The 60,948-nt window shown below is 48.8% G+C and overlaps 1 protein-coding gene and 1 long non-coding RNA gene across 3 annotated transcripts; one reads left to right on the forward strand and one right to left on the reverse strand.

The window, feature by feature from the left end:
• Positions 1-30,846: 30,846 nt before the first annotated feature.
• Positions 30,847-60,314, reverse strand: LBH (LBH regulator of WNT signaling pathway). 2 transcript variants are annotated; one of them, XM_058668124.1, is made up of 3 exons: positions 60,250-60,314; positions 52,597-52,699; positions 30,847-31,220 (listed from the first exon to the last, which is right to left on the reverse strand). In XM_058668124.1, exons 2-3 carry the CDS (start codon positions 52,672-52,674, stop codon positions 31,032-31,034), a joined length of 267 nt encoding a protein of 88 aa, XP_058524107.1. In that variant the 5' UTR covers positions 52,675-52,699; positions 60,250-60,314; the 3' UTR covers positions 30,847-31,031. The 2 variants fall into 2 exon arrangements, with proteins under 2 accessions (XP_058524107.1, XP_004582766.1); XM_004582709.2 differs by lacking the exon at positions 60,250-60,314 and adding an exon at positions 55,139-55,376.
• LOC131481026 (uncharacterized) lies at positions 36,316-37,712 on the forward strand. Its single transcript, XR_009245996.1, has 2 exons — positions 36,316-36,447; positions 37,571-37,712. It is a non-coding gene; the product is annotated as an uncharacterized LOC131481026 (long non-coding RNA).
• Positions 60,315-60,948: the final 634 nt, after the last annotated feature.

The raw sequence follows: 60,948 nt of genomic DNA on the forward strand, positions 1-60,948 counted from the left end.
AGGCCAAAGTCAGGAGCCTGGGAATTAGTCCAGGTCTCCCATGTGGGTGGCAGGGATCCAGACACTTGAGCCATCATCTTCCAAAGATGCACATTAGCAGGAAGCAGGATCAGAAGAGGAATAGCCAAGACTCAGACTAGGCATTCTGATATGGGTTGGTGACCGAACCACTGTACCAAATTCCCATCTTTCATGAACTTTTTTTTGGAGTTTCCTTGTAGAAGTCTTGAGTTATACAAAGGAATAGAGAGTGAATGTTGAATGTGTGGCTATGTGGTAGATATTTTTTTAACTTTTAAATTTATTTTTAAGGTTTCATTTGTTTAAAAGGACGAGTGATACAGAGAAGAAGAGAGAGAAACAGAGAGTAAGAAAATAAGCTTTCATTCACTGGCTACTCTCCAAATGCCCATGCCAACTGGGGCTGGGACAGGCCAAAGCCAGGAATTCTGTCTGGGCCTCCCACAAGAGTGTCAAAGATCTAAGTACTTACACCATCCTCTGTTGTCTTTCAAGCATGTTAGTGAGAAGTTGAGTCAAAAGTAGAGGTGGGACTCTGGCTCAGGTATTCCACTAGAGGATACAGGCACCCAAGTTAAGGTTATCCTTATGCGCCATAATGCCTACCCCTAAATTTACTTCTAAGATTTCTTCAAAAGAGCACTCACTGTGTCAAGCAAAAATTGATAACAATGTATTATGGAACTTATCTCAAATATACAAATAAAATGCTTGACAAGAATGTTACAAAGACCTGAAAGGGAGAGTGTCAATGGAAGGTTGATACCATTTCTTATGTTAAAAATGAGTAGGTGTACTGGTGCTTGAGGGTAGACTATGATAACTGAAAAGATGTGCTCTAAACCCTGAAACTATTTACTGAGTAAACTGATAGAAGAAATACAATAGAATTACTTTTGAAAAGATGAAAATTCAACAGTAAGTAAAACAGATGAGAGAAAGTAGCAAATAAAGGGTGAGATGGCAAATTCCATACCAACTGCATTATCAGTCACATTAAATGTAAATTGTGTGAACATCTTATTTAAAAGGAAGAGATTGTCAGACTGGTTTACCAACAGCAAGCTCTAACTATATTCTGCCTATCAGAAACTAAGTTGAAATATGAAGACACAAACGGGTTAAATAAATTAGGACTAGCCAAGATACAGAATGATCACACTGTGCAGAAAATTCTCTGCTCATACAATGGAGAATAGAAGGCAGGTGAGAGGGAGAGAGAGGAGCAGAGAAAGAGATCAGACATTTCCTTCCCACTTCTTCCGTTGATGGGGAGGCTGAAATTCCTCCCTTGTGAACTGCTGCAGGTGGGGCTTAAGCTCATCCCTGGCCTCACTGTGACCCAGCCCTGTGAGGGCAAACAATGGGGAAAGTGGAGGAGAAGCCATCGTGAAAGGCTGGTTTTGTGTTCATGTCAGGGCAGGAGAAGCTGCTAGAAAAATGCCTACAGAGAGAACTGTGGGTGGAATTCCTGGGAACAAGGCCAGGGCAGCATGGCTCCCAAGCCAAGGCAAGTGTGGGAGCTCAGGAGAGGACAAGGCCCCCATGAATGAGTAGTGTGTTGGTATTGATTCCTGTTGATGCAACTCTTAAAAAATACTGCTGGGTACCAAATGCTAGCTGGTTAGGAGTGCGGGGCTTTGCACAGATTGTAGGTCCAGCTTAGATCCTAAGTGTGAGCTGAGGCCCAGAGAAAGACAAGGCTGTGTACTACATTCAAACTGGATCAGAGCCAAACACTCCCTCTCTGCCACTTGTTCTAGTGGCTTCTCGTGATCACTTCTATGTTCATAGGAACTACTATGATTGTGAGGCTGTGCCCAGAGTGCCTGTGGACAAGGCACTCCAGCAGAGTCAGGCTGAGGAGCAGGCAGCACAAGCGCCTTCAGAGTAAAGTTGAGACAGACAAGGGGTCAATGGACCAAGAAAGCTCTCCTGGCCCCAAGCCATTGTAGGGGACACCCTGGGAAAGTCCTTCATTTGGGTAGGAACTCAAGAGTCCATCCTGGGATGCAAAGAGTAGAGAACTCAGAGTATAGTCCCTGGGGTGCTTAATCATTGTACTCAATGCTGCTACAGAACTGGATTCCAGCCACCTCATTCCCCACCAATTTCAGATGCTTCCCTCATACCTGATAGGGCCTAGTGAATGATGGCAGGGTCTGTGAGGATGAGGGATAGCTCCAGGTGCAGCCAGACTCAGGGACATCTCAGAATCAACAGGTGAGGTTTACCAACAGGAGTCTCATTTCTTTCCTCTCCTACTGTTCCTTCCAGAAAAGATGAGTTACTTCTCCCTCACCCCACCCCAGGAATACTGGACAAGTATCCCCAAAGTTGGCACCCAGACCAGTGTCACAGGCACCAACCATTCTGCCTGTTTTGACTGCTCACAGCCTCTCTGCCATCCTCCCCCAGCTGCAAGCATTGCCTTGCTATCTTCACAGCTCCTTCTTAGCACACAGAAAAATTCCTATTCCTCAGCCTGGAGTTATCAAGCCATCTGTATCTGTCTCCACTGAGCAGATCTACTGAGCTGACCCTTCAGAGCTGTGCCTTTGAGCCCCTTCAGTCATGGCTCAGACCTCCAGAGGTGAGAAGGAGAAATGAGAGATGTAGGGACATAATGAGGGGCTGGACATGCCTAACTTCTGGGCGTTGGCCATTCTCTGCTGCTGGAAGGTATCTGGAACACAAGCAGCGACCACCAAGGACCTCAGAAATGGCAGGCTTAGTGAGTCTCCCCTGTAAGAGGTATCTCAGAGCTGGCACCAAGGCATGGCAGATTAAACTTACAACCTACCATGTCAGAATCCCATATGAGTACTGATTTGTATCCTGGCTGCTCCACTTTGAGTCCAGCTCCTTGCTAATGTGCTTGGAAATGCAGAATAGAATGGCCCAAGTTTGAGTCCCAGCCACCATGTGGGAGACCCAGATGAACTCTCTGGCTCTTGGCTTTAGCTTGACCTAACCCCAGCCATTGTGGCCATTTGGAGAGTGAGCCAGAGAATGGAAGATATCTCTCTTTCCTTCCCCCCACCTCTCTCTCTTTATAATAAATAAAACATTTTTTCCCTTAAATAAAAGTGGTGTCATGTCAAGATTTCAGCCTCATGCCCTGCACGTGCAGTGAGTCTTGGACAACTTATCAGGAGATGGAGAGGTGGTAGGAAGGAGCTCAATTCTGTCCCCTGACAGAGCTGGGACTTGGCTGGAACAATTTGTCTAAGTACTTGGCCCACTGAGGCAGCAGGCTCAGGAAGCATTTGGCTACAATTATTGCCCTTAGGACCCACGCTGCCCATCAGTTCTGCTCCATCTTTCTCATCTCAAAAAGCTGTTTCTTGTATTGATCCTAAGAGTTGACAGGTAGTCTTTTTCAAAGGTTGAGCCCACTCCCTTCTCCCACGGCTCCTAAGACATTCAGGCAGCCAGTTGTTCATGGGAGGAGAGTGTCGGCCTGAGGCCAGGCAGGGTGGGGCTGCACCCAGAAGGAACCTCACCCCCCTAGATGGCTTCCTCCAGCCCTACCCACTCCCCCCAGCGCTGCCCTGCCACTTCTGCTTCTCTCCACTTGGTCAGCAGACAAGAACCACCCAGCTGGCCTCATGCCCAACTGTCTGCCGGGCCCCTGGCAGCCCAGGAGCAGTGCCTCCACAGGTGAGTGTCTCAGGAAGTGGGGAGCCTCCGCTGCCCAAGGGAGCAGACATCCCAAGCTGTGCAAGGTGCCGGGGGCTCCCATTTCAGGGCAGGTAGAGCTGCTATGAAGCACCTCTTCCTCCATGGTCTCTGGATGCCGCCGACCCTTCTCACTCCAGCCTGCTGCTCTGGGTCCCCGCCTACTGCCTTATCAGGAACTAAGTCTTGCTGGTTTAAACAATTTCATACTTCCAGGGTGGGTCCAGAGAGCAGAGTCAGGCTCCCTTGGGACATCAGCTTGAAGTGGATAGAGGGTGGAGGTGCAGGGCTGCTCCCAGAAGCCAGGTGCTCCAAGGCCTTCCCTACTGTAGAAGGCTGCCTTGTCTGCAATGGCCCCAAGGAGAATCCAGAAAGCTCTATCCAGAGGTGGTACAGCACAAAAACTCATGAGGTTAGTCCACATATGGACAGGCGATCCACAGAAAAGTTCTTTTAGAGCTCAAATAAAGTGATGTGATCCCTGTAAGTCCATTACTGCATGCATCCAGCAGACAAGATGTCGATTCTAGAAGAGAGAGGTTCATGTGGTCCAGCTCAGCAGATGCCCAAAGAAGGTATATACCAGTGGAAGAATGAGCATAACCTCTGCCTGAGGAGTTAAGAAAGACTTTTTTTTCCTGATTCATGAGGGATAAACAGGAGGTTTTCAGGGGAAAAGTAGAAAGACAACAGGAGGATTTAGGCAGAAGGTACAATGTGCCAAACCAATGGTATACAATCTGCTGGGTGCCAAAAGATTGGGTTAGATGCCAGAAATGTAGGGGGGAAAAACCCAAGCAGACACAATCCTCCTCTTTTTCCAGCGGGAAAATAAATATTAAGCAAAAAACACACAGTTAACTGTGTGTTTATAATGATGCCAGCTCTGTGACAAGAAAGAGCAACTGTTGAGTGAGAATGAATGGGGTGGGAGGGTGGCCCACTGGATTGGGGGTCAGAAAAGGCACCCCGACAGAGGGATTCATCAGAGAAGGCATTCCAGGAGGAGGGAAGAGCAGGCGTCATGGTTCTAAGGTCAGAGAATGGAGCACAAACAGAGTGCAGCACAGCACGATACACATGGAGGCTAGCAGCAGGCAGCAGAGCAAGGCACTGGAAGACCAGGGCGTGTGGGCCTCTTCCTAGGAACAGGTGAGGGATTCCATGAACTTATCCTGATGAAGATGCATCCCATGGCTGTTTTGTGCAAAGTGGACTCATCATGGATGTGGAGAGACCAGCCACCCCAACAAACTTCAACTCTAGCTGCAAGTCAAAATTAGCCAGGCAGCTTTGAATAAGGAAAATTAGGACCCATTTTCAGAGATGTTTTATTTGGTTTGGTTGAGTATGAAGCTTAGGAACTGGTAAATATTTTTTAATTTTTCCAGGTGATTTAAGCATTTATTCAGAGTCAAGAAACCTTGAGGTGGAAAGATATCTGTTTAAAGAAAAAGAAGAAAAAGAGGGGTTAGGGCAGAAGGAGAAAACTAAAGAGGAGGTGGCTGTATGATACACAACAGAAGATGATAGCCTAGTGGGAGGCAGAATGGGTCATGGTAATCAAGAGCTGCAAGATTGGAGGTCTAAACACTTCACAGAGAAATAAAACATTGGAGAAATGCCAATTATGGGGTGTTTGATGTGAGGTCAAGTTTGTACATGCTGGATCTAAGGTATACGTAAGCCAGTTAGGTGGATGGTGGGCAGCTGACTGCAGAAATACAGAGCTCAGAGAAGGCTGGGTTAGCGTATGAATCTAACCATCACGGATACAGAGATGATATCTGAGACATGGATGGGACTTTCTAGCAAAAGGAAAGTGTGGGAGTGAGTAGCTGCAAGAGACGGGAGGAAGAAGGGGATCCAAGTGTAGCCTTGGAAGTTGAGTGGAGTTGGCAACAGCTCTTTAACGCAGGGGAGGTTCTTGAAGACCAGCGCAGTCACCACTTCCAAATGTTCTTCAACATCCAAACATGTCTATTTGACTTAGCAACCTCTAGGTCATCAATAACCTTGGAGAGTGGTGTTTTGGTGGCGTGTGCACAAGAAGTCCAAACTGGAGAGAGAGAGGGCAAAGGCTGAGGACAGTCAGAAGCTGGGTTGTAGGGGCAGGACAGTGAGAGCGGCAGGTGCTGGAGGGAACACAGCAATCAAGGAAAGGTTTGTCAAGATGTGAGAGAATGGAGTAGCTTGAAATATTTCTGGAAAAGAGAGGGGAGGAGCCAAAGAAACAGAATAAAGCAGAATAAAGGAAAAGAATAAAAAAATGGGATATGATCCAAAGCCTGGAAGAAGAGCCAAAGTCAGCTCTAGGGTCTCTTTGTTGTACAGGAGAAAGAGAAGAGTGGCTGGGGGCTGTGGATGTGCATGGCTGCATCTCCCAGGAAAAGAGAGAAGTTAAAGACCATCTCATCTGACAGCTTTCACAATCTTATGGAGGCTGGCTTGTGGGAAAGAAGGGTGTGTGCGTGTGGGGGAGGAGAGTGGGTGGTGAGAGGGCTGGGCATCTGCAAAAAGTTGGTAAGATTTGCAGTGATTGTTGGACAGAGCTGAAGAGTGAAGTGGCCATGGATGCTCAACAGAAGGAGAGACAGAAGGGTGTAGGAGAGCCAGCCGAGAGTCTGTGGTGTGGGTATCTGGGACTAAGTGAGACTGGACAGCATGAACTCTGTCATGTTGTTAAGCAAGTTCTTCTAAAACCTAATCAAAGAACAAGTGCTCATTATCTCAGTCTTGGTTCAGGAGTAGGGACAAAGCCCAGCTGGTTGCCTCTACTTCCAAGTCTCTCACAGGGCTACGGTCAAGATGGAAGCCCAGGTTGGGGTTTCAGGTGCCTCTCAGGGGAAGGACCACTTTGGACCTCACTTGGGCAGTTGTATGAGGGAGTCCACATCTCACCAGCTCCTAGGCTAAGAGCTTGGCTCCTCACCAGCCTTTGTCCTGAGGCTTCCTTGAGTTCTGGGCCATGTAGGCCTGCCTCTTTGCTGAGCAACTATCCAAGAAAAGAAAAGAAAACTGAGGGAGGGCATGCAAGCTGGAAGTCAGTTTCTCTGAGGCTTCATCTCAGAGTTGATAAGCCCACTGTGTTTGCCTGATCACATAGAAGGAATAAATCACCAGGCCTGATGACTTACAAAACCAGGGAGTTACCAAGGCTGAGAATAACAAGAGACATATTTCCTGAGAGCTGTCTAGCCTGTCCACCACAGCCACAGAGCTATATTTTTGGGGGCATTGGCGGGGGGAGGCAAGGAGAAGCAATGTGGTCAGGTTGTGAGGGGCCATGAACGCTACTCCAAAGGGGTTTAACTTCATGGCATAGACTGGAGTCCTGCTTGATTTTAGGGCAAGAGAGTATCAGACCATTTTGAAAAGGTTCACTCTGGAGCCAGGGTAGATGGTGACTTGGTTAGGAAGAGAGAAGAAGTTAGGGTAGAAACGTGGGGAGAAGTGGTGACTAAAGTCAGAGGCTAGGGTTGGGTGTGGGGAGAAAACACAAATTTGAGGATGCGCAGAGCAGTCTTACAGTTTCCTAGGCCAGCCATCCTGTTTGAGGCCCCTGTTGATGAGGAGTGAATCTGGGGAGCAGAAAAGAAGGAGCCACAAGGCAATGTGGCAGCTGCTCTCCTTTTTGTGACACGGACTTGCCCAGGTGTGGGGGGAACGTCCCAGAGTGGAGGTAGGCATGGTGAGGCACAATGGGGACTTTGAAAGAGCAGAAGGGGCAGCAGGGAGAAACAGATTTTGAGAGGCCCTTGGGGGTGCGCTGATTCAGAGCAGCCAACTCAACAGGAAACCTGAATAGTAAGACTAGGAGGAAACAGGAAGAGGCAAGCTGTTGGGCAGAGCCCAGACAGAGAGCGGCTTCAACCAGAGAGCTAGGGCAGTTGGCACCCAGGCTATGGGAAACTAGCTCAGGCTGATGGGGTTGGTCATAGGCAGGTCATGAGCACTTGCGTAGTAATGGCATTTCACAACGGACAGACACTTGTGCAGAGACTATGATTCTGGCTTCACAGCAGCGTGGAAAGGCAAGCAGAGTGGGATTCTAACTCCTGCAGTAGAGGTGAAAAGAGAGATTCAAGGAAGTACAAGGACTTGCTCAGAGCTATGTCCCTGACGTGGCAGCTAGAGGGCAAGTCCAGGACACCTGACTCTGGTATCAGTGCTCCCTCTATGGAAGTCAGTAGGACCAGGAATGACAGGTCCATGCCCCCAGGAATGCAGATGGCTGAAAGGTCAGGAGAAGGCACAACAGGAGGAGAAGCAGCCCAGGCTTCAAGTCCCGTGACTCCCAGGAGATGCTGAGGGCTGGGGCTAATCCCAGAGCTGCAAGGATGTCTCATAGACATTGAGGGCAAGGCACCCAGTGGGACCTCTCAAGGAAGAAGTGAAAGCTCTGTTGGAACCACAAAGCTGGTTCTCTTGCCATCTCCCAGTACCTGAACCTCTCCACCCTAGTTCACTCTGCAGTCTCTCTCTCTCTCTCTCTCTCTCTCTCTCTCTCTCTCTTCCATTATTTTCTCTGCTTCTGTATACACATAGGGAATGTGGGGCAATGGCATGGCCCTAGAAGTCACATCACAGCTCCATTGATAAAGCAGACTAAACCGTTACTGGGATCTTTTGGAAGACAAGTTTGCACAGGCCAGGAGAGAGCAAACACAGCTACCACCCCCTGTGGCCCTGAGAAGAGGGGACATGGTGAGCTGACACCTGAGAAGGATAGGTGTCAGCAGAGTCCCAGAGAGCCTTTGATACTGTGCACAGGAATCAGCCCTTGGGCACACGATGATGACACACTGCAGCCAAGGATGCTACAGCCACAGGTGCCTTGCACCTGCAGTGTCCACTGTCTGGAATGTATTCCCGTTGTTCCCTTCAGGTCTTGGCTAAAAGGTAACCTTCCAGGAAGACTGAGCTGCCCAGCTCCATCTCCTACTTGATGTTTCTCCATTTCCTATCTAGATCAGGCCCACTGTACATTTGCTCCTTTTAGCTTTAACTCTCTGTCTCCCTGGGCTAGACTGTAAACTTCATGAAGGCAAGGAGGAATGCTGACTTTGATTTACTTTCAGATCTCCAATGCCTAAGCATGCAACAGGTGCTCAGCACAATCTGGTGAGTGAATTAAGTGAATGCACCTTGTCTTCCCAAGTACCCCCTCCTTGCAAAAGTGAATGTGGAAGGACTGGGTCCATGCTGTGGTCTAGGGTGCAGTAGCATGGGGAGGGGAACCCCTGATCTCCACAGATTGGATGAAGAAATAAGGATTCTGAATCCAGCGCTCAAACTTTAGAAAGGATATCATTCCTGTGCTGGTCCTTACGGGTTGGCAGAATCAACTAATGGTTTGGAACTGAATATAAACGGAGACTTTCTAGGCTAAGTGAGAAAAAAAAAACAGTATGTGGCAAATGCTATGAAAGCAAGTGGTGCAAGTGTTGTTAGCATGGGCTGCTGTGGGCTGGGGTTCACTGTGATCTCTCCAGGGTGACCCCACAGGCAAACACACTGCCTTTTCATGAATGAACTGACCTGCCCCAGCCTCACTCTTTCCTTTAATGGCACCAAGCATGGCACCAACTGAGGAGCGCATGGCCCAGGGTTTTTTTTCCCAGTGTATCCTGGGGGATTAATGCAAACTGATCAGGACCCAAGCAGATCAGTCCTAGGGTGACGCAAGCCAGGCCCCACAGAATACAGAATTTAAGGACATGCCCACCCTACAATTTATGACAATGCAGGATCAAAACTTGCACGAAACTGAGAATGAGAGCCTCCTTAAACCCTCAACCTTGTACCGTGTACCCTGGGCCCCTTGCTCTTGGTAAGATTTAGCTCAGATTCAGGTTAGTGACCATTGCTTGGACGCTGTAGGCATTTTAGCCTTTGTGAGCCCTTTCCTCCATTAAAAGAGCTGTATTGATAGCAAGAAAATAGGCCCAACCTAGATTGTATTCACTTTTTCTCAATTGTAAAATAAAGTAAAACAGTTTTGCAGGCCCCAAGAATATCATGATTTCTGATGCTGCTTACTACTTAATTTCACAAATACATTAGCCCTGACTCAGGCTACACAAACCTGGGACATACTCCTCCTGTATTTTGCACCTTGGATGTTTCATAAGCCCCTCTCTTGTCCCAGGTCTAAACATGGAAATATTTACCATCCCTCTGTGAGCACTCGTCATAGGTGAATAAGTTTCTTCCACTCACCTGAGCTTCTGTGTCCTGTGCTAGATCACAGTCCCTGCCAGTGAGTGTCAGAACAGGGGACAGGTAATACCCCCGGGTCATGACACTAATTAGCACATGAGAGAACCCAGTTCAGGGGTAGATTCTGTGGAACTGCAAATTCTGCTGGTTAGCTTAAGAGCTGGGAGTAGTGATGGGCTGAACTGGGCATGACCACAGAACCCTCTGACACTCAGGGATACTAGGATTGGGAACAAACTGGGCAGGCTCAGGCTATAACACCCATAGGCATACCCAAGAGTAGGGTATGAGGCGGGCTGAGCTGCAACATCCACCAGCTCATACAAACGCTGGGACAGAGGGGTCAGATTATGCCAGGTAAGGGCAAATCTCACATGCTGGCACATGTGAGATCTGGGTCTGGGAGTAGGCTTGGTGAGGGAACTTGGGGAATGCCTCTGGTGGGCTGTGGCTCCCACTGGTGAGCATGCAGTTCAGACCTGGGTATTGGTCAGGCTGGCCAGGGTAGCTCCACCCATCAGTAAGTATGGGTTGGTTCTGGAGGGGGCCAGAATGGGCAGGGCTGGGGCACCCTTAGCCCACTGGCATGTGCAGGAGTCAGGCTGGAGTTCAGGTCATCCCAGGTGATGCTATTATACCTACCGGTTTGCATGAGCCAGTGATGAGAGCAGACTGAGCAGGGCTAGGCTGTAGCACCTGATAGTGATTGTTGGGACAGGTCAGGCTGCAGCATCTGATAGCAAAGGTTAATTCGGGAGAATGGGCTATGCCAAGTGGGTGAGAGCAACCACTGACATGTGCAAGATGGGTGGCTGGGAACAGGCCGGCTTGGGGAGCTAAGGGGATCCCTTGGCTGGGTTGTGGTTCCCACTGGCGAGTGTGAGAGCTGGAATGAGGGCAGCGATCTGGGCTGGACATGACTGCAGTGTCCTTCAGCATGGATGTGGACTGGATCTGGGGTGTGCCAACCTGGGCTAAACTCCAGCACCCACTGGTGCTTGTGAGAGCCAAGGTAGGTGTAGGATGGGATGGGCTGGGTATCAGCTCCCACTGAACCATGCAAGAGCTGTGTCTGGGCGCGGACCAGGTGTGGCTGAGCTGTAGGACTCGACAGTAAGAACCAGAATGTGTGTGAGCTGGTCGGGCAAGGTCATTGTTCCTGCCAGGATAGGAGGTGGACTAAGTCAGTCTGGGCCAAGGACCCACTGGTGTTTGCGAGATGCCACTGGGAGGAGATCTGATGGAAGGGCATAGAGAGCTCCTCTGTCATGACACAGTCCCTGTAGGTGAGCACAAGAGCCAAGGCTTGGTGCATCCTAGACTAGGCCAGGTTATATTACCCATCAGTTTACATGGGGGTCAAGTCTGGGGTCAAGCCAGGCTGGGCCAGTCCATTGCAGCCACTGGCAGATGTGAGAACCAGTACAGAGTAGAAGACAGGCCAAGTTGGGCCACAACACCAGCCAGTTCACATTAGGGTAGGACTAGGGGCTGGCTGGGCCAAGCTAGGCAACAGCATCCACCAACATGAGCTAGAACTAGGGACAGGACAGGCCGGGCCAGGCTACAGCACCCACCAGCAAATGCCAAGTTGAGGTAGGCCATGCCATACTGGACCGCAGCAACTACCAGCAAACATGAGACCTAGGTGGGGTTGTGCTAGTCTGAGAGAGTGGTACTGGGGTCTTTCCTGCAGGGCTATTGCTCCCACTGGCAAATGTGAGAGCTGGGATCAGGGCAGACAAGGCCGGAGTGGGCTACAATGCCTGTTGGCCTACATGTGAGCTAGGTTAGGTGGAAAGCCAAGCTGGGTGCATGCATAAGCCAGAGTGGGTGTGGGCTGGTTGGGCTTTGCCACAGCACTGGCCAGCAAGTGCTGGAACTAGGGGCAAATCCTGTCAGGCTGGACTACAGAATCACCTGGAGAGTGCAAGAACCAGGTCTGGGAGTGGGCCCACTAAGGAAACTATGGGAACCTTTCTGATGGGTTGCAACTTTTACTGGTGAGCATGAGAACCAGGGCTGCGGGTGGGCCTGGATAGACAGGTGTTGGCACCAGCTGGCATTAGTACGGGCTGGATAGTGGGATCAGTTGGATTAAGCTAGACTTCAACGTCCATTGATATGTATGAGAGCTGAGTGGGGTGTGGGACAGACTGGACTGTTGTGGCCGGCTAGGCCAGTAACGTGGACATGGCGAAGGATCTGGGGATGAGGCACTGACACGGAGACCAGAGATGGTGGAAGTCTCTCTCTCAGGCCTCTCTCCGAGGCCTGCTTTTATTGCCTCCTCTCTTGACCTTTCACCTAGTTCTTGTTTACTCTTTCCCCGCACCCTCATCAGCAGAATATTGGATACAACTGAGTTCCATTAGACCAGGTGCTTTCAGCCCCAAACCCATTCCCTGTAGTGCTCAGCTTAACAAGTGCTAACCAACTCCTTAGCCCACAATACTGGACCAGTCTGCTGCACATACTGGCAAGCAGGAACCAGGGCTGAAAGCAGGCCTGATGGGGATTGTTGGGGGTTGCTTCGACTAGGCTGCTGCTCCTGTTGCATGTGAGGGTCAAGTGTCTGGTGGGCTAGGTTGTGCTGTAAGAGAAGGGGCTGGAGACAAAACTGACCCAGCAATTGCAACTAGCAGTGTATTTGTAGGCTGATATGGGTGATGGACAGAGCTGGACTCTGTGCTGGCAAATACACACAAGTGTCAGGTCTGGGATCACTTCAGCCGAGGTGTCTTTAGGACACCGCCAATTGAACTGATGGACTCAGAACTCCAACCATGGGGAGAATAGCAGAATCTGTGGTCTGACTGCAGAGTGTGTTTGTCAAAGCTGGGACTCCTCAATGGCTTAGAAGGAGCAGTGGATGACATACCCAGATGCAATGGCAGTCCATTGGGACCTACAGAGGAAATCTGGTACCATAGCAGAGGAAGAAGGACAGAACAAATTGATCAACTATCCCAGCCAAGCAAGCATTGACAGCAAAAATCTGGATGAATGGAGACTCTAAGGTAGACTATGTCAGCCAATGAACCTTGGAAGGATTTCCTCATCCTTGAATTGGCAAGATTAATAGCATTTCATAACTAATGAAACCACCTAAGTAGAACCTTCAGAGCATGCTCCACCCTGGGGACCCTGCGATGACATCAGGTGGCTGTTCCCCATTCCTGGGTACTGAGACTGGGTGTGGCTTCTCCCCTTTGGGTGTGGCTTCTCCCCTTATCTCCTCCCTTCCCCAAGATACCAGAAGAAGGAAAAAAAGAAAATGTGGAAACAGTGGTCTCACCCACTTTTCTCTTATCCTTGACTATTCCCACCCTAATCAGCTAGGTAAACATCATCAAAAATTAAATTTAAAAAAATCTTTAAAAAAAGAAATAATTGTTGTCTTTAAATTTTACTTTAAAAATGCATTTTAAATGTATTTTTATCTTGAATTTTTGAGTTACGTGTTACAATTTCATATAGACTGGGATCTCCCCCAAACAATGTATTTGAGGTGCAGAGAGACAGAGTCAAGGGGGAGACAGACAGTGCTCCTACCCACTGGTTACTCTGCAAACACCCACAAAGTTGGGATTGGACTGGCCTGAAGATGAGAATAGGGGATTTGAGCCAGCTCTTTTGCATGGGAGGTGGGAACTGAACTACTTAGGCCATCAGCAAAACCTCCCAGGACTTGCACCAACAGAAAGACTGAGCCAGGATCCAGAGTTGGGCATCAGACAGGCACACCAATGTGAGATGGAGCCATCCCAAACAGCATCTTAACCAACCGGCCAAACCCCCACCCCCATTGTTATCATCACTAATGATCACTGTATTGCTACGGTGAGCAAGCATTCCAAAGTTCACAGACGAATGGGCAGCCATAAAACTGCTGCATAAACACAGCTTTCTCCAGCCCAGACCTGTTGCCTGTCATCCATTGCGGTCTGTAGAGTCAATGACCAAGCTGAGGAATGAATGGATGACAGCCAAGATGCAGGAAGCACTGGGTGTCACAGAGAATGCACGTTCATCCTGGAAACCTGGCAATCCTTGCTGTCTACCAGCAGCCCCCAAGGGGCCAGGCGGGGAGCTCTAAGGAATTCCCAGCTCCGGAAGCTCAAGGAGTGATCCTTGGGAGGGCAAGTTCTCCTCCAGACCACAAGCAAAGACACTTTGTGTCCAGAGTAGCCTGACCTAATTCCTTGATTAGGAGCTCATGCCCTGACCTCGGAGTGGGTTGATCGGGATGCTCTTGGGGGTGGGGCATCAAGGCCTGGAACCCCTAGGCCTGTTGTGTCTGAGCCCCTTTCTGTCAAGCACACCCTACCTTCAAGGATGAAACCTTAAAACCCAAGAAGGGGAAGTAGGGTAGGGATCAAAAGATAATTCATGCACTCACAGGATTCCTACCTGGTGCTATTGGAATTCAGGGATACCTCTCCCTTCAGGAGAGCTTGTGGATTCCGTGGAATTGGTAAGCAATGGGTTGATATTTTTAAGCAGAACACCTACAGTTTCCATCTGATTCTCAAAGGGTTGTGTGACCCCCAACATACTTGAAAACTCCTGTTCCTGTGGATTTAAAATGCATTTAACTTGGATTCCCCAGCTTCAACGGGTAGACGGATTGTGGATGGGAGCAGATGCTGTGCCTCATTGAGGGCCATTGCTGAATCCCCCTGACTTTTGTACTGAGTGAAGCAATTTGTTTGCAAACAAACAAACTGGGACAGCAGACTGGTACAACATGGTCTGGCATACATGACAATGTGTTGATACCAAGGGACAGTGGTCTCCTGCCTAACTGTGACTATTCTTCATTCTGTCTGGCTTCCGTGTGTGTGCAAATGACACGCCCAAATCACCAGCCCTAAATAGAGAACCAGGGCCTGTAAATGAAGAGCCTATCCCAATGTCCCCAGCTTCTCTGGTCACTTTAAGATCCCGTGGTAGTCTTGTGGTTTGCAGGCTGGCAAACATCAGGCTAATGGTAGCATGCAGAGCTCCACCCTGCCCTGTGCAGGGAGGGGAAGCAGTAAGGAGAAGGGCCATAAATGAATGGGTAATTTAAAGGCTCTGGGAGTGACTCAGACATTCCAGTGGGGCTTTTCTTTTTCCTTTGTGTTGATGTGTGAAATGTAATTGTAGTCATTTTTTCCAGTGAACTGATAAACAGTGATTATCCATGGCAGCTTGGGAGCTAGGGTCACAGAGAACCTGTCCACAGACCAGCGTGCTCTGTTTGCTACCCTCAACCCCGAGGAGCTCAGCACCCCACTACCTGAGACTCTGGGTCCCCTTTCCGGGTCAGGTGAGCCTCCCAGGGGGTAGGGAGCCTGGAATTCTGCTTAACTGCCATCCATACTACCCACTTTTTTGTTGCCTAGGATGCAGTCACAGAAGAAATGTTTGGTGAGCACCTCCATAGGCCAGATGCTGTGCTGACCCCTAACACAGGCATCTTCTCTATCATCTCCACAGCAGCAAAGTGATTAAACCCGATTGCATGCTCACCCCTGATTTTGCACCAGACGGTCTGCCACCCCTTATCTTTGGTTCCGCAACCACAATTCAGTCAACCAAAGATCAAAAGTATTTGAAATGAGTTTGCAGCTGGCATGAACATGGCCAGACTTTTTTCCTTGTCATTACTCCTTGAACAATGGAGTGCAACAACTACTCACATGGCGTTGGCATTGTGTCGGAGTAGTGTAGGTAATCGAGAGATGATTTATAGTGCAAGGAAAAGCAGGAATTGGTGCTATGCAAATAGAGTAGGTGCTATGCAAATACAATGCCATTTCTTGTAAGGGACTTGAACAACCTCAAGTTTGGGTATCCTAGGGCTTCTGGAACTAATGACCCTCAGCGACTGAGAGATGGTTAGCACAGTACAACAGAAGTGACCCACTAGAGCATCTTGTTACAATCATCCCACTGACATATTGCCTGTCCCCCCACCTTACAGATGAGGAAACTAAAACCCAGAGATCTGAACCTAGATCTGTCTAATTCCAAAATCTGTTCTCTCTCTACCACACACACCTGCCTCCCAACAGAGAGCTGGCCTCACACGTCCCCAGGGACAGGCTGAAGAAGGCAACCTTGCATATCCAGCTGTGACAGTGTGGTAGAACCCCCAGCTAGTTCCTCCTTACCAACCACAGAGTCACAGGTGGCCACAGAGAATCTGCCTTCTCCAGCCCCTGACCACACAGTAATGGACTTGCTAGGGAACATTAACAAACATTGACAAGGGAGCCAAACTGATATCGCCAGTTGTCTGCTCTTTTCTGTCCTCCCCAAGCAAAGGAATGGGAGGGAGTCTCCTGTGATGTGCTAGAATTTTCCAGAACAGAAGTGATGTCTATGAACATACACTTGTAGGAATTGATTCACATGACTGTGAGGCGGAGAAATCCCACAACTGGGGCTATTTTGGGGGTTCAGGAGTTTAAACCACTGCCTGGAAGGCCAGCATATTTTCAGATCCAGTTGTCATATCCAGCGCCCTGATAAAGTGCCCGGGAAAGCAGCTGATGATGTTGGAAGTACTTAGGACACTGCCACCCACGTGAGAGATCTGCATGGAGTTCCTGGCTTCTGCTTTGCCCAGCCCTGACTGGCATAGCCATTTGGGGTATGAATTAGCAAATGAAAAAATCTCTTTCTCCCTGTCTCTCTTTAAATCTCTCTGTTGCTCTACCTTTCCAATAAATAAATATTAAAAAAAAAAAAGTAAGGGCCCAGTGTGGTAGCATAGTGGCTAAAGCCCTATCCTTGCATGTGCTGGGATCCTATATGGGTTCCGGTTCATGTCCTGGCTGCTCCACTTCCCATTCAGCAACCTGCCTGTGGCTTGGGACCAAAGCCTTGGGACCCTGTACCCATATAGGAGACCTGCGCGAGGCTCCTGGTTCCTGGCTTCAGATCGGCTCAATTCTGGCTGTTGTGGCCACTTAGGGAATGGACCAGTGGATAGATCTTTCTCTCTGTCCCTTCTTCTCTCTGTAAATTTGCCTTTCCAATAAAAACAAATAAGATAAATCTTTTTAAAAATAATAAGAAAAACAGGAAGTCCCACAACCTGCTGACTATAAGCAGATATAATCCAGTGGTGTAAATGAGTTTGGATCTGAAGATCTGAGGACCTGGCTATAGATGGAAGTTCAAGTCCAAGGACCACCAGCATGATGTCCAAGAGCAGGAGAAGACAGAAATCCCTGTTGAAGCGGGACAACTTTTTGTCTACTAGAGTTCTCAATGGGTTGAATAATGCCATCTGCTTCCTTTGGTTCACTAGTTCAAGTGCTTCCCAGACACACCCAGATGTGATCCATTATCAGCTCTCTGGATGCACATTAGCCAATTCATGTGGACAAACACAACCAACCATCATAGCACTGTTGTGGGAAAATTCTTCATGGTGGCATTTGGGATAGCAACACATAAGACGACTGAGTTAGGGATTCCTAGGCCAGGATCCCAGAGCCCAGATGGCTGCCAGCACTGGGGAAAAGAATGAAGAAGCAAGAGAGTTCCTTCACTAGCACCGGGAGCCTCCAGGCTGTGACAGTGGTGGCTGGACTGTGTGTGACTGTGAGCTGAGGAGTTACCTGGTCATCAGGCATTTTGTGTGAATACCGCCCCAGTTACAAAAAGTGAGTCCTTTGTGCACATTGTGACAGGCAGGCTCCGGGGGTGCTGGCAAGCTTGGGAGCTAAAGCAGAAACTGGGGAGCTGGAGGAGAGGTGAGAGTCAGAGGGAGTCACCAAGAGACAGGCACAGGCGGAGCGGGCACAACAGTTAGGGAAGGTGCTTATGGAAACAGCTTGACCCAGATTCCAGGCAGATGCATTGGTCCATAGTGAAAGGGTGGGACTTGGCTTCCAAATGGGGTGACCAACCATACTGGTTTGCTTTGGGACAGTCCTGATTTGAGCACTGTGAGTTCTGAGTCCCCAGAAACCTCTCAGGCTGAGCTAAATGAGGACAGTGGATCAGCCTGCTCACAGGCTCAGGGCTGTGGGTGGCATTCGGGTGCTGGGAAAGAAATGCAACAGGCCCAGGGAGAAGCTGCTTCCAACCAGAGTGGATCAGGAGGACTCCATGGCTGGGCCCACTCCTCTCCCCACAGAGGTGGGCTGTGACTCCAGGGAGAGTCTGAAAGCGGGCAGAATCCACCTGCTCCTCTCCCAGTCACGTCCTCCTCCCCTCCAGGTGTCCCAGCCATCTCTGTGCCTGTCATCTCTGCCTTCATGGTGCGTATCAGGCTGGTGGGCAATCCTTTACTGATGCATATTTCTCTCTGACTTTGAAACCCTTGGGGGTATGGATGAATCTCTCATCTGCACACTGAGGTAGGCCAGCTCCTCAGGGGATTCCTAAATCTTTCTGTGCTCTGAATCTTTCTGGCAGCTTGAAGTTTCCATCTCCTCAGAAAGCTGCTTTAAATGCCTAACACAGTATGGTGGGTTGCTATGAAAATCAATGATGCTGAGAAATACCCATCAATATATTTTTTTTGTCTGCCATCATGCATTTGTGGCGAAGTCACCTGTGTCCTTCTTCACGAAAGTTTTGCCTAATGAGCGGCAGGTGTGTTATGGAGGCAGCCACGCCTCCAGGCGGTATCTGTTGATACCTGCAACAAAATGGACCGCGAAAATGGCAATACCTATGATTGTTCCTTGAGGCAAACTTCAGGCACGGCTCACCCCTCTGTACTTTGATGCTGGCATTGCTACCGTGGGAGACGCCAACATTGACTTGACAATGAATGAAAATACAGCTGTCGATTTATCCCAACTCATTTCACACACAACCCTGCATTGTAGGAGATATCAGTTAGGCAATTCTAGATAACTGTAGGAAAGACAAGAAATGCTTTGTAGGAACCAAATCATGTCATTGCAGGTGAACTCACAGTCTGTGATGCCAGTTCTTGTCCCAGCTGCTCCACTTCTGATCCAGTTCCCTGCCAATGTGCCTGGGAAAAGCAGTGGAAGATGACCCAAGTATTGGGTCCCTGCCATTTGCATAAAAGACCCAGATGAAGCTCTTGGTTGGTCATTGTAGCCATCTGGGGAGTGGACCAGTGGATGGAAGAGCTCTGCTTCTATCTCCAACTTTCAAAATAAAATACATGAATCTTAAAAATAGCACAAAGAAAATATACATTGTAAGCTGTAGTGTTCTTTTGAATTCTTTCAGTCTGGAGGGAAGTTGGAAAGGGAGGTTGAGGCCCAGGCTCAAACTGGATGATCAGCCCACACATTGCGAGTGCAGAAGGAGAAGGGGGAGCCTGGATCCTGATTTTCAGAGCTGACCCCTGAAAAGCTTTGTCATGGGAAAACGACACTGCACTGCCTTTGCAGCCCCCACCCCACACACCGTTCACAAATGTGGAAGAGGCCGTGCCACGTGGCTCATAGTGAAAACACGGAGCTGTGGCTTCAGTTTTGGCAAAGACCTGTAAGGAAGAACAGGAGGTTTCTTTGGATCAACACAAGGTCAGGGGTCAGAGCCCTCTCCAGCCAAAGAAGTTGGAGGGCTGCTGAGGTGTCCCCCCCACCCCTGCCCATTCTCCAGGTTCCTGATCAGTCTCTACACAGGACGATCCACTGGTGAGGACCTGCTGGGGCATCTTTTTAGGTGGGAGTCCACCTGGGAGAGATGGCACAGTCAGATATGGAGGTCTTGACCTGAATGACTTTTAGTATCACCTAATGCAAGAGAGCAGGACACGGGCCCGCATTGTGACGCAGTAAGCTGGTAAAGTGACCTCTGCAACGCCAGCATCTTATATGTGAGCTCTGCTTCCAACCCAGCTCCCTGTTAATGTGCCTGGAAAAACAGCAGATGGCCCAACTGCTTGGGCCCCTACACCCACATGGGAGACATGCCAGAAGCTCCTGATTCCTGGTTTTGGCATGGTCTAGCCCTAGCAGTTGTAGCCATTGGGGAAGTACGCCAGCAGATGCAGGATCTCTCCCTTTCTCTCTCTTTCTGTCCCTCTGCCTCCTTCCCTCTCTCTGTAACTGATGTTCACAATCAACTCATTAGTCATTTACAAAAAGGGAACATGAGCAGGGAGGCAGAAACCCTACAGGTAAGTGCCCCTACTCCTGGCACAGCCCAAATGACCTCGGGCAAGAAAATATGCCCTCCAATTAACCATCAGGAAACCAAGGCCTAGCTCAGCATGACCCCAGTTCTAGCCTAGTGACACTGTCAATGGCAGCCAGCATGCTCTTGCCCCTGGAGTTATTTTTGTCTGATGGCACTGTTTTGAGTTGCTAGAAGCTTCTACCAGGTTTTAGCAGTACCAAGCATGGCAGGGGGCAAGGAAGGAAGTGGTATTCCTGTGCAGCTTCTCCTCCTTCACTGGAGACCTTGCTCCTCCTGGACTTGGGCACAATATGAGAGCTGTGACAGCCTAACCCTGGGACATTGTGACGAGGCCAGGGACATCGTGACCCTCCCAGTCCTCCCAGGATCCATCCTTTGGTACCATGACCCATTTTCCTCTGCAAACAGGGTTATCAAGATAATTTTTCCTCTCTTTTTAAAAATTATTATTTTTTATGATATGGTTTTGCAGGTGTAGTGATTTCACCCCCCACCTTAGCTTCATCCTTCCCCATCCTCTTTCCCCTCACCATTTCCCCCCATGTTGTTGCTGCTGTTGTTGTTATTATATATATATTTTTTATTAAAGATTTATTTATTTTATTACAAAGTCAGATATACAGAGAGGAGGAGAGACAGAGAGGAAGATCTCCCATCCAATGATTCACTCCCCAAGTGAGCTGCAACGGCCAGTGCGCGCCGATCTGAAGCCAGGAACCTGGAACCTTTCCTGGTCTCCCACACGGGTGCAGTGTTCCAAGGCTTTGGGCCGTCCTCAACTGCTTTCCCAGGCCACAAGCAGGGAGCTGGATGGGAAGTGGAGCTGCCGGGATTAGAACCGGTGCCCATATGGGTTCCCGGGGCGTTCACGGTGAGGACTTTAGCCGCTAGGCCATGCCGCCGGGCCCTTATTTTATATTTTTAATGATACAATTCCATAGGATCAGGATTTCCCCTCTCACCCTCCCCATTTCCCATGCTCCCTACTGGTTCCCACATATATAATTACAATTATATAATTCTTCAGCAACAGTCACAAGTCTAACATTCTATTATTGTCATGGCATTGGAGGTATAGGCAATGGTAGAAAATCTAGTATCCTATTGTCGAGGCATGTTTAACAGTTTCACTGGGAGTCCTGTGTCGCTGCCGCTCTGGCCAGGGCAGCACTAAAAACACCAGTCATACTCTTGGAGGTCCGGGAAAAACTGGCAAAAGCGGCTGCGTTTTAAAACCTTTTCTCCGCTGCTCCTGTCCCCGTCTGTCTAAGCTTTCCTACCCGCTTCTTTGCCACCCTTCCTCCCGCTTTCTACCACCCTTCTTCCCAATTCTTCCCGTTTCTGTATTCCCCCCGTAAGGGCCACCAGAATGTCACGAACCAAAAAGGAGAGAGACAAAACCAAAAAGAGAGGGCGAACCAAAAAACGCAGACGAACCAAAAAAGACCGTTTATCGCCGAAAGCGAGCTGCTTATATACAGTTCTTCCACCAATCACTTCTGCCCGTGGTCCACAGGGTGCTATCTGATAGGCCAGCAATCGCAGCCAGGGAGAATTAGCCTATCCTTGTGATTTCCTGCCTGCCCACTGGCGGGACAAGTCCCGCCTCCTGGCACTCGGCCAGCCGCCATCTTGAAGCCCCTCATCCATGTGGGGTCGGCCGCTCCCCACAGTCCTCCTATTGTTTGGGAATACAGAGGCATACTGCAATGCATCTTCACTTCCTGGCTCAACTTAATTTTTCTAGCTTCCTCTTTCTAAGTCCAATGGCCCTCAAACTATTTTGTCTGATTTGCAGCAAGACAAGTACTTTTCCATGACGCAGTAGACATACTCTTCCATAGGAAAGGCTGAAACAACCATGTCAGGAAATAATATTTACCTTCTTTATGTCTGCTGCACTCTAATTTTTTTCCCTCATTCTAGACTTTTCTACTTTCTTTTTTAAAATTCTGGCTGGAAGCCACAAATCTATTGACCTCCCCACTTTGTCATAAACCATCACTCCATTTCAAAGGTACTGTGCCAGATACTTTTCCAAGTTGCTTTTCTCTTCCAAACCAAGGAAGGGCACTGGAATTTTTGGAGGCTCTGCCTCTAGGCACTGCTCTGGTTGTTGAGTTGTGCCTATTTTATAGAGAAGAAAGCAGAGGTTCACTCAGGCTGAGCCTGGGTTTGACAGAAGGGGAAGATGAGGGATTCTAGAAGTGTTGCACGATGCTCATGCTGGCTCCAGTCTCATTGAAGGTTGATGATATTAGCCATGGTGGGAGAATTTACACCTTGGAAATTGGCAATGCTTCAAATTCCCATTTTTTTTCTCTGTCTGCCTCTATCCCTCCTTCTCTCCTTCTCTCTTTCCCTCAATTGAGTACTCCACATTTTCCAGAATACCATTGATTCTAATCCTACTCTTTCTTGTTCACTTTGGAACAAGAAAGAAGTGAGTATATTTTGAAAACTTCTGGTCTCCCCCAAGTCATGGGGGAGATTAAGTGATATTCCTCGAGCTCATTCTGGTAAGCACCAAGGACAATGACTGGAAGAAAACCAAAATGCAAATCAGTGATTTGCTACTCTGATGGGATTTGAAAGCTAAATCCCCCAAATTCCACCATATTTTGTAATTTCCGGTGTTGCTAAATGTAGTTTGTATGAAAACAAAAATAATACGTATGAAAACCCACACTTGGCAGAAGACATGGAGGTAAGCAGCGCTATGTAAATGGCAGCCTGGAATGGAAAAAGAGCAAATTCACATTTTTCTGATGGAAAAAAGCAAAGGAAATCCCGCAGAGGAATGTCATTTCAAAATAAGGCTTTCTACCCAATTAAACAGAGAAGGGAGTAGTGTAATGAATATTCTGATTCAAAGCCTGGCCCCAGCCATTTGCAGGCATTTGGGAAATGAATCAGCAGGTGTGAGTTCTGTCTCTGCCTCTTCAATGAATGAATGGGTGGATGAACATATAAATCAATTGGAGAACGTTTCTTTCTTGAAGCAATAAATAAGGTCACACAGATATGAGATACTAGACTTTAGAAGCTCACAGATATTAGAAGCAGAGCTGAGTGACAGATCCAGGAGTCCATGCTCTTAGCCACTGTCGTTTCTTAGGAACTCTATGTACAAACTGAATTCTGCCTAATACAATCTTCCTTTGATGATACACAAGTTCGTTCAGGATGTGACAGTGCCTCAGGTCTGCTGATACTAATGCCATTTGCCACCCGACAGACCACTTGGATGGGCAGACTGGATTCACAAGGGGCTGGGTACCTAGTGAGCATGCTTCCTTCCCAGGGTTCTTCTAACAGGCCTAAAACCGATTTTCCTTGGGACCCACAAGTCCCTACACTATGGTCTCAGTTGCTTCTCTTTCCCACTATTCTAGCCATGCTCGCTTCAGAGACTCCTCAAAAAGCCAGTTTCTGCCATGTCTGTCTTCTCCACATGGAATCCATCTTAACTCAGCCATCATTTCACACAGGCATCACTTATGGTAACCTTTATCAAGTGCAGCCAGGCAGAGCAATAGATCCACCTGGTAGAGGTACATCTCTTTCTCCCTTCTCCAATACTTTGGTGGGCAGAAAGCATTGAAGTTTCCTTCTCTCTTTGCTTCTCAGGGTGTGAACCAAGAGGGAACAGACTAAGAGAATTAGGTTTGGGGCCAATGAGTGTTTTCACCTTGAAGCAATCTTTTCTTCAAAAAATTATTCATTTTGTATCTTATGATACAGTTCCATAGGCTCTGGGATTTCCCCTTCTTTTTTCTCCAAATCCCCTCCACCCAATGACTTCCCCCATATCATTACAATAGTATAGTCCTTCACAAACAGTCCTAAGTCCATCATTCTCTTGTTTAAGTGTATCCTGACATTGTAAGCATGGACAATGGCAGAGAGTCCAGCATCCTATTGTCAAGATATATTTAACAGTTTCATGGGGAGTCCATCTTTGATTTGGAAATGGAAATGCATACTGCATTGAATCCTCACATCTGTATATGATAATCTCTATAAAACAGTTACCATATATCTTCTTAAATGAAAAGCCATAAAACAAAATCAACAACAGGAAGAAAAAAATAAAATTTACAATGTGAAGTTAAAAACCATTCTCCTGAATGACCAATGTGTCGCTGAGGAAATGAAACAGAGAATCAAAAATCTTCTTGAAGAAAACAATGCTGCTGTATGACCTATGTGTTACTGAAGAAATTAATAAAAAAAACCCACAAATTTTTGAAGAGATAAAAATAAAAAGAAAAGTATCAAACCAATGAAATGTAGCAAAAAAAGTATTGAAAGAGATATTTATAACATCAGGTGCTTACAAAAATAGAACTATCTCAACTAGATAATCATGCATTTCAAGGACTTATTAAAAAATGAACAATAAGCAAGAAATCTTAAAAATCACAGCAAAAAATAAATGGAATTAAAACAAAAAAATTACAAATTGCAACAACAGCCATTTAAGATTTATTTATTTTTATTAAAAAGGCAGATATACAGAGAGGAGAAGAGACAGAGAGGATGATCTTCTATCTGCTGATTCATTCCCCAAGTGACCGCAACGGCCAGAACTAAGCCAATCAGAAGCCAGGTGTCTGGACCCCCTTCCAGGCTTCCCACGTGGGTGGAAGGTCCCAAGGCCTTGGGCCTTCCTGGACTGCTTTCCCAGGAAGGCCCAAGGAGTTGGATGGCAAGTGGGGCTGCCGGGATTAGAACTGGTGCCCCCATATGGGATTCTGGCATGCAAGGTGAGGACTTTAGTCACTAGGCACCGTGCCAGGCCCAAAAGAGGCACTTTTTAAGAAGATGAGCAAAACAAACTTTTAGCTAGACTAGTACAGAAAATCAAGAGAGAAAAACCAAGTAGAATTAGAAGTGAAAAGAAAAGCATCCTACAAAACTAGTAAGGTGATCTCTTCTTGCTGAATGGATCCTTTGATCAGTGTGTGATCCTTCTTCCTCTCTTAATATTTTTCACATTAAAATCTATATTCTCTGAGATAAGAATGGCTACACCAACATGTTTTTCTTTTACATTAGTTGAAATATCTTTTTCCATCCTTTCACTTTCAGTTTCTGCCTGTCTTTGTTGGTGAGATTTGTCCCCTGTAGATAATAGATAGAGGAGTTTTGCTTTTTTGATCCAGTTGGCTAATCTTTGATGCTTGATTGTTTACTTTAATCCATTTACATACAGGGTTAATATTGATAGGTAGTGATTTGGTCCTGTCATTTTAGCAATGGGTTGTTCATTGTTTGATTTAGTCTTCTTTTGTTGTTTTATTGGATTGTTCTGCGCATTTGCCTTTGATTTTGGTAGGTGCTATTCCTTTTTTCTGTCAATAGAACATCTTTATTCTTTGTAGAGCAGGTCAGGAACGGGCAAGTACTTTGAGCTTTTCTTTACTGTGGAAGAATTTTCTTTGATTTTTCAAAGACAAAGGAAAGCTTTGTTGGGTAAGTTATTCTGGACTGACAACTTTTTCCTTTTAGAATATGAAATATGTCACTCCATTCTCTTCTGGCCTGTAGAGTTTCCTCTGAGAGGTCAGGATTGAGTCTGACTGGGATTCCTCTATATGTTGAATGACTTTTTAACTTGCATATTTAAAGATCTTTTTCCCTGTGTTCAACTCAGGAAAGCTTGATTATAGCATTTGTCGTGGTAAAGATCACTTTGGATCAACCCTATTGGGAGTTCTGTGCCCCTCCTGCATTTTGTTTCCCAATTTATTCTCCAAATTAGGGAAGCTTTCCTTTATTAATTTAATTGAATGTATTTTTAAACCCAGCTTCTTTTTCTGTGCCTTCTGGAACTCCCACAACTCTTACATTCAGCCTTTTACTGTCCGTTAATTCTTGAATCCTTTCTTAGCTTGACTCAGTTCTTCTTCCAGCTTTTTGATGGTCCCCCCATTGTTGAAGGAAATGTCTTCCAATTCTGAGATTCTTTCTTTTGCCTTACCTATTCTATTATTGAGTCGTCCCACTGAATGTTTAATTTGCTCCATTGTGTCCACCATTTCTAATAATTCTGCTTGATTTTGCTTCAATGTTGCTATTTCCTGTGTGACATATTCCTTAAACTTCTTAAACTCCTGTATGTGTTTCTCGTTGCTGTTAAGAAGCTTTATAGTAAGTGTTTTTAAATTCTTTATCCCCCCATTTCTTTGATGTCTTCCTCAGTTAACTCAGATTGGCAAAGGCTTTTGCTCTTTTGTGGGGGAGGCGTCAGTAATACTCATTGTACCTCTGTCTCTTCTTTTGCTTTTGGTCATTGTACTTCTGGTTAGCAGATTCCTCTCCTAACAGCCAGTTTCTAAGTTGCATTGCCCACTTGTCTATAGGTCCATTTTACTGATTGCATTTTGTACCTGGTTCTTCATTTGCAATCACTTGTGCCACTCCCTCCAGCAAGTTTCAGTCCCAGGGTCTTGTGCCAGGTTTCCACCATGGTCTCCATACCCCCAGTTCCTGGCTCACCAGTTCCCACCCCCGTGTGATCCTGTGCTGTAGCCACACCTTTGGCTGCATAACCTTTCTCCCACTCCCAGTTCGAACAGTTCCTGGGATTAGGGAGATGCCAGCTGTCCTAAATCACTGGATTACCAACGACGCTGGTCTTGCCAGAACCTGCTTGGTCTGGAGGCCACCCAGACCTATTTTGAGTGGAACCTGTTGGATGCCAAGTCGGTCCTGTTTTCCCTGTGGGACCAGTGCAATGTGTTGAGCCTGACATAGGTTCTCACCCAGCTTAGCAACAGAGCTCACTGTTCTTTCTCCAGCTCCCCCAGCCTTTTCTTCACAAAACGATGCCTGATATGGCACTGGTGCGGGTCTGGGCCTCCTGGTTGTTAGGTCTGGGGGACACCTTGGACCTATCTTGGGTGGAACGTTAAGATGAAAGGTCAGTACTGTTTTCCCTGTGGGATTGGTGCAATGTGTCAAGCTAGAAATGAGCTTGCTCCTGGCTTAGCATATACGCAGCTCACTGTTGTCCCTCCAGCCTCACAGCCTTTTTCCCCAGCATTAAATAGTGCCTGATGTGGTACCAGTGGGGGGTCTGAGCCATGAAATTCACCCTGCTCCTATACCTGTCTGCTTTGGCTCTGCCACTCTGCTTCTGTTCGAGGTTGAATCAAACAAACCAGCAGGAAGGGCAGTTCTATGCCTGGGTTTACCTTCTGCATAGATTCTATTTTTCTACTAATATAAATATTTAAAAATCCAAGATCTAATTGTTCATTAGTAAGTCAAAAAATCAGAAGTGAAACGATTCTAAGCTGGAGACTTTCTGTGTACAGAAATAAAATCAGTTTTTGTATGTTGAGATTAAATACTGCAACCTTGCTAAACTCATACATGAGGTCACTTCAAAAACGACAGGGAAATGGAGTTTAAAAATGTTTGTTTCCCATACATCTTCTGAAGATCCATTATGTTAGCTCTAGTAGCACTTTATTTATTAGATTTAATCAGATTTTCTGCACAGATAACATCACCAAAAATAATTCTCTGAGGGGCCGTGTTCAACAGGGCTGTATTCTAAGAAATTCCATCCTCAGCCTGATGAAAGGAAATTGGAGACACCAACGTGAGAATGGGCCAGTCCTGTAAGCTTGGCCTCAGGGCAGCAGATCCATAGACCTTGTGGCTAATATTGAAACGGGTCAATAGTCTATCAAACTTGGGGTACACCCTCACACTGATTACTTAATAATGCACAAGAGCTGTGGTAAAGACCAAAATGGTCTATCTTGAATTAGAACAATCTCCAGAGAATCCACTTTCTCTCAGCTAAACCTTCATGAATCATCCTTCTTGGTCTATGGGGCTTCTCATCCTAGCCCCGTCTAACCCTACCTCCACTAAGTTATACGATGTTAAAGATGCAAATCATGCAATGCTAGGCCTGCACTGAGATTAAAAGCCAAACTCCTCTCTCAGGCCCAGAGACGGCACCCTACGCCACACCTCTGGTTACAAAGTACCTGGTTTACAACTTCTCATGGCCCTTTCAACTAATGATCACTCTCAGAACACTCAGACTTTCTATCATTAAACTGAGCACCAGGACCCTGCTTTTTGCTACCTGACAAGCAGTAGGCACTCAGTAAGTGGTCTGCACCATGGCCACAGTGCTCTGTGGCTGTGCACACACACACACAACCCCTCACCCACCTGCTTTTCTGCCTTTGTGACTGACCTGACAGTGTATCTTCTGTTCCCCTGCCTTTCAAAGGGGAGTTCAAATCCCAGCTGTTTGATGAAACTCTTCCTCCTAAAAGATTCTAGAAACTATTCATGCCTGGAACCTATCACACTGCATTGAAATCCAAGCCTCTGGGAGTGAGACTCTGGGCATTTGTGGGTTTCAAGCTCTCCAGGGGACTCGCATGAGCACCCAGAATCAAGGAGCGCTGATGCTGGTGAGAAGACAGCTGTCACACAGCTGGACAACCACGGATGGACTAGTTTCAGGAGGCCAGCAGGTGAGACCCAGCAGACACCGCCCCCAGGGTGACAAGGCGTCCAACCCAGTCTTCTGAAGGGTGCACCTCCCTCTGGAGCAAGAGAAAATGAAAAAATCAGACCAGAGTGGAAAGCATTTTCAAACTTTATTTACAACTGTCACAGTGACAAAAAGTAGTTTGAAAAAAAATGCTAGTTTCTCCCTGAGCCTCAAAAAAGAACAGATAGAAGTTACAGGAGGATCATCTCACAACAGGCATTTTTACTGAAATACTAGGATTATTTTTTTTTCAATACGATCAGTTAGAAATACACACAAAGTACTTAAAAAAGAGAGAGAGAGAGAGAGAGAGAGAGGAGGCCAGGCAGGAGCTGAGTCGCTTGTCTAAGAGCAGCTGGGTCCCTCCCAACAGGCTCAGCTGTCAGGGGTCCTGACTGGAGCTGCCAGCCCTGGCCTGCTCAGGCGGCACATGGCCACACAGCCACGACAATAAACCAGCCCCATAAACATACAGAGACACAGAATAAATTTGTTACGCAGTTTACAAGCACATTCCCACCACACAGCAAGACCAGGACAGATGATCGGGGGCAGGGGGAGCAGACGGGAAGGGGACACCGAAACACAGGACTTGAGAAGGCAAGACCCCCAGCACACAGCGGGAGCGAAGGGAAGAGAAATGGCGTGAGGCGATGAGCGGAAGGTCAGCAACCTTCCGCAGCCAGCACAGGACGGGGGAGGGGGGGGCACGCAACAGAAGCCCCCTTGCATTGCAGGCTGCGGGTCTCTCCCACTTCCGTGAGGAGCTGGAAGAAGTTATTGCCATCAGTGTGTGCAACACAGGCGGACGACAGAGGGAGGAAGCAGGGAGCGAGGGTGACTCTCGGTCTCTCTGGACCAACTCCACCAACTGTCCCAGCAACAGTACACCTTGTCCCCCTCCCAGCATGCCCCCCAGAGCCACGGTGACCTTGAGGTATTAAATGCAGCCAGACACAGCAGTCCAACCTGGGGGGTGAGGAGGGTCCACCTGGACCAACTGGAGACCTGAGGGCACACCTTGGTTGGGTGTGTTTAGTCCAAGGAAGGTTCCAAGTTCACCTCTCAGACACATCGTCCTGCTCCAATGCCAACGTAAGTGCAAGAGTTTGTTTGCAGCCTGTTGCTTCGCGTGGTTTGGAACTGAGATGCTCCGAGTCCAAAGGCGAACTTTCTCACACACCTGAAGCCCTTACAGGAAACAGGTGGGAGGTGAGGAAGGAAGGAGCACTCCCTCACTATGCCTCCCACTCAACTCAGGAGACAACTTGGCCAGAAGCCTGGGGTCTCAGGAAAGCAACCCCCAGGGCAGCAACTCCCAGGCTGCACCAGCTCTCGGGACCTGCCCAGTAAGAAACAGAAAAAGCCAGCTCTACTCTTCATCTGGCTCCCACAAGCCACAGAGGCCAAGGACTCACAACAGTGAGTGGTGCAGCTGGCCAAACAGGCTGGAATTCTCAGCAGATCGGGAACCACTCTGACTGGTACCTGAAGCTGGGGCTGCCGCGTGCGTGGTGGTAAGGCCAGGCAAGGGCCTGGATGAGCCACTGCTTTTGCTGAACTCTTGAGAGCAAGGCTGGGGGCAGAGGGAGGGCTTCCGAGGGTGGGACCTTCCTGTTGCTGGGGGTGTCTGCCTAGGGGCCTCCAAGAACAGGAAGTGCTCTTACTACTCTGCAAAGGGTTGGCGGAAAAGGGTAAATCAAAGGAGGATCACTCAAAGGCGCAGCCTCGAAAAACCTCTCCAGGTGACCTGGACTGTAAGAGCTGGCCGCAGCAGGAGCCAAGTCCAAGGGTCAGGCAGGGGAGGAGTGCCCAACTGGGGCAGAGCGGGGGTGAGGGTGCTGTTCCTTTCCTGTGTATTCCCTCCAGCAGGGCTGCCCCTGTTCCCAGGCCCTTTTCCCTGCTAGAGCCCAGCACACCTGGAACCAAAGCATAGGTGGCAGTGGTGAGGCTGGAGGGAAAAGAGCAGTGAATTTCCTGTAACTCCCACAGCAAGGGCCGCCACTGGCTAAATGTTCTCAGGCTTTTTCTCTGTTGCCCCAAGTTGGTTTCCTGGAGCTCTTCTTCTCCAGCCCTCAGCACCCACGCCCACCCCGGCTCCCGTCCCCCTCACCCCCTCGCCTCTGCCCTGAGCCCAGATATCATCGAGGGCCCCAGCCCCACCCCCAGCTCGGAGCAGCTTCCTTCCTCAGAAGCTGTTGCAGGTTGTCAGCGGGCTCCACCGCTCGCCACAGTTCAAAAAAGCAAGAAAAGAAAAAAAAAAAAAAAAAAAAAAAAAAACGATAAACCCAGTGGGGGTTTCGCAGGTGCAAAACGGAAGCCTCCTCGGACATTTTCAGACCCTCCACAACTCGCTCTCTTCTTCCAGGATGGGAAGAACATAGTTCAGAGACAGCTGCCGCCTGCAGACAGGACCGCACCCGGGGAGGCCATGGGGACCCTACTGCTCTTTCTTTTCCTTCGCTTTGTCTTCGCAGTTGTCCTGCTCGTCCTCCTGGACCAAAAACTCCTCCGGTGGCCACCGGAGCTCCCCACTCTCCACCTCCCCCTCTGTGGGCTCCACCACTATAGAGGGCAGGCGGTCCTTCAGCTTGCAGCAGCGGTCAAAGTCTGACGGGTCGGGGAAGATCTGAAAAGAGAGCAGAGCAGATACCTGGTCACATCAGAGCTGGAAGAGACCGGGTCAGTCCCTGTCTCCTGCCTGCATGGGCCAGTCCACACCAGGAACCGGGCTAGGCCCGTAGGATGCCGTGGAGCCAAGGCACACAGTTCTAGGTTAAGGCAAGACTGGAAGCTTTCCCCAAGCCAGGCTTTGATTCTGATCCTGAAGCTGAACACTGGGGGGGGGGGGGGAAGAGGAGGGAGCAGGACCACTGAGTCCTGCAGGTGGGTGTAGCTCATACTCTTTATTTGCACACAAAAGAATTCAGAATCACAGGAAGTCATGTCCCTTTGCAGCAGTTCAAAGCATGAAAGAGGTCTCCACACCAGAAGTTTGCTCTGAAACGTTACAGGTACTTGGTAGAAGCCAGCTACCAGGTGCTTGGCAGACAGGGAGGCAAACCAACAGGTGCCGCTACGGGCTACTTGGAAATACTCCAGCTTAGTTAAGTTGGGTATACTAAATCACCCAGTCTAGAAATTAGTGAGAGGCAGAATGGGCTGTAAAACCAGGTCAGCATGACACCCATGCCTGCACCCCAACCCCATCGAGCCCCTCAAGTAGGAATCTGATGCCAGTGTCCCAGTAATCAGACAGGAAGCATGACCCCCAGGCATAGTCCATCCAGGCTCCTACTGTCTCCCAGCTAGCTTCTTGCTGGACCCACACCTGGAAGAGTCTTCCAAGGTCTTATCATCAAGGCAGCGATTTTGAAAGATCTATTGTATGTCCCAGCCAGAGCTGGCAGCCAGGCGATAAAACCAAGGGCCATGTCTGCTTTGTGGATTCCCTCTGCCTGCACTGCCCTGGGACCACAGATGACCCAGTTCTGTGTCTAGCAGCTTAAGTGTTTAATCTGCTGGGCTGCTGGTCCTTTGCCACTCAATAGCTCCTGGTGACGCACCCGAGAACTGCGGAAAACAGCCCAGTCTAGCATGCCATGGCTCACAAAACCACAGATTGAAGGCAGCTTCAAGGGCATCTCTTCCCATCTCTCCTTTTGACAGTTGAGAAAATCAAGGTCTGGAGGGGTGAAGATTCTGGCTCAAGGCCACTGAGCTGCTTCCAGACTCAAGCAAGACTTGGAGTGGGTGGAGGCAGACAAGGGAAGAAATGCTGGGGCTGCTTGAATAGAGGCAGGAGACAGGTATCTTCAACTCCTAGGAGGTGGATGAAAGGCCCTTCTGTGAACTCAGGCCTCCGGGTTCCCATGCTGCTCCAAGGGTGCCGTTCTTACTGCACCCCAACCCTGGGCCAGCCAAGTCACACTCCGACCACGTCACAGGGCACATAGGGCTTCAGGGCATCACGGGCCTCAATGACGCCACCCGAACCCCCTGCAGATGACTGATTATTAACCATTTATCCAATAAAGACCTATTGCTGGGGATTAAGCCCTAAGCCAGTAGCACAACCAGGCATCATTAAAGACTTAACAAGGCTCATAAAATGTACTGTAATGGCAGCCAGATGGAAAACAAGCCAGGGAGGAGCCAGGCCAGGCCAGGTCAAAGAAGGCTGGGGCAGCTGACCCCGACTCCAGGCTTTCTCCTGTGGCTGCAGCCAGCCCAGATGTTCTGCCTTGGATTGTGCTGGGCACACAGAGAGGCAGGTGCTGTGTGGGGACTAGGTCAGGCTTCCTACAGCTGTGGAGCTGGAGTTCTGCTCTGGGGGTGAGGACACAAAGCACCATAGAGTTTACAAAGCTCTTTCAGACGCGCCCCCAACCCCCCTCCCTAACCCACTCCACCATTGCTGCGTCCTCACTGCCTCCCTCCAGGCAGGCAGCAAGACCCTCGGACTCTGAGAGTCACGTGACTGATCAAGTATTCAAACCTAGGTCTGAGGGCTTGGGGCACCTGTTCCTTAGAAAAATATAAGGATGCCACTGGGTCCATGTCCCCATCTCAGAGATGGAAAATAGACCAAGCAAGGTGAGTGGGACTCACCCAGTCAAGAGGCCCCAGTTTAGGCACCTAACTAGTTAGCCAGTTCCAAAGATGAGCTTGCTAGTCTAGAACCTTCAGGAGCCCAAGGCAAAGCTGTGCGATGTCCCCAAAGAGACAGACACCTGACCTTGCACGGCTCCGGCCCCTACCTCCCTCCTCTGACAGTACAAGCAGAGGTCTGACGCCCACCTGTTGGCTTCTTGGCTGAAAGAGGAAAACAAGGACATTCTGATTATGGCCACCAAACTCAGGAAGAGCAAAAGGGAGAGGGCAAAGCCAGCAACAGCAGGAAGAGGACAGCAAGGGTACAAACACTGGATTTCGTCTCAAGCTAGTGGTGGGTCTTTTGCTAATGTAAAGCGGAAAAGGCCAAAATGATGAGGATGAGGAGGATGGATAAAATATTTCCTGAGCAGAATCTCCACTGTCACAATCATATTTTATGGATGGGGACACTGAAGATGTGTGATTTGCTCAAGGCCACACCTCCAGGCAGTGGCTGACCTGGGGCCCAAGTTCAGACATGTAGAACTCCAAACAAAGCATTTTACTTGATAACATGTTGAGTCAAGCCACAGCGCCCTGATTCTCGCTATGTTTGATTCTCCTCAAACCCATCAAGTCCTCTCCATCTACTGCGCCTCAGTTTCTCCCTCATAAAATGGGTACAAGTTATCATCAAAGATGAGAAAATACCATGATGACACAAGCTGACTGCAAATTCCAATGTGTTCCTTGGAGCAATTTCAAAGAGTCTACAGCGAGCCTCCCCTCCCTAGGCAAGACACAGCACAGTTCAGACAATGTCTTTCTTTTTTTTTTTTTCTATTGTTGAGGTTTTTTTATATATTTTATTTTTTTTATTCATTGATTACATTGTATTATGTGATACAGTTTCGTTGGAACTGGGAATCACCCCACCCCTCCCCCCACCCCTCCCCCCATGTGGAATGTTCACCTTGTTGCATATCCACTGATCAAGTACAGTTGAGAGTCCCTCTTTGTAAGCATAAACTAAACATACAGTCCAACATCTTATAGTCCAATCTAGTTCCTCAGCTTCCTGGGGAGACCCTGTCCGGTCCGAGGGCAGAACCATCAGATTATCAACCCGATCAATTAAAGGCTCCAACATACCCTCAGCAACAATTAACTTCGTTGTGTAACTAATAGTTATAGTATTGAGTAACCAGTATGTTAAAAACAATTGCAATTTCTTAACCATCTTCTGTGATCACCTCATTCAGACAATGTCTTTCAAACCCAGAGCTGCATGGCCAAGTCTTTTAAGTCCTCAGGGGAAGCCCCAGCACTGAACTCCTGGGACTGCTGAATTGCCTGAGAACTTTGCCCCCGAATTGCTCAAAGAACATACCATTAAAAATTTTTTTTTACAAAGCTTGTTAACTGTATATTTTAAAAATCATTAGAATAATCTAATTCTCCCATCAGAGACTTTATTATCAGATTATATCTATTTATGCTTCTGAAAATTGTAGCTCTCTCCACAAATATACAAAAAGCACCCAGAACCAAAACAGCTTCTGGTTTCCTTTCAAAGAGACAGAAAGCCTTGCAAAATGTTGCTGAGTATTTTGCCAGCACAATCTTATCTCCGACAGCTGCTTAAAAGCCTGACCCTAAGGAGGTCAACATTTTTCCACTAAGTCATGCTTTTTAATCATCCAGGCAGCAGAAAAATGAGAGGTTGCAACTACAATTTGTGGGGTGGGAGAGGCAGTGGAAAAAGGACAGGAGTCAGACTTGCCAAGCACATGACAGGTAGGGTTGAGGCAGCAGGCCAGCCTGGCATGCTGTTTGCCTGCAGGCACTGGCAAGCAATAAAGGACTACTCTGTCCCAAAAAGAAACTGCTTCTGGTTCTTAAACTTCTTGCCCCACGGTGTACCTTCTGTTCGGACTGTAGAAAGTTGAAACACAAAACCAACAAACCCTTTCCCTCTCCCTTCTGCAACAAAAGCTCCAAAAAGACCTCCAGGGCAAGGCAGGTGGAAAAGCATCCATCCCCCCCTCCCGCCCACCCCCCTGGCTAAGATCCTTTAGCTCTGCACTTTCTACCGTCTACCAATGCCAGATTCTTCAACCTGGCTTCATAGACTGATCACTTAGATGAAATGAACGGACATCAAGTTCCTTTCTTTGCAAATAAAGTGAAATTTTTATTTTTTTTGTTAGAGTAGGGAAAGAAAGAGAGCTCCCGTCTACTGGTTAACTCCCCAAATGCCTGCAAAAGCTGAGGCTGGGTCGGGTGGAGAAGTCAGGAATCAGGAAATCAACCCAGGTCTCCCATATGAGTAACAGAGACCTAACTGCTTCAGTTGCCACCTGCTGATTCACAAGGTACACATCAATAGGAAGTTGGAATTAGAAGTAGAGTCAGGACACAAACCTAGACTATTTTATATGGGGTTTGAACACTTGCTCCCCAAGAACAAATGTACCCTCACTGTGCAGGAAGAGCAGACAATCAACCTTAGTGATGATAATTTCAGGTAAACTTGACCAGGTGACCCCCAATTCCAGCTAGCCCTCAGTGTTTCAGGAATTCACATGGATTCACTAAAACAGTCCAGGTAACTTTAGGGCCATCTAAAAAGAAGAGAGGATGGAGTTTAGAGGCTGATAGAGCTGAGATTCTGGTGGTTAGTTCTGCACTGTCCAATGGAACATCCTGCAACAATGGCAGGATTCTCTGTTATCCAATACTTAGAACCACTAGCCACACATGGCTGTCAAGCAGTTGAAACGTGGCTGTCAAGCAGTTGAAACGTGGCTGTCATTTTAAATCTGATGAGTATAAATGTATACTCAAGCAAACAGAATATGAACACAAATGTGATCTAAGTGTAACTGGCTGCCCATGGCAAGCGGCCATTGCCTCAGAGGGATGGTACAGCCTGAGGATGATGAAAATAGGTCTGGGCCAACTCGGCATGTTCGGTGACCTGACCAACACTAGCGGCCCCTGAGCCAAGAACTCGGAGCCCGGGGCAAGCTTCTGGTGATGAGGGATTTGTCAGCGGGTTTTTTGCTCACGTGGAAACAACTGCCGGTGATTCAGCTCCTGTTTCACCCACGGCGGGGAACTGGAAGGGCAACACCAGGCCTCCACAGCCCCAGTTTTGGGGATCCAGCTATCAGCTGTCTGCCTCTAAGCCAGGTGACCTCAACCTGGCTGTCTCTGGAATGGGGAGAGGAAGAGGGCTGGCACCTGGCGTGGAAAATGTGAGTGATGTTGATGGGAACCGCCCTGCCCTGCCTTGTGCATCCCGGAGCCAGCCTCTCTGACCAACACCCAAGGCCGGTCACAAAGAGGGCGGGAGGGCTTGGCCCAGAACTGAGAGATGCTAATGGGGAAAGCGGACACCCGCAGGTGGAAGAGATGAAAGGTGGCTAAGTGAACACAAAAGGCCTAATGACAGGTTCTGCAAGCTGAGAGCAGGGTGGGGATGGAGGGAGGAGGTGTGCTGGGGTGGGGAGAACAGAGGGTCTGAAATAAGCAGGCTAGTTGCCCAGGCTTTGTTTAGAAAGCCGCACAGAAAGCATGTGCCCTCTCCTTCCCCAGGGGAGAGGAGCCCCACCTAGGCCTGCGATGGAAAGTGGCTGCACCTGTGAGTGCTACCGTTCACCCAGCCCCCATCTCTCACTGTCTCTGTGACTTTTTCCTGCTCATTTCAATTTCACCAAGCTGCCCCTGCTGCGTGCTGGTGAAAGCAGGTAGGCTTTTGCCCTTGGTTCACTATCCGTGGAGCGGTCGCCCTGTGCGTGTGCTGAGTGTCAGAGGGCCATGACACAGCCTGACAGGCACCCAGCCATGCAGCCCAGCCCCTTGCTCACCTTCTCTGTAAATTCAGGTTAATCGGATTCATGCTAATTCAGATCCGGTAGGATTTGCTGAGAATCAAACACTGGAATGTGTGAACATGCTCTATAAACTCTAAATGCCTAACACGGACTCTCGTTATACACAGCTGGGGTCCCCACGGAACATTTCCAGCAAGGGTCTGCAAAGTGAAAGGCAACGGCCTGGGCAGGAGCACAAGCCCAGCACTCCTGGGCTCCTGCTCACAAAGCCTAGGCCAGGTTCTCCGCAGGAAGGGCTGTGACATCCCCCACTTCCCTCCCAGAGCCTCTTTCCCAGGGCACAGCCTTGCCCAGACTCCCAGCAGCCCAGACTCCCTGCTGCCCAAGGTCTTCCCACCCCACACCTCCTCCCTCTGTCGGCCTCCTCCAGGGGCCTGCAGCCAGTCAGTCAGATCCCTCCTGCCCCCAGCTTCCCAAAGGCTGGATTTCATATTTTCCCTGCAGAACAACAATGGATCTGCCTTGTGTGTTTATTCGTTCCTAGGAGGGGCTGGCTTCTAACAATGGACAGATCTCCCAGCAGCCTGTGCGCTGCCCAGGAGGAAGAAATGAAGGCGCAGCAGCAGATTCACCAGAAAACTCTCCCCTGACGCCCGATGAAGGCAAGAAATGTGAGCTTTGCAATACTCGCCATGTACTATTTTGTTATAATTGTGCTATGATGACCTGCGTTTTACTGGCTTTGCAGCGTGAAATGCAGATGGGATGGACAGGCAGAGCATTTGGAAAGGTAGGAGAGCAACGGGTTGCATTCAGGGAGGGAAGCGCCTTTTCTTTCTTGAGCCAGCAGCCAGCATTTCATGCACATCTCTGAGCTGCTCCCCTGGCTTGCAGCTGAGGGGTCCCTACCTGGGCCCCTCCTGCTCATTCCTGGTGCCTCTCATCTACCAGGGCACTTGAGCAGGGATCTGGGACTTGATCACAGCAGCTGGGTCACCTTCCTCTGGATCAAAAGTGCTTAAGCCTCCAGCCTTGAAACTTGAAAAAAAAAAAAGGAAATCCTGCGGATAAACACCATCTTTTATAAACATCGTTCAAACACACACCCATCCTGCCAGCCAGGAGTTTCAAGTTTCAATTAATTAGTGCTAATTGCTACTGATAGCTCTGGGCCCAGTGAACCCATGAGGCTTGTGGAAGGTTAGAGAATGTTCTCAGAGTTCTTGGGGGCAGTGAGAAAGGACTGCAGCTATCTGGAGTAGACAAGTTCCAGTCCCCGTGCCTCGCTGACTGTGTCATCAATGCCCTCTTGGAAGGACCAGGATTGCTGGTCCCTCCCGAGACCTCTGCGCATCTCCACCATTACTGCCCGGGGTCCCACGTATACACCTTGTCTCTCTCAGGAAGCCTGGTAGGACCCAGGTTGAAGTGCAAGACAGGCAATTGAATTGTAACATGAGAGTACATGAAGTTCATTGATAAGGTTTCATCAGATACCACCTTGCCAGTGACATTTCTAACTATGCTCTCTCTCTTTGCCTTGCTTTGGAAGCTAAGATCTCAAATATTTCAACCGGTGCCATAGCCTTCCCATCTTTGCCTGTCATTCCCTTCCTAAACCTTACCATGTGGCCTCCAAACAAACCCATCCCTGCATGCCAACTCTTAAATCTCTGAGGACTTGCCTGCAGCTCTACCCCATGGCCTTTGGCTTGGCTGTTAGTCACTACCACTTCTGCACATAACCAGGCCAGCTCACCTCATCCCCAAAGTAAAACCCACCTGCCGATGCCTCCTCTGAAGTTAAAAAGCTCCCCCAAACAGAAAGTCTCACTTGATGGTAGCTCCCGGGGAGGGCCTGGAGAATGTAGTGGGTCCCAGTTTTAGCTCCGGGGCTGACAACATGAGGTAGACAGGGCTCTCCCAGAGGAGCTGATGTCTGCTGCACTCTCATCAAGCCTACCCTGTCTGCAGCTGGGCTCCTCAAGGCTCAAGTGCTAAGATCCTTTCTGGAAAGGGGTATCCATGGAGCGACAATTTTGTCGTAATAATACTAGGGTGTCCTTTACTTGTCTCACTGTATTGACACTGAGCCAATGGTACACAAGGCAGTAATAGGTCTAACTGTTGCCACTTTGGGAAGAATTAATCCAGTGGCCACCAACTGTACTTGCTACCCTTGTCCTGTCCACCACCTCTCACTCATGATGGAAATGAAAATCAAAGTCTCGATGTCCTTGTTAAGCAGTGAAAATTCATTTTTATGAAATATTGACTCAAATACACGTTGTTTTGATAGTCTAACTGGAAAGGCAGCATGCAGTGTTTCTGCCACACAGGGAAGTGCGATGGCCACCTCGAGGAAAAGGACTCGGGGGACTGAGCAGGCAGATGCACCAACCACTCTTTGCATGAACACTGTTTTTACTTGAAGTGAAGACTGATCAACAGACTACAGTTATTCCAACATGGGTACCTGACAGGAACTTTCTCAAGCCCAAAGTGACTCTTACTTTGAGGAAAATAACTGATAGTATTTGTTATCAATAGTAAAAATAGAGCTTTCAAGCGAAAAATAGAATTTCAGGAAACTTGTATTGGCCACCACACGCATGACAACTTCCCAGCACTTAAAAACATTAATGAGTCCACTGGAGACATTCTAACCAAGGTGATCTTCTAAAAGTTGTATGCGTTAACATTTGGAAGATCTGCACACTTGGGGAAACCATATTTTTCAAGGGGTCAGTGCATTGCCCAAAAAAAGCTGAACCAGGGAAAGGATTCACTCAGTGTCTAAGACAGGCTAATGAATTACAACACAGGAGCATCAGGAGTGTGTTCATAATGTTTCAGAAACCACGTTCACCCTGCCATTCAGGACAGCACCCTGACCTGATGTTGAGTGAGGTATCAAAGAAATGTCTGAAAAGACCTCAGATCCTTCTTCCTTTGGTAAACACAGCTCAGCAAAGGCCAGATTTTCTTCATTTACTTCAAGCGATGCTCAAGGCAACAGATGGACTGAAAGACACACGTGACAGTCTAGACATCTTCTAATAAACCAGGCATTAAGCTAACTTGCAAAAATGGCAAAACAGTGCCTCACTTCTCGCCAAACTTGTTCTGTTTTGGAAAATCTATTTTTATTTTAAAAAGTTATTTATATTAACATGTAATGATTTTATTGTTATATTCAAAATGAATTCATAAGATCTAAACATTCTTCTTTTCATTTCTTACACAATAAACATCAAATGACTTAATCCCCATAAACAAAAGCTCTTTGGGTGGTCTTAAATAATTTTTAAGAGCATAAAAGGGACTGAAACTATAAAGTTTGAGAACCATGGGCTTGGAGAAAAAGAAATATCCTTAGGAAGATGACCTTGTAAATCAAGTTTGAAAGACAACAGCCAATACTTCAAAAGGTTCATGCTTGATGCAGTGAAAAAACAGACTTATTTTGGTGCAAAAAAATTGAAATCTATGCATTTGAGGGGCCTTCAAACATTTGTGAAAATGCGCATTATAACAAAGCTACACTTAGGCCTTTAAAAATCTTTGTACCAAAATAAACTCATCCTTCACCTCTGCTTTCCACCAACTTTTTGAAGCACCTTCCTATCTGAAAACTGTGGAAGATGTACTGGGATCCAAAAAGATGTCTTCAAATATGTGAAAGGCTCAAATGAGGAAAGGATCCAGTTTTTGTTTATTTTTATTCATTTATTTTTTAACTCCAGCAGGTAAGGATAGAGGACTTTATCCATTCTACAACTTTCTAATGAAAATGATCAAGAATTACTCTCTCACTTATCAAAGGTAAATTCTGACCTAGCAAGATGCTGCTGAAAGCCCTTATCAAGGTACCTGGACCAATCTCAAAGCTGATCTTTCACTCTGAGATGCTACGAGACCATAGATTGGATTCCTAGGACCATGTAAACACCCATGTTTCCCAAACCTTTTGCTTGCAAATTTCTAAAAAAAAAGTTCAAACAACTGTTATCTAATTTTCGACTGTCATAAACCTTCTGATACATCAATACTTTAAAACAGCACTTTGAGAACACTCTTTTTTAAGATTTATTTATTTTACTTTAATGTCAGTGTTAAACAGAACAAGAGGGAGAGACAGAGAAGGATCACATATCTTCTGGTTCACTCCCCAATGGCCACAATGGCCAGAGCTGAAATCATCTGAAGCCAGGAGCCAAGGGCTTCCCCTGGATCTCCCACCCAGAAAGTGTGTGCAAAGGCCCAAGGCATTGGTCCATCCTCTACTGGTTTCCCAGGTTATAAGCAGGAAGCTGGATGGGAAGTAGAGCAGCCAAGATTCAAACTGGCACCCATATGGGATGCCAGCTCCACAGGCAGAAGATGTGCCTGATATACCACTGTGCCAGTCCCATTAAAACACTTTTAAATGTGCTTCATGGGGTACAAAATCCATAGCAATTTGATGCCAATCATTGCTTATTTTAAAAACCATGAGCATTCTCATATCAAATATTTTATTATTCCTTTCTTTACTTGAGATTATATTTCTATTCTACCTCTCCAAAGAATTTTCCTTATTAGAATATTTATGTTTAAAAGTTTTTGGGCAGGTGCTGTGGTACAATGGGATAAGCCACTGCCTGTATTGCTGGTATCCCATATGGTCCCTAGCTGCTCCACTTCTGATCCAGCTCCCCACCAAAGGCTTAGGAAAGCAGCAGCAGATGGTCCAAATCCTTGGGCCCCCGTACCCATGCAAGAGACCTGGAAGAAGCTCCTGGCCCCTGGCTTCATCTGGCCAGTCATTGTGGTCATTTGGGGAGTGAGCCAGTGAATGGAAGATCCTTTCTCTTCTCTCTGTAACTCTGCCTTTTCAGTTTAAATAAAGGTTCACTTTTAAACAGTTTTTAGTCGCTGGGCCCGGTGCAATAGCCTAAGTAGCTAAATTCTTGCCTTATATGCGCTGGAATCCCATATGGGCACCAGTTCGTGTCCCGGCTGCTCCATTTCCTTTCTAACTCCCTGCTTGTGACCTGGGAAAGCGGTAGAGGATGATCCGAGGCCTTGGGACCCTGCACCCATGTGTGAGACCTAGAAGAAGCTCCTAGCTCCCAGCTTCAGATCAGCTTAGCTCCAGCCATTGCAGCCACTTGGGGAGTGAGCCAGTAGACAGAAGATCTTTCTTTCTGTCTCTTTTTCTCTGTAAATAAATCTTTTTTAAAAAAGCTTTTAGTCACTAGCTTTTCCTACTTCTCTACAATAAAACGTTGTGGTTATTTAAAATATAACATTTTGTAACATGTCCCGGGACTACAAGGTTTTGTAATGAGAGAAAACCATTCTAGATCAGAAATAGTTAAGCAAACACAAAGGTAAATTTTTATTGATTCATTTCTTTATTGTGACAGATGGCTGAGATTTATGGGGCTTCCTAGACAGCAAGGGTTTGAACAATCCATTTGTGGGATGCTCCCAAGGTTTCTATACTTGGGAAAGACAGCTTAAAAGATTCAGCAGGGTGGGCCCAGTGTGGTGGCCTTGCATGCACCAAGATACCATATGGGCACTGGTTGCTATCCCAGCAGTCCGGCTTCCCATCCAGCTCCCTGCTTGTGGCCTGGGAAAGAAGTAGAGGGTGGCCCAAAGCTTTGGGACCCTGCACCCGCATGGAAGACCCAGAAGAAGTCCCTGGCTCCTGGCTTCGGATTGGCTCAGTTCCAGCTGTTGTGGCTACTTAGGGAGTGAACCAGCAGGTGAGAGATCTTTCTGTCTCTTTTTCTCTTTGTAATTCTGACTTTTCAATAAAAAATTTTTAAAAATCTTAAAAAGATTCAGGAGTGTGGGCAGGTGCTTTCCTAGTGAGGTAGAAACGGGGTGAGGGAAAGGAGGCAAAGGACGCTGGAGCAGCCAGCCTTGGGGTCTGCACTTTAGGTGAAGCCACGGGTGGAAGCTAGAGGCATAGAGATGGATTTCCTGAAAACTCTCCCCACCGCCAAATCCCCTGGAAAGTTCCTGTGAGCCCAGGGGCAGCTGTGCTCCTGTCTGATACTTTGTTCACACGGGAAGCAGTGTATACAAAGAAGCATTATTAAGAAGTCATTTGGCATGGAAATCGGCAGGACCAAAGTGCCAAGGAAAACAGCCAGGAAGGATCCTGATCATTAAACTGCCACATTCAAGTGAACAAATATCCAGGCAAATACAGACATTACAGCGAACTGCTGGCTGGCCTCTGATAACACTTCCATCTAGGATGGCAGATGCAATTCTGGAAGACCAAAAATCCCTACCGGGTAACGCCAGTGAAGTTTCCTGAATTATCCTGTAGACTTTCCCGCTCTGGCGAATCTGTTTGCTAGTCCTCATCCTCCCTGGGATAGCCACCTACCACCAGTATTTCCTCTTTCCTCAGTGGTTGAAAATGTTTTTTTAAAGCTGAAAATGTTTCTTTAAAGCTGAAACACTATTAAAGGAACAGTAGAAATTGAAATGGTATTTCAATGCCATAGGTAGTGGTCGTAGAAAAGTACTTTTTAAAAGTTTTCTGGGTTAACGCCTAACTAAACTTCACAGCCACCAGGAATGTGTGGATCCTTCAGGAACCCAGGCCTGGGATTTAATGCTGCAAAGCTCCCAAGGGATCTGGTAAAGCAGTTGAATAGGATTCCCTTGGATGCTGAGCCCAAGACCTCCATGGTGTTTATGTCTACATTTGCAGCTCAACCCCTCTACTGCAGGCAAGCCATAGTCTCCACCCCCAACCTTGCAAATTCATGAGCCCAGGGAAGCCAAGATGTTGCTAGGATTACTATCTAGTCAACCTTCATGGGTCTCTGGGTCACTAGTGGTCATACAGTTCTTCAGTGTCATTAAGAAAATGAAAGAGACCAGGAGAGTAGTCGACAGCTCACATACATTCGTCATCCAGAGAGTGTGCCGAGATACCTCGCAGGGGTTTGCAGAATGATCATCAGTCATTCTGAGATGCTGGTTAAACATCAGTAATGATCATCGTGCTCAAGCAAGCAATGAACACATCACAACTCCTAAACACTTCAAGATAATCAAACACTATTCTAACTCGACCCCCAAAGCTGCCCCACCATGTCACCTCTATGGAGCCCACAGCCCTCCACGATTCTGTCTGTCAGAGCTTTCAATGCCAGGAGCTCATATTCTGATCAGCTCTTTTATTTCTGTTTTCTGTTTTTAAGGTAATATACAATCAAGAGGCCTGATGTTCTCTTAGCATCTTTGAGTCAGTAATAATTCCAGCAATTTTCCCCAAAGAAACAGCCAGACGTGGCAGATATTTACATAAAATTATGCAGAAAGCAGTATTATTTGTTAGAACAAGATATTCCACAACCTAAATATTCATCCATAGTAAGTAGCGAATAGCAAAAGAAATACTATTTTATGCAGAAAATCAAATGACCAGAACGCAGTCACAACATCATCTTCAGTGAAAAAAGGATTCGCTGCAGCATGCACTGTGTAAACTCAATTTTATTCCTTAAATACAACTGCATTAAAAATAGTGAAACTTAACAGGCCAAAATGTGTCATTCCTAGGAATATGGCTGGTTTTTTAAACATCTTTGTACTACTCTCATTTTCCCAAATTTCTACTAAAAACGAAAATCATCTCTATAAGAATAACATGTAAATGTTTGTCAATCTTTTACCTAAGCTCCAGTGCATACTGAACATACAACACCTAGACACTTGCTCTTTCTTATTTTGACCCAGAAATTCTATTCCTAAGATTCTAAAGAAACATCACAAATTATGCACAATTACATATAAACTATCACATTATTTATAAGAGAAAATACATAAGACCCCAAAACTTTAGCAATTAGAGGAAGGCAAAATAAATTGGGTTTTGACTTTACAATACCTCACTGTTACTGAAATGATAGCTTTGGAGTATTTTTAAATATTTATTTATATTCCTCTACTTGAAAGGCAAAGTAGAGAAAAACAGATCTACCATTCACTGGTTCGCTCCCCAAATGTCTACAGCAGTTGTAGCTGGGCAAGATCAGGGTCAAGAACTAGGGACTCCACTCCATCCAGACCTCCCATGTGGATGGTTGCACATATTTGACCCGTTATCTGCTATTTCCTAGTATACACTAGCAGAAAACATCAAATATGGGATATATGCATCCAAGTAGCAGTTAAGTTCACTGTGTCATACTGCTTGCCCCAGGAGCATTTTTAAGATAAATTATAATGACCCGATACTGTTGGCTTAAGTGCTGTTAAGTAAAACTGCAGACTCCATGACTTGTGATGCTGGCCACATAAAAATGTAAGTGCATTGGAGAAGAAAGACAAAAGATGTTAATACTACTCATTGTGAGCTGTGTACCTGATGAAATTACCACAGCTAGATAAGAAAAACTAAAAAAAAAAAAAAAAAAAAAAAAAAAAATTCCGTAATGGGCTATGTTACTTTTAAAATTTTTTTGAAAAGTAAATATAAAGATAACATATATTTGTCACTAAACATTAAAAAAATTAACAGAGAAGAAGGAAAGGAAAACTCTCCCCCAGTTACAACACCATAGGGGCAGGTATTTGATATATTGCTGAATTGCCACGTGGGAAGCCTGATTCTCACAGCAGAGTGCCTAAGATGGAATCCCAGCTCTGTTCCCAGTTCCAGCTTCCTGCTAAGGGGCACCCCAAGGGGCAGCAGGTAATGGCTGAAGCAGCTGGGGCTCTGTCATGTGGCAGATCTGGACTGAGTTCTTGGACAACAGCTAAGGCCTGGCCCAGCACTGACCATTGCTGGCAATTCAGGAGTGACCCAGCAGACAGGAGCTCTCTTTCTGTCAATCTCTAACTTTGTGTCTCTCTGCCACTCAAATAAATAAATCACAGCTCAGATAAGAGAAATCTTCACAGCATTTATGAAGAAATGTATTATGAAGTATATTCTGAAAAAAAAACTACACATGGATTGAAAATATGTTTTGCACTAAAATGAACTTATCTTCTCATTCCATTCTTTTCCCGTGAACTTTCTGAAGACCTTTCACAGAGGGCTGTGTCTGGAGAAGACATTTAAAAGTTGGGGATATTCAAGAATGTCTCTGAAATTTAAGTTGGACAATGGACTCTGAACTCTCCAAATCAGATGGAAGATGAAATCAGCATCTATTTTAAATTCTGTTGCAGAACAACCCCTCCCTGCCAAATCAAGTTAGGAGAAAGGCCTACACATAAACCTCTTCTGGAAGGAAGTATGCAATGTCCCCTTTGCTCAGGCCAACTCTACCTTATGTCAGAGACCTAGAATCTTCCCTCCTAAAAACTATCCAAAGAAACTTCCAACCAAGAAGCAAGCAGACAGTTCTGTCAACAAAAAGTCACATAGCCTGTTCCATAGAGTCCACCTGACATGAACAAATGACAGGACCGACCAGTGCAGCCCAGGGTGGAGGGGCTGAGGGTCAAAATGCTTAAGATGAAAATGCTAGCTTTTCAACAGTTTACAGAAACTTGGGACAAATTCAGATTTTTTTTTTTTAACATGAGTCTGTGCTTTAAGGGGCCTCAGCCCAGGCAAGGAGTGGAGCAGCAGGCATGGTATGTGTGTATTTCCTGGTGCAGAATCTTTCCAAGGGAGGCTTGAGGCTACAGGAAGGGCGAGCAGCAAGGTGAAGGGCCTGGGCTGGAAAGGAATGAAGCCCCCGCCTTGCTAAGCCCCGTGTGAATGAAGGCCTGTCTTCATCTCCTCCCAGGATTATTTCAGCACTCAGTGCTGAAAGAGCATTTCAGGACAATTCAGCAGACACCCAGGAATAGCTCTTGGCTCCAGTCACAAGATTTGCCACCCAAACGCATCCCTCTCCCTCACCGTACTATCCTCCTTTCTACCCGAGACTGTAAATGCTGATCCTATAAAAATCCACACTATGGGATTGCCAAGGTAAAGAGGATGGTTCTTGTGGCAGGAAAAGGAGAGAAGCAAGGCCCATTCCATCATGCTGTGCTCATGAAGCAACTGTTTATAGGCTACCATGCTGGGCATCACAGACATCGGGAGCAGCCCGAGACACAGCCCCAGGCTCCACTGGGATGCACATACCGCCGCTGGCAGAGGGAGTCTTTTGGACACAGGCTCTTTTGAGAGCAGGCCAGGCTGCAGGGTTCCAGCATGCAGCCAGTGGCCGGGGAAGTAAAGAATGCTTGTTCTCTCCTTGGCTGGGCCACAGACTCGCTGTTGTGATCTGAGACTTGGGGGTCTGGGGGGTGGGGGCATCTCTGCAGGCCCACACCTTCAGGGGACCTTACCCTGCTATGAACCTGGAATTTGTGCCCAGGCTCTGAGGGCAGGAGGGTAAGGAGCTGGGTCCTTACACAAAGTGGACTTGATCTGGACACAGCGGGGAGGGACTCAGTGGGGACAACACATGCATGGCAGGCTGAGGCCACTCAGAGGAACCTATCCAAGCCTGGGGTCCCAGCTGCCAGCGACAAAGATCTCTAACCAGGAAGGGAGTAGATCTGGGACACAACACTCACTGCCATTCCAGCAACATCTCGTGTCTAAGCGTGCAGTCCCTGCCTGCCCAGTGTTTTGGAGTTTTAACTTAATGTCTCTCTGGGGATGAGCACAGCTTTGGAAGACTCATGTTGTGTAAATGATTTCCTGGTGGCCAGGGGACTTACATGCTGTTCAGCAGGGCCTCGCAAGCCCCCAAGGACCTGAGAGGGGACAACAGAGATCCGGGGTGGAGAGTGCAGAAGACAGCAAAAATGTAGTGGTTATGGGCCCGGTGTGGTAGCCTAGTGGCTAAATCCTCACCTTGCACACACCAGGATCCCATGTGGTCACTGGTTCTAATCCCAGTAGCCCCACTTCCCATCCAGCTCCCTGCTTGAGGTATGGGAAAGCAGTGGAGGACGGTCCAAAGCCTTGGGACCCTGCACCCGCATGGGAGACCCAGAAGAGGTTCTGGGCTCCTGGCTTTGGATCAACACAACTCCAACCGTTGTGGCCACTTGGGGAGTGAATCAACAGAGGAAAGATCTTCCTCTTTGTCTCTTCCTCTCGGTATAGCTGACTTTCCAATTAAAAAAAAAAAAAAAAAAAAAAAAACACAATAGGTGTAGTGGTTATGCCCAGAAGCAATGGGAGCAGGACCTTTGAGCAGGCACAGTTTCAAGGGTTTAGCCCACCCGGTATGCCAACACATGCATTTGACACGGGTGGAATGGCAGGGTGGGGCCTGGCTCAGTGTAGACAGGAGTGAAGAGCAGGTGCTGCTGGTGAACCCCACCAACCCTAGGAGCTGTGGTTGGGGTTGCTAGAGAGCAAGAGGCGAGCAACAGGGTGGAGCGAAGGCAGGTCACACCAGGAGGCCCTCCTCCTGGGGGAGCTGTGGGGAGCTTTCAGCTGTGGACAGCCAGGGACATGCACCTGCCACAGCCCTTCTGGATGGGGAGAAATCACACCTGCTGGGTTTAGGCAGCGTGCTCCCTGACTTCCAAGAGCCCCCACAAATCAATGTCAACTGATAGGAGCTAAGAATGGTGGGAAGGGTCATATGCGGGCCAATTTAAGGAGCTGTGAGGAGAAAACTACCAGCTCCTTGCCCAGATGCTGGAGAAGTGGTGGGTTTAAATGGAAACCCAGGAGTGGTGGGTTTAAATGGAAACTAAGCCTTTGCAAGCGTGACAGAACTGTGAAGCCTGAAGGTATGGTGCTCTGCTGTACTGGGGGCACAGGTCAGGGTTCTAGTGCTTCTCACCTGGTGATCGCATAAATGCCCACAGGCAAACTCCCAGGACAACCCACCAGTCCCCTATCCAGAGCCCAGGCCACATCAGGCACAGTGTGGGAGGAGAGCCAGGCAGGGCAATGTTCCCAGGCATCACAGCCTTGGAGGCGTCAGGGTCGAGAAGGAAGCAGGTTCTGGCAGGTGGCAGCTGAGCAGCCTCCTTAAATGAGGTACAGGAAAGGCGCCTCAGAGGCCCCAGACACAGCAGGAAAAGGGAGCTGCGTTCATCAGGGACGCTGCTGTCCTCAGGGAGCCTCCCGCTCAGCTCCCCACTGGTTGATGCCCACAGCCCACCTGAAACTGTCCAGACTTTCTAGGAACTACTTCTTAGCTCACGCTGTAGGGTGTCACACCTCGTGCCAAGCGATTGGGTGACTTGGATCTCACTCATTCTAGGCTGACTTGCCAGGTGTGCAGGCTCTGTGAACTTCCACACATGCTCACAAAACAAGGCAAGACAGGGTCTACCTGAATCTTTTCCTCAAAGGCATGTGCCTGTGACCCTGGTAGGCATGGCCAGAGGTCCCTTAGGAGGCCCACAGGCAGTGATGGCGGCAGCTTCAGATGCAGGAGACTCAGCCATTCACTTAGTACCTGCTCCGGGAAGAGTACACAGATAGCCAGGGTCGGGGAGGAAGATGGTAGTGGCTGGAAGGTATCAAGCTGGTGACAAAGCCACTCCTGCCCTCAAGGACCTGGGCAAGCAGAAGGGAAGGCCAGACCCACATGCTCAAAGCCCAGCCTGGCATCTCTGGAAAGTACAAAATGCCACTGGCATTGAAGAAAAGGTCACATCTGGCACTGAGAAATCAGGAAGGCTTCCTTCTCGGCAGGTCTGGAGGGTGGCGCCATCTTGGCTGCAATCCAGCGGACCACTTATTCAATGACCTTGACTCAAGGTCATACCATAAGCCTGAGATTGTGCTTCATCTGCCAAGCCAAGATTGATGTCTTCTTCCCACTCTCAGGCCCTTGGAAAAGCAGGTCTGAGTAAAAGCCACGTCCTATTCTTATCCTCAGGAGGAAAGCCAAGTACACGGCTCCAACATCCTCCACCCCCAGCTCTGAGCCAGGCCCCAGCGTGCGTGGCGGACAGGCTGCAGCGAAGGGCCTAGCCTGGCCAAGCCCCAGAACACTGGTGGGAAAGTGCTTAATTGCATGGCAGTAGCTATGAGTGAGCCTAGAGTGTTTGTCATCTGGCCATTGTCAGAGCAACTTCTTGCAGAGCCCTGCACCTGTGGACTAGGGATTTCCAAAAGTGCAGCAAAATGATGAGAGAGACGGAATTTTGCCCTCACAAGGTTCTACTTTTCTTTCAAAGCCCAAGTCCCTTCTGACCTCCTCCTTGGTGCCTTCTCAGATTCCCATCAGATTTCAGAGCTGCGGCCCAAGACTAGGCTGGCGACTGTTTCTACATCAGCTGCCCCCTGGAGCGGCTGGAGCTGTTACAGTACCCATACCTGGTGTAGTGGCTGTAGCTTTCACACCGCCTGTACCTGGATTAATGTCGCTTCCATAATTACCTGGACTGTCTCTTTGGTGTCTTCCATACATGGTGCGATTGTCATTTCGCTGTCACCTATACCTAGATTGACTGTAGCTGCTGGATGAACCATACCTAGGCTGACTGTTGTTTCCTTATCACCCCAATTTTTTTTTTATTCATTGATTACATTGTATTATGTGATACAGTTTCGTTGGAACTGGGAATCACCCCACCCCTTCCCCCGCCCTCCCCCCATGTGGAATATTCCACCTTGTTGCATATCCACTGATCAAGTACAGTTGAGAGTCCCTCTTTGCAAGCATAAACCAAACACAGAATCCAACATCCCATAGTCCAATCTAGTTCCTCAGCTTCCTGGGGAGACCCTGTCCGGTCCGAGGGCAGAACCATCAGATTATCAACCCGATCAATTAAAGGCTCCAACATACCCTCAGCAACAATTAACTTCGTTGTGTAACTAATAGTTATAGTATCGAGTAACCAGTAAGTTAAAAACAATTGCAATTTCTTAACCTATCACCCAAATTTGTACTACCTGTCACTTCCTTATTATCTGCCCCTGGATTCAGTGTCACTTCCTTATCGCTGGCACCTGACTTGTCTTCTCACCACCCACACCAGCAGTGGTTGCAGCCTCTGGATCACCCTCACCTCGATCAGCCAGGCTGCCTATGTTCCAGGTGTCTGTGTGGATGCCCTGGACCCTCAGTGCAGTGCCTGGCACAGCAGGTCAACACAGAAAACGCCCAGTCAATGTTGCTCAGCCTAATGCCACAACCTCTCCCTTTGCTATCATAGGCACTTAGAGGCCTTTCTGCCATGCCTGTGTGCCAGCATGGTCTGAAGTTCCAGAGGAGACACTGGAAGTCCATGGTAGTCCCCACCAGGCAGTAGGCAAACTATGAGAAGTGGGCCCTTGCTCCAACACCACCAGATTTGAAGTCCTTTCCCAGGTTGTGCCAAGACCCCTCCAGAGCCTAGAGGTGACTTCTACAATCTCCTCTGGCCAATGCAGCCCCACCTTGGCCTTCCTCCATCGCTGCTGCCAGCCTCAACACTTTGGGGTCTGGGGAAGTCAAGGCCTGGAGAAGGCTGACCAGCAGAGTCTGGCTCTTGGGTTTGGTAAGTGTTTGAAGGGAGAATGCAACAGGCAGATGCAAGACAGAGCAGGGACTGTGTTTGGAAAGGTTCTGTGGTGAAAATATAACCCTGAACTGAAAGGAAACCTCACCTGTAACCACAAAGAGATTCAGTCTGACTCAGTAGCTTGGAAACTGGTATCCAAAAACAGCCCAGCTAGTGAGCCAGGAAACTTCTATACCTTTCCACTGGCTGTGTGGCCCTCAATCGCCCTCCTTAGATCCGCTATGGGGGAGGAACACATAAAACCAACCCAGAGAATTCTCCTTCAGTCCTTATCCCATACAGGCCAATGGTATACCGGTTTCCAAGCAGCAAGGGGTCCTGACTGTGCTGATGTAAGACCAAGCGGCCACGCAGACCTGCAGTCTGTCCCCCAACCCAAGCCTTCTCCGTAGCTGTCTTTGTTCGCCCTCTCCCCATCCCAGATATCTATTTGTTTCTTTAAAGTCCCTGCAATAGTTGGTTCTGGGGTATGAGCGATCACGGCCAAGTCCAGACTCTGGCAGGAACTAGCCCAAGGAGCAGACACAGGCTCCATTAGCAAAGCAGGACTCCAGAGTTGCAGATCCAAGGCACTGACCCTGGCTGGGCCTGTTTGCACATTCCTGAAACAGGGCAAGAGGAATTCCCCTGTAGGAGCTACCATGAAGGTACATAAGGTAATGAAGAAGGAGCAACATGTTTGGGCATGCAACTGGTGTCTGCAGAACAGACCCACCACACCCCCATTTGTCCCTCCTGAGCCAGTCACCCTACACATTTCCCTGGCCCTGAAACAAACTGTTCCCTCCCCCAAACTTAACAGCTTAGGTGCACTTCTTGAAAATCCAAAAGCAGTTCACTGCCCCAGAGGTCAGGGGTGGTGTTCCGTCCCCCCACCAGAAAGAGAGGGAACATGCTGGGACAAGGGTGCTTATTGCCTTCTTTTTGTGGTCTTTATAACCTTTAGGTCTGTGTCTAAGCTGGATTCCAGCAACAGCACCCCTGAGGACACAACTCTTCCAACTCTACAGAGTTATATCAGTAACTGAGTCAACCAGGCAGGTATTGGCACCAGGGAGAACTCTCCCCTCACAGCAGCCTACCCCAGCAAGTCAGAGGGCCCGGCATGCCTACCTGATAGGAAAGGCCGTCCTTTCGGGGATTGAGGCCAATCTCCTCCATGGATGGGGTGCTCATCATCACCTCGGTCATCTCGGCCAATCTCAGATAGTCAGGGCTGCCAAGAAACCCAAAACTAAAGTTAGCAAACACTTGCACCTCCATGTTCCTCCTCTCTGGTGCACTTGCTGCCTTGAGATCAAGGTGGAAGGGGAGGGTGTCTGGAAACAGGATGAGAGGTGTTCACATAAAAACAAGCTCTGAGGGAGTGCCTTGCAAGCCCACAGCACCCGGCTCAAAGATAACAAAGCCCAGTGCCTCTGGCAAATCTTCCCCCACCCCAGCTTGCAGAATCACCCTGGGTTTCCTTTCAGTGTGACAGCCCCAGCTAAAACCCAAACAGTAAGCCGGCAGCTGATCTGTCCGCACACGGCCAGGTCCCCCTCACCCCTCCATCCATGCATAAAAATCACCCTCATGAATTTTCCAAACTACAAATTATAACTACATGACAATGGCAACAGGTCAGCCTCAGGGAAACAAAAATCCCAGCCCCAATTTCCCCACTCCTTCCTACGTTTCTTTTCAGCTCTCTGGTGCTCCTTTCGGCAAACTGTCCCACTTAGAGCCCCAAGGGGTCAGTTTCTGCAAACCTCACATCTGTCATCCAACCCCCTTCTCCAGCCCAAGCCACAGCAGCTGTAAGCTCACAGCTTGAAAAACATCCCCAGGGTTAAAAAAGCCTTAAGGATACCCAGACTCTGATTGCAAAGGAAATTTCCAGAGGGGCCATTGCCGGCCCACCAATGGCTGACATGTGGAAGTGTTTTTTAATCTCTGGGCAGGATACAAATGTCCCATTCTCCATGCCTCAGCCCTGGGCACACACAGGACACTGTATGCAGAATGCCAAGCACACAGAGCAAACCACCCCCGCCCCCTGCACAAGACCAGCATTTTCACCACTGTGCCTGTGTGGAAAGACAGCTCAGGTGGTGGAAGGGCTGTGTCTAAGGGAACAGGGCCACCAGGTTTCTCCAGACAGAAATGGCATTGGGTTTGGAGCCAACTGTATAGACTCTGGTCCAGGCTCTGCCCCTCAAGAGCCTAGTGGTGTTGAACAGATCTTGTCCTTTCTTCCAAGTCACAGCTGCCCTGGTTTTGTACATTGCTGGGATGTTAACGAGGTGTGTCTCCCAGGTGAGGTAAGGGCTAACGTCTAGAGGGAAAGAGTGCAAAGGATGAACTGCTCATCCAGTAAAGTAACCCTAGCCTTAATTTCACACGGGATTTTATCCTTGATGAGCCCCCATGCCACTTTGGAAATGCTGCCAAGAGGCTGCAAGCATCAGGCACGGGGCACCTGGCTGTTGACACACATGGGGAGGGGAGGAGCTGTTCACATGGTGGGAAGGAGAGTTTTATGTGGGCACACTGGGCTGGGGCTGGGACTGGGACAGAGGTGGGAGACCAGGGCAGGATGCTGCACTTCCGGACAAGCAGAGCTTCAGTAGCCCAAACTCCCAATCTTACGCAGTTTTGTCCCAAGCCGTCGCCAACCCTCAGGAGGAAGACCCCAGAAGAGGAAAGCCTGCTTAGTGGTGCTCAGTCCCTGATCCGGCCTTCGGTGCAGGTCATGAAAAGTTGAAGCGAAAAGGAAATCATGAACTTAGCGGTTGCCGCCCAAGGCCAGAGCCCAGCTTCCCCTCCCTGGGTGCCTGCTGCTGACTCGGGCCCAACTGTCCACGCCCGTACCCTTGGGCACGCTCCGGGGCCGCGGAAGCTTACCATCCCGATCTTCTCCCACCTCCACCCCACCACCCCATCTCCTCCCTAACCCCAGAGCAGGAAGGAAGAGGCAGCCGGCGCGTGAGAGCCGGCAGCCGGGGGGCCTCTCTCCGCATCCTACCCTGGCGGGGGGCAAACCTCCACCGTCCGCCCCCATCCAGGAGGCTCCTGGCCCACCCCGGAGGCCGGCTCTAAAGGGCTTGGGGGGCTTTGGCTATAGAGAGGCCGGGGGTCGGAAGCGTGCGGCCTGGGGTGCTGCTGCTGGCGGTTTCAGTGGGCTTATGGGTGGGGAGAGAGCTTCTGCTCCGAGCTGTGCAAGAGCGGCGGCTTACACCAGCTCAGCCGGGCTGCAGCCTCGACGCCGAGACGCGCTTGCAAACAAAAAGAAAAAGGGGAGGGGCCCGGGAGAGCAGCAGCCCCCCTGCGCCAGGCGGGGCGCGCGCCTCCCGCAGCTCTCCGCAGAGGGGTCTCCAACGGCGACCCCTGGCTCGACGCCACCAACACCAGCAGCAAGACACACACACACACACACACACACACACACACACACACCCCTACACCTTCTGGCGGTCACTTAGCCAGGGCTCCGAGTTCACTTCCTTTGTCTGGATGCTCTCAGTCACCTCCTCCCACCCCACCACCCTCACAACCTTGACACTGACTCCTGCACGGGCTCGGGTTGCGGGTTTAGCGCCCAGGCGCACACCCCAGGCTGCACTCGCCCCTGAGCCACGCACAGCAACCAGACGGGCGGGCGCGGGGTACTCACCAGTGAATGGGGAAATATACAGACATGAAGTCCTAGAGGAGGCTGACCCACGCCCTCGTGATGGAAAAATGATCCCTGTGTCCCGGGAGAGGAGGACACGGGTGCAGCAGCAGGCGGCCGAGGGAGGTGTCGGACGCCAAGTGGGTCCGCCTGTCTGGAGACAGCCCCACTGCCAGCGGCGTCGGAGGAGCACACGGAGCGCCCCGCTCGCCACCGCGATCCCGGCCCCACAAAGAGCCGGGGAGGCAGCATTTATAGCGGAGGGGGCGGGGCATAGCTCCGAGAGGTCCCTCCCCCTCGCCCACTCCTGGAATAACGTCACCAAAATCATGAATGGCTTTGGCGCTCGCAGCTGCAGCGGGCGGCGGCGCGGGGTCGCTTTGCTGCAACTCCCGGCCCGGCCCCTCCGCGCGACTCGCACGCGCACATCCGCACACCCGCACACCCGCACACCCGCACGCCCTGGGCTGGAGTTCAATGTCAGCGTGGCACCTGCAGCACGTCCCGGCACACTCCCCGTCCCCCGACTCCCTGGGCCCTAGAAGGCGACCGGGTTGGGCGTGCTGGACCACCGCGGGCCAGGGCGCAGTTTATCCAATCCCAGCTCGCCCTCGCCCACCCGGCGGGTCCCTCGGGGCCCTGTCTTCTGCGTCTATCTCCCTAAAGAGGTTTCTCCCAGGCTAGCTTGCCCACAGCGCCCGGGGAGGCGTCCCTTCTTCCCTGGGCTAGCCGCGCGTTAAGTAGGCACCGCTGGAGGAGAGCGCTGGGAAGGCAGGACAGGCGCGGGGCCGGGGCCGGACCGCACGCCGCGGGGTCGCGTTGGCTCGCGAGGGGCTAATCTGTTTGCCCTGAGGTCCGTGGAGGTCTAGTGTCGCGAGAGAAAGGATGTGTTGCCGTATTAGGGTTCCCCCTCCCCCCGCTGGACATGTACACACTCCGACACACCAAGCGAGCCCCGGCACCCAGAGCTGCATGGAGTCGGGGCTCGCGCTGTGACAGCCGCAGCAAAAGAGCTGGGGCCTCACGCTTCCCCACACTCACTGCTCAGGCCCTGCAGCTCCGGGTCTGTCCAGGCGGTGGAGCAGCGCAGTCCACTGAGCCAGGCTGCTGGGAGCTTGGCGGGACCAGTGGGTGGCCTCGGCTTCAGTGACGCCAGGGGTCAGGGAAGAGGGGCTGGTATCAACCACTAGGCGATATTAAATCTGCTTTGAAGACAGTCGGTTCTTTGAAAGCAAGACAGGGAGTATATTGAAGCCATGTGTATGTGCTTCAAAGTGTGGCGAAAGATGCTGGAATTAATGGGAAGGAATCAACAACAATGACAGGTTCATAAGAGGGAAGAGACCCTCTTAATGATATCATACCTACCCCCTACCCCAACTGTTCCAAATAAAGATACTTGATAATGATTATTTAGTTACAGTGGTGTTTGTGATTGTCAATCATCCCTCTATTCAACTGGAGCAAAACCGGTGCTTCCTCACAAGCCCCTAGCTGCCCCCTCTGCCTAAGGGAGATAGGATTCTTCCCTAAATCAGAAGCTGATTCGTGCTGGGCGGTGGGCCGGATGCCCTGTTCCTCTGGAGGTGGTGCTAGGCTGCTAGCACTGTAGGAGGGCCCGTTGGTGCCCTCTGCACAGGCCCAGGAAGCTTAGCCACGACCTGGGTTGGGTGTGACAAATTATCCTGGCAGCCAACGGAGAAGCCAGGACCGGGAGGGCTGGTTTCCTGGCTGGGACTTTCCAGGCTCTCCAAGAAGCAGGCCTGAGCCAGGCCCCCAGGGCCATCAGGGCAAAACCTTGTGCCAGCACTCCGGAGGAGCCACCTCTGATTTCCAGCTAGGACTGCGATGAAAGGCTGACACAACATGCCTGCTTCACTCACCGGTGGGGAGGGCATTGTGAAACTTGCAAAATCTGAATGAATGGTGTCCTCTGCCTGGCCTTTCTCCCTTCACCCCCGCCATCCCACAAGTGCCGTCCCACAGGTCCGTGCACATGTGTGCATACACACACATACCCCCCACACACACACCACTACCTGAATGTCAACAGGGCCCTTGTTTGGAGAAGAGTGGGAGCTAAGGTCCTCACCAGCAGTTGTGTGACCCCTACCCTGGAGCAAGGGAGGGTCATTCGCTAAAGGCTCTCTTTGGGAAATGTTTGTGAACATCCATTTTGGCTAACTTTCACCTCTGTCAGGACATCAAGATCAGCCTTGGGCTGAGACTGCAAGTCTGAGTCTGTACAGGGACCATGGTGACTTTCATTCATCTGAAAAGGCAGGAGGCACGCCACCAAACTCTGATGCCATCCTAATAAGGATGCCATTTGGCAACAATGCTGCTACATGATAAAATATCTTGGCAGATTTTAAAAGGGTTTCTATGACCTTGGCTTTCAAAAGAACATGATAAGATTAACAAAGCACCAAGTATGGTCCCCAGCTGACAGGTGTGCAAACTGAGGCTGAAATAAATTAGGGGACCTGAGCTAGATCACCGAGCTAGAAAGTGACTGGGCTGGGCAGAGTCAGCATCCCACTTTGTTGCATTGTTCTGTCTCGCTGCATTTCTTTCCTATTTCTGGCGATGCCCAGCATGTTAACCTGGACATGGACAGTCTCTTCCCAATGGGCGTCTATTCCCTACTGTCTTAGAATAAAAGAAGAAACAGAAACACCTGTGAATAAAGTTGCTTAGAACCCCAGAACCTTAGAGCTGAAAGAGACGTTCCAAATCACCTCATCCAGTCTTCTCATTTTACAGGTGAGAAGACAGCAAAGAGGTTAGATGGCATGTCCAAGATGGATGGGCTATTAGCTGGTAGAGATGAACACAGACCTTCTTTCCACTCAAGAACACTACCTCTTAAGCTGTATTTTCCAAGAAGTCAGAAGCAAAGATCAAACCCGAGACTGGGACTCTAACCTGCTCAAGTCCTCACCAACAGTTATTGAGCATCTACTACTTTCAGATCTGTGACCCTAGCACCCAGTTAGAGCCCTCTGCTCCCCCCACCTCCTCCCACAATGTCCTGAGGGGCTTCAGGATTGAGTTAGGATTCTGCTTTTCAGAAAATCCTGATACAGTAGGAATTGCCTTGTTTCCCAACATTACTTAAATCCAGTTGCCCAGCTCCTTCTCTCTTCCACCTCAAATATATATATGTATATGTATATGTATATGTGTATATATATATATATAAAATGGATAAAGATAATGAACTTGAGATCTTATTAGTTACCTCAGCTGCAACTGTGCCATGGTATGCAGAACATGCAGTTCATTATGCACCTACTTTTAAGAAGTCTCTACCCAAAGCAGTTTGGCAGAACATTTCTACGTTTTCCCGCTCTTTGGCTTGCAAAAAGGCAGCGTTGCATGTCGTTTGCCTAGTAGCAGTGAAACTGGAAATTTCTGTTCACCGTATGGGGCTTGACAATGTCACTATCTGCCCTGGGGGAGGAAAACGGAACGTGAAGAGACAACATCTGCTGAGCTGTGCTTGCATCCAGGTCCTTCTAAGACACAGGCTTCTTTTGGCACCACATCACAGAGGGAGAGGGTCAGGAACTTGGCCATGGCCACATGGTTCTCAAATGGCTTGAACCACAATTTGACTTTGGGGTTTCCTGGTCCCAAAACCTCTGTCCTCTCCCACAATACCAGCCTTATCATGGCTTCTGTGGCTTTGGTTGGTTTCACAGCTAGATTATGAACCAAATGCAACAGTTGGTTGTGTTAGCAAAGACCAAGATGCCAGATGTCCATTGTGTAAGGGAGAACTGGTAGAATAAATACATTTTGCACCCTGGGAATCTGGGAGCTTCTTAAAGATAGCATTTAAAGACTTGAGCTTTAAAAAAAAAAGTGAGTAGGAGATGGGGAGTTTCTAGCCAATTTTTCGGTGAAACTCATTTGACTACATTAGAAATCTGAAAGGCCCGAATGTGTGTGGGTTGAGGTGAGGATGAAATGAGACAATGTTATGAAAACACTCGGTACATTGGAAAGCACGGAGCAGCCCCAGGGCTTGTTTTTCAGGTACCTGGGGGAAAGCGGGGGTTGGCAGAATGGATGGCATCCGCTGCAGTTTTTTTTTTACTTATTTCAGTCACCCCCTCAATCCTCCCCCTGGAGTCCCTTGAGTGACACTTACAGCTATTCAGGAGCAGGTTTCAGGGGCAATTTGGGGTGCCCTGCTTGGCAGCCACTAATGTACTCTCAATGTCCTAGCGTGTCCCCTGTCACCTCTGTGACTTAGTTCCTTAGAAGTACCCAGCCAGAGATTAGGCAGCTGGTGACTGAGTCGGACGTGAGGGTGGGAACAGGTCCCAGCTCTGAAGGAATTAGCAGGCAACAACAGGAGGCAACTTGAGCTAGCCAGACCAAACACTGCAGTCTTTGACTGACACTGTTGTTTGTTGCTTGACCTGCCTGTCTGAGACTTCTCAAGAAATCATAGCAGGCCCTAGGAGCCTCTTTCTCCAGGACTTGGGGTGCCAATGCAGCCGAGAGAAATCCAATTCTCTAAATACTCCAAGAAATAGCATTTTGCATGAGGACTCCATAGCCCAACACACAAGCCTGGGCATCCTGTGAAGGTCAGTGGACTGTCTCTGGAGGACCATCCACCTTCACTCCCTCCAGAAGCAGCCTGTAGCTAGCTGGCAGCCCCTGAATTCTTGCCTTCCCAAATATCAAGGAGATTCGTCCCTGGTTTTTGCTTTACTTCTACCAAGGGCCTTTGAACCAAAGAGATTTTTCAGAGAAAGAAAATTCTATGGAATCTTTAGGGTCCCAGCCCTAAAAGAAAACACTCAAACTGGAATCAGTTCAAGGCTCTCATGTCCAATTAAGGAAATACTCACATTCCTGGGCTGGCTCTGGTTCTATCTCGCTCACTCGCTCGCTCTCCACATCCACATAGGAATGCGCTCCAACAGCCAGGAAGGACGCTGATCAGATGGCAGAGCTCCTTGAAGGGGCTCCGGACTTGCCAGGATGAGAGGAGGGCAGGGACCACAAGGCTGTGCCAACACCCGTCAGACCATGCTGTCTGCATCTCCCCTGTTTACCCACACCCCTGCACCCAGGAAATGCCAGCATACCTGAGCAGTTACGGAAAAAGAGGAAAACACGACCGATGTTCACAAAGAAAGGCACTTTCAGTTTTCTTTTCTGTAGACAGGATGTCAGCTAGCTTCCTCCAGCGGTCCCTGCTGATTTCACACACCCACTGCCCCTCCTTGGAGGAGCAAGTGGTGTGTTATGTTCCAGAGCACTGCTGCTCCTGGGGCATCTCAGCCGGCTCCCTAGCTAGTAACCCGAGCCGGCACCTGCTCACTGGAGCCCCTGGTGTACTTCACACCCTTGGGATCAGATGGCTGGGTCCCTGGTGTGCCTTCCTTCCCTACAGGGACAATCCAAATAGTCACTAGACCCTACTAAGTGCCTACGGTGGGGAGGTGGACTGTTGTTCCTATACAATTGCCTTAGCAGAGCTTCCCTTCCCCCTTAGACTGAGGGGCACATTCTGCACGATCCCAGTGTGTGCTTCTGGCCAAGGCAGCTTTCAGGTGAACTCCCTAACTGGTATTAGTGAATGCTGAAGAATCATCTTAGGTGCAGGAGAAACGGTACACCTGCTATGCAGGTGGAGTGTGCAGCATACAGGTAAGTCTCCTTGGTCCAGCCTGCCTATAGGGTTAGTTACTTCTGAACTCCTCTAACAAAGAAATGAGGAGCTGCCTCCAATATTTGGCATAGTGTCAGGCACCAGGAAGACAGGGGACTGAACCCGCCAACCC

Source organism: Ochotona princeps, chromosome 8 (assembly GCF_030435755.1).
Source record: "Ochotona princeps isolate mOchPri1 chromosome 8, mOchPri1.hap1, whole genome shotgun sequence".
NCBI classification, from domain to species: Eukaryota; Metazoa; Chordata; class Mammalia; order Lagomorpha; family Ochotonidae; genus Ochotona; species Ochotona princeps.

Bases quoted from the DNA above. Each gene is read 5' to 3' on its own strand.
- LBH (XM_004582709.2), bottom strand. From the start codon at position 55,164: ATGTCTGTATATTTCCCCATTCACTG. The intron at 52,700-55,138 runs GTGAGTACCCCG...GTTTCTTGGCAG, and splicing joins GTATATTTCCCCATTCACTG to CCCTGACTATCTGAGATTGG. The intron at 31,221-52,596 runs GTAGGCATGCCG...CTCTCTTTTCAG, and splicing joins AGGACGGCCTTTCCTATCAG to ATCTTCCCCGACCCGTCAGA.